At 38.2% G+C, this 65,023-nt stretch overlaps 2 protein-coding genes and 1 long non-coding RNA gene across 6 annotated transcripts; 2 read left to right on the plus strand and 1 right to left on the minus strand.

Moving 5' to 3' along the window:
- Nucleotides 1–34,773: 34,773 nt before the first annotated feature.
- On the minus strand, nt 34,774–37,403 carry LOC130744818 (uncharacterized). Its single transcript, XM_057596969.1, has 4 exons — nt 37,253–37,403; nt 37,053–37,199; nt 35,919–36,263; nt 34,774–35,696 (listed from the first exon to the last, which is right to left on the minus strand). The coding sequence occupies exons 1-4, from the start codon at nt 37,401–37,403 to the stop codon at nt 34,774–34,776; spliced, it is 1,566 nt and encodes a 521-aa protein (XP_057452952.1).
- Nucleotides 37,404–39,335: 1,932 nt separating this feature from the next.
- LOC130746405 (uncharacterized) lies at nt 39,336–40,639 on the plus strand. Its single transcript, XR_009022116.1, has 4 exons — nt 39,336–39,674; nt 39,987–40,102; nt 40,349–40,421; nt 40,489–40,639. It is a non-coding gene; the product is annotated as an uncharacterized LOC130746405 (long non-coding RNA).
- Nucleotides 40,640–41,138: 499 nt separating this feature from the next.
- LOC130746376 (uncharacterized) lies at nt 41,139–47,823 on the plus strand. 4 transcript variants are annotated; one of them, XM_057598990.1, is made up of 10 exons: nt 41,139–41,239; nt 41,422–41,541; nt 42,034–44,348; nt 44,427–44,741; nt 44,816–44,915; nt 45,866–46,176; nt 46,250–46,376; nt 46,462–46,749; nt 46,832–46,927; nt 47,260–47,823. In XM_057598990.1, the coding sequence occupies exons 3-10, from the start codon at nt 43,597–43,599 to the stop codon at nt 47,623–47,625; spliced, it is 2,355 nt and encodes a 784-aa protein (XP_057454973.1). In that variant the 5' UTR covers nt 41,139–41,239; nt 41,422–41,541; nt 42,034–43,596; the 3' UTR covers nt 47,626–47,823. The 4 variants fall into 4 exon arrangements, with proteins under 4 accessions (XP_057454973.1, XP_057454989.1, XP_057454981.1 ...); XM_057599006.1 differs by having other exon boundaries at nt 46,832–47,021; nt 47,260–47,394; XM_057598998.1 differs by lacking the exon at nt 46,832–46,927.
- The last annotated feature ends 17,200 nt before the right edge of the window (nt 47,824–65,023 follow it).

The raw sequence follows: 65,023 nt of genomic DNA on the forward strand, positions 1-65,023 counted from the left end.
TTCAGACGATCGGATCGAAATACGGCTATTTAGGGGCGTTTTGGTCCAAAATAAAAGCTCAAAACCTCAAAGTTAACACTTCGGAAAACAAATTTGACAGCGATGTTCCTAACGACATCCGTAGCAACTAATCCTAAAGGTACAAAGTCGGATTACGACTTTTCGACAATAAAGTTTCGAAATGTGCGCAAAAAGGGTTTTGAAACAGTTTTTCAGATCCTTGACAACTCGATCAAAATCGGCGAGTATCGGCGAAGGTTCTAGGCTCTTGGGCACGTACAGAACATACCCCAAGCAAAAAATCAAGAAAAACGGATAGTTTTACGAAAAGCTCGAAACTTTGAGCACAGAAACGACTAAAGAAACGCAGTAGAAACGATGATTAGAGGTAAGAATCAAGCTAGTTACCTCGACACCTTGAAGTATGAACGAACTGCGCGAAGATCGGTCGAGTTTCGGCGAAAAATTCTTCTCCCTCTCCTCTCCTTGAACTCGCGGCCTTGATGGAAAGAAAGTGAATATATTTTGAATTTTTCAACTATTTATAGGAAGGTGAAATCGCGGGAAAATGAAAATTTCGCGATTCCGATTTTTGCAGCACGTTCATCGATGAATTCTAAGAGAGATTCTGGCGTCAGAATTCCAGAACTCAAAACAAATCTCTAACATTTGGGAAAAACGATATCTAAAATCCCAAAAGCGGTGTAAGTTAATCTGTCCCGAAAAACTACTTTTTGCTGTGAAGGTCAGACGACAAAACTTCGTTCTGAAGAAAGATTGGAAACATCGAAACAAATCTGGCTTCGCGAACGAAAACTTCGTTAAAAGCTCCGAAAAGAAAAAGCCTTCATTCACTGATTGAATTTAGGGTTTTGAAGCAAAGAAATAAGCGTCGTCGGACTTCCGAGAAGTGAATACTATCGTGCGTACAGTCCAGGGTTCCGAAATGAAACACTGGTCGAAGGAAAAATAAGGAGAACCTCTTATTTTCCCAAGAATTTGAAATGTCACTTAAACGTTGCTTTAAGATCGAAATTAGCCTATTCTGTACACTCTCGCCATAAGGCAGGTGTGCAGACGACTTGCACTAACTCCTAACACAACTAGAAAACATTCCTCAAGCAATTCCTGAACTTTCTTCTTCATTAACCTTTCTCAAACTGCGAACTCCTGTCACGCTTACACTGATCCTACGCGTGAGTCGGAAATTAAACTTGTTTTGTAAATCCAGGTCTTACATCTATCTTCCGCCCTTATATGCTCCAAGGCATATGATGTAGCCGTTGCTAGGGTTTTGCCTGTTGGAGTGATAATTTTGTAATATCAGACTGCTAGGCTGAACAAGGTAGGTGGCGGACAGACTAAGGCTTGTACGATTTGTACTATGACAGCGACCTGTCCTTTCACCAGCTGACTTATGATCTGGAGTGCTTCAGATGGACGTTGGTGAAGCTTCTGATCAGAGTCAGACGGAAGCTTGGATCCTCTGACCTTGCAACTTCTGCTTCTGGACATGTTCCTCAGAACTTCTGAACGCCAGAGCTAGAATAGCTTGGGTCTTCAGAGCCAACTTCTTGCAGGTCTTCAGAACTTGAGTCTTCTACTTCAGGACCATTCCTTCTGGAATATCTGGTCTTCAAAACTTCTGACTCCGGTTCTTTAGTACCTCTTGAGAGCTTCTATCTTCAGAGCTTCTGAAGGATTTGCCATTGTTCTGAACGAACATGATAAGCTTTAGAACTCTCTTTTTGGTTACACTTGGGTCTTCTTCTTCTGATGGAATCGGCTTGGGTCAGAATCAGAACCTGTTTGTCACAACTATAAAAGACAAACTTTAGAAGACCATAATTGTTAATCCTCAAAAATCTTAATTGTAATCATCAAAATATAGAGATGGAACCACTGATCAAATCTTGATCTTACAAGTACTTCTCCTTTGAGTTTAGAATCAAAAGGTACAACGGTCAGTGGATCCATGCTTCCCTCTGACTCTGATCAACAAGCTTCACAAGTTCCAACACGAAGCATTCCTCTGATCAGAAGTCAACAAGGTTAAAGGTCACGTCACTATCCCAAGTACAAAAGCAAATGTACTATCCTGACGACCTAACCTAACATTCTCAGCCACAGCAGAAGCTGGAAATCCCAGATCTACCCTCCAATGGTAGCATTCCCATGCAATGTTCAAACCCTATTCCTTAGAGTATATATTGAGGCTGAAGACTGAAAGATGCAGTTGGAAGAAACTTATACGCGCAAGCAATATTCAAATCTTCTAAGCAATCTTTCTTCATCAAATTCATTGCGTTTACTACAAGCTTTTTAGAATCAATCTCATTGTAAACAATATCCTTTAAACAGTTGTTTAGTTTACTTTAGGAGATCAAGGTTGATCGGATCCTAGAGAAGACTAAGAGAGTGAATCTTAGTGTGAGCTAAGTCAGTGTATTGTTAGTCACTTGTAGGTTTCAAGTGCAGTTGTAACAAATCTCTGATTAGTGAATTGTCTTCATTCTAAGAAGGAAGAAATCACATTCACGGGTGGACTGGACTAGCTTGAGTGATTCATCAAGTGAACCAGGATAAAATCCTTGTGTGCTTTTCTCATCCCTTATCTTAAGCACTTTACTTGTGTCTCGAAAGATTTGTTAAAATCTTAAGTGGGAAGTTTTATTCTGAAAACGCTATTCAAACCCCCCTTTCTATCGTTTTTCATACCTTCAATTGGTATCAGAGCGCAAGTTCTGATTACCACACCTAACAGTGTTCAGTGATCCGGGCCGGTGTGAAAAACAAATGGCTACCACCAGTGAAACGCAAAAAGATGGTTACAATGCAAAGCCTCCTATGTTCGATGGTCAAAGGTTCGAATATTGGAAAGACAGAATAGAAAGTTTCTTTCTGGGCTTCGACGCAGATCTCTGGGATATCATTGTGGATGGCTACGAGCGTCCAGTTGATGCTGATGGCAAGAAGATCTTTAGATTAGAGATGACTGCTGAACAAAAGAAGCTTTACTCACAGCACCACAATGCTAGAGTTATTCTTCTTAGTGCTATTTCCTATGAAGAGTACCAGAAGATTACAAATCGTGAGTTTGCCAAGGGTATCTTTGAATCCTTGAAAATGTCCCATGAAGGAAACAAGAAAGTGAAAGAATCAAAGGCGCTGTCCTTGATCCAGAAGTATGAATCCTTCATCATGGAACCTAACGAGTCCATTGAGGATATGTTTTCCAGATTTCAGTTGCTTGTAACTGGAATAAGACCTCTCAACAAAAGCTACACTACAAAAGATCATGTCATAAGAGTTATTAGAAGTCTTCCTGATAGCTGGATGCCTTTAGTGACTTCAATAGAGCTTACAAGAGGTGTTGAGCGTATGAGTTTAGAAGAACTCATCAGCATACTGAAATGTCATGAACTGAAGCGCTCAGAGATGCAGGATTTGAGGAAGAAGTCTATAGCTCTGATCAAACTTAATTGTAATCATCAAAATATAGAGATGCAACCACTGATCAAATCTTGATCTTACAATCTCCCCCTTTTTGATGATGACAAAAAAAGTATTTTGATGAAAAATTCTTAGTCAATAAACTGAATACACAAGAGAGAAGAGATCAGAGTTAAACTTATCCTTGTGTAACGGTTTATGTTGCTCCTTCAGAATCTAGGATTGCACCTGATTCTGAGCTGGGGTTTCCCCCTGACTCCCCCTGAATCTATGACTTGGTGAGATGATGAAGAGTCTAAATTCGGAGTCTTGTGAGGTGATCAGAAGATATGCATAGAAGAATGTATACTCATCAGAAATTGATGGTTCAGAACTTGCGTATGTAAGATCAAGTTTTGATCTAGTAGTACAACTCTATGTTTTGATGATTACAAGTTAACCTTCTAGTATGAACAATTATGGTACTCTAACGTGTTTTCTGAGTGTGCTCTTAACAGGCTCTGACCTTGACACAATCTCACACAAATCAGAAGCACTATGCTTAAAGACTGACCCTAGCAACGCTTTCGCAATCTCTATGTTCAGTCTGAATAGTAGAAAAGCTTCAGAAGATCTGAAGTAAATCAAGCTCTGATAAGGACTCAGCTCACTTGAAGTTCTGATGATCCAGACGTTCTAACAACCCAGACATTCTGAAGGCTCAGAAGTTCTGATGGTGTAGAAGACTCTGAAGATCCAGAAGCTGAAGAGTGAAGACTCTGAAGTCCATAAGCAACTTGCTCTGAAGACCATGTGCTGATCCTCTGAGTTGAGAATCAGAAGGTACAATGGTCAGAGGATCCATGCTTCTCTCTGACTCTGATCAACAAGCTTCACAAGTTCCAACACGAAGCGCTCCTCTGATCAGAAGTCAAATGAGGTTAAAGGTCAAGTCACTATCCAAAGTACAAAAGCAATTGTACTATCCTGACGACCTAACCTAACATTCTCAGCCACAACAGAAGCTGGAAATTCCAGAACTGCCCTCCAACGATAGCATTCCCGTGCAACGTTCAAACCCTAATCCTTGGTGTATAAATAGAGGCTGAAGATTGAAAGATGCAGCTAGAAAACTTACACACGCGCAAGCTATATTCAAACCTTCTAAGCATTCTTTCTTCATTGAATTCATTGTGTTTACTATAAGCTTTTTAGAAGCAATCTCTTTGTAAACAAGATTTCATAAATAGTTGTTTAGTTTACCTTTAGGAGATCAAGGTTGATCGGATCCTAGAGAAGACTAAGAGAGTGAATCTTAGTGTGACCTAAGTCAGTGTATTGTTTGTCACTTGTAGGTTTCAAGTGCAGTTGTAACAATTATCTGATTAGTGGATTGCCTTCATTCTAAGAAGGAAGAAATCACCTTAACAGGTGGACTAGATTAGCTTGAGTGATTCATCAAGTGAACCAGGATAAAATCCTTGTGTGCTTTTCTATCTCTTATCTTAAGCACCTCTTGTGTCTCGAAAAGATTTTCTAAAATCTTAAGGTGGAAGTTTTATTCTGAAGACGTTATTCAAAACCCCCCCTTTCCACCGTTTTTCATACCTGCAATTGGTATCAGAGCGCAGGTTCTGATTACCACACCTAACAGTGTTCAATGATCCGAGCCGGTGTAAAAAACAAATGGCTACCACCAGTGAAACACAGAAAGATGGATACAATGCAAAGCCTCCCATGTTTGACGGTCAAAGGTTCGAATATTGGAAAGATAGACTTGAAAGTTTCTTTCTGGGCTTCGATGCAGATCTCTGGGATATCATTGTGGATGGCTATGAGAGTCCAGTTGATGCAGATGGCAAGAAGATTTCCAGGTCAGAGATGACTGCAGAGCAAAAGAAGCTTTACTCACAACATCACAAAGCTAGAGCTATTCTTCTTAGTGCTATTTCCTATGAAGAGTACCAGAAGATTACAGATCGTGAGTTTGCCAATGGTATCTTTGAATCCTTAAAGATGTCTCACGAAGGAAACAAGAAAGTGAAGGAATCAAAGGCGCTGTCCTTGATTCAAAAGTACGAATCCTTCATAATGGAACCTAACGAGTCCATTGAGGATATGTTCTCCAGATTTCAGTTGCTTGTAGCTGGAATAAGACCTCTCAACAAAAGCTACACCACGAAAGATCATGTCATAAGGTTCATCAGAAGTCTTCCTGAAAGCTGGATGCCTTTAGTGACTTCAATAGAGCTTACAAGAGATGTTGAGCGTATGAGTTTAGAAGAACTCATCAGCATACTTAAATGTCATGAGCTGAAGCGCTCAGAGATGCAAGATCTGAGGAAGAAGTCTATAGCCTTGAAATCCAAATCTGAGAAGGCTAAATTTGAGAAGTCAAAAGCTCTCCAAGCTGAAGCAGAAGAATCAGAAGAAGCATCAGAAGATTCTGATGAAGATGAGCTTACTCTGATCTCTAAAAGACTCAACCGCATCTGGAAGCACAGGAAGAGCAAGTACAGAGGCTCTGGAAAGGCCAAAGGAAAGTCTAAATCCTCAGGCCAGAAGATGTCATCAATCAAGGAAGTCACATGTTTCGAGTGCACAGAATCAGGGCACTACAAAAGTGACTATCCAAAGTTGAAAAAGGACAAGAAGCCAAAGAAGCACTTCAAGACCAAGAAAAGTCTGATGGTGACTTTTGACGAATCCGAGTCAGAGGATGTTGACTCTGATGGTGAAGTTCAAGGACTCATGGCTATTGTCAAAGACAAAGAAGCAGAGTCAAAAGATGCAACTGACTCTGACTCAGCATCAGAAGAGGATCCTAACTCAGACGATGAAAATGAGGTATTCGCTTTTTTCTCAAGTTGAAAAAGGATTTCTCTGATATAATGGATAAGTATAATTCTTTATTGACTAAGCATAAAAAGTTGAAAAAGGATTTCTCTGCTGCTTCTAAGACTCCTTCTGAACATGAGAAAATTATTTCTGAGTTGAAAAATGATAATCATGCTTTAGTAAATTCTAACTCTGTGCTTAAAAACCAGATTGCTAAGCTAGAAGAAACAGTTGCTTGTGATGCCTCTGATTGTAAAAATGAATCTAAGTATGAAAAGTCCTTTCAAAGAGTCCTGGCTAAGAGCGTAGATAGAAGCTTAATGGCTTCAATGATCTATGGCGTAAGCAGAAATGGAATGCACGTCATTGGCTATTCTAGTTCTAGTAGAAATGAGCCTTCTATGCCTAAGGCTAAATCATTGTATGAATGCTTTGTACCCTCTGGTACCATATTGCCTGAATCATTACCTACTAAAGTTGCTAACCCCCCTCTTGAAAAGGGAACCTTCTCCATGTCTAAATATCATGCTAAAATTCATTTACACTATCATGTTGAGAAACCCAAGGTGATCAGAACCTCTGGGGTAACTAACAAGAAAGGACCCAGAAAGTGGGTACCTAAGGATAAGATTATCTATGTTGCAGATATCCTTGATAGCTCCACTGAAACACCAATCATGGTATCTGGACAGTGGATGCTCGCGTCACATGACGAGAGAAAGGCGTATGTTCCAAGAGCTAAAACTTAAGCCTGGAGGCGAAGTTGGCTTTGGTGGCAACGAAAATGGTAAAATTGTTGGTACTGGTACTATTTGTGTTGATAGTAGTCCATGCATTGATAATGTTTTATTGGTAGATGGCTTAACTCATAACTTATTTTCTATAAGTCAATTAGCTGACAAGGGTTATGATGTTATTTTCAATCAAAAGTCTTGCAGGGCTGTAAGTCAGATCGATGGCTCTGTTCTGTTTAACAACAAGAGGAAGAACAACATTTATAAGATCAGATTGTCTGAGTTGGAATCTCAAAATGTGAAGTGCCTTCTTTCTGTTAATGAGGAGCAGTGGGTATGGCATAGACGGTTAGGGCATGCCAGCATGAGAAAGATTTCTCAGCTGAGTAAGCTAAACCTTGTTAGGGGCTTACCCACTCTGAAGTTCTCTTCAGACGCTCTTTGTGAAGCATGTCAGAAAGGCAAATTCACAAAAGTCCCTTTCAAGGCAAAAAATGTTGTCTCAACCTCAAGGCCGTTGAAACTTCTGCATATCGACCTGTTTGGACCAGTGAAAACTGGGTCTATAGGTGGCAAGAGATATGGGATGGTCATCGTTGACGACTATAGCCGCTGGACATGGGTAAAATTTCTATCCCGCAAGGATGAGTCTCATTCTGTGTTCTCTACCTTCATAGCCCAAGTGCAAAATGAGAAGGCTTGTAGGATTGTGCATGTCAGAAGTGACCATGGTGGAGAGTTTGAAAATGACAAGTTTGAGAGTCTGTTTGATTCCTATGGAATTACACATGATTTCTCTTGTCCCAGAACTCCTCAGCAAAATGGTGTTGTTGAGAGGAAGAACAGAACTCTTCAGGACATGGCTAGAACCATGCTCCAAGAAGCTGGCATGGCTAAGCACTTTTGGGCAGAGGCAGTAAACACAGCATGTTACATTCAGAACAGAATCTTTGTGAGACCAATTCTGAATAAGACTCCTTATGAATTGTGGAAGAATATAAAACCCAACATTTCTTATTTTTCATCCTTTTGGTTGTGTTTGTTATGTTCTTAACACTAAGGATAGATTGCATAAGTTTGATGCTAAGTCTTCTAAATGTCTATTACTTGGTTACTCTGATAGATCTAAAGGTTTCAGATTTTATAATACTGATGCTAAAACAATTGAATAATCTATTAATGTTAGATTTGATGATAAGCTTGACTCTGATCAGTCAAAGCTAGTTGAAAAGTTTGCAGATTTTAGCATAAATGTTTCTGACAAAGGCAAAGCTCCAGAGGAAGCTGATCCAGAGGAAGATGATCCAGAAGAAGCTGGTCCCTCTGATTCACAACCTCATAAGAAAAGCAGAATCATTGCATCACATCCTAATGAATTGATTCTGCGCAACAAAGATGAACCAGTCAGAACTAGATCAGCCTTCAGACCCTCTGAAGAGACCTTGCTTAGTCTGAAAGGATTAGTGTCATTAATTGAACCTAAGTTCATTGATGAAGCTCTTCAGGACAATGACTGGATTCTGGCTATGGAAGAAGAACTGAATCAATTTTCCAAGAATGATGTTTGGAGCTTAGTGAAGAAACCTCAAAGCGTTCATGTGATTAGAACCAAATGGGTTTTCAGAAACAAGCTAAATGAGAAAGGAGATGTAGTGAGAAACAAGGCAAGGCTAGTTGTTCAAGGCTACAGTCAGCAGGAACGAATAGACTATACTGAAACATTTGCTCCAGTAGCTAGACTAGAAGCAATCAGACTGCTAATCTCTTTCTCAGTGAATCACAACATAATTCTTCATCAGATGGATGTTAAGAGTGCCTTCCTAAATGGTTACATCTCAGAGGAAGTCTACGTTCATCAACCCCCAGGTTTTGAAGATGAGAAGAACCCTGACCATGTTTTCAAATTGAAGAAATCCCTTTATGGTCTGAAGCAAGCTCCCAGAGCATGGTATGAGAGACTCTGTTCATTCCTTCTGGAGAACGAGATTGTAAAGGGTAAAGTAGATACAACTCTCTTTTGCAAAACTTACAAAGTTGATATCTTAATTGTGCAAATTTATGTTGATGATATTATATTTGGTTCTGCTAATCAATCTCTATGCAAAGAAGTTTTAAAGATGATGCAGACCGAATTTGAAATGAGTATGATGGGAGAACTCAAATACTTTCTGGGTATACAAGTTGATCAAACACCAGAAGGAACGTACATCCATCAGAGCAAGTACACTAAAGAACTTCTGAAGAAGTTCAATATGACAGAATCTACAATTGCTAAGACTCCAATGCATCCTACATGCATTTTGGAAAAAGAAGATGCAAGTGGTAAAGTTTGTCAGAAGCTCTGTCGTGGTATGATAGGATCACTTCTATACTTAACTGCATCTAGCTAGGCCAGATATTCTGTTTAGTGTTCATTTATATGCTCGCTTCCAATCAGATCCAAGGGAAACCCACTTAACTGTTGTTAAGAGGATCCTAAGTTATCTCAAAGGCACCACTAACCTTGGCTTGATGTATAAGAAAACATCAGAGTATGTGCTTTCAGGTTATTGTGATGCTGATTATTCTGGAGATAAAACAGAGAGAAAAAGCACTTCTGGAAATTGTCAATTTCTGGGAAGCAACTTAGTCTCATGGGCAAGCTTGAAGCAGTCAACCATAGCACTATCCACTGCAGAGGCAGAATATATCTCAGCAGCAATATGCAGCACTCATATGCTCTGGATGAAACATCAGCTCGACGATTATCAGATCCTTGAGAGCAACATCCCAATCTATTGTGATAACACTGCTGCAATCTCATTAAGTAAGAATCCTATCTTACACTCAAGGGCAAAACACATTGAGGTAAAGTATCACTTTATTAGAGATTATGTTCAGAAGGGCGTACTTCTTCTGAAGTTTGTTGATACTGACCATCAATGGGCAGATATTTTTACAAAGCCCTTAGTAGAGGATAGATTTAATTTCATTCTGAAAAATCTGAATATGGACTTTTGTCCAGCATGAAGATGGATCAGAAACTCTGACTATGATACTTGTTTATCAAAAGATATATAGTCCAGAAGGTAACTCCATCAGAGTTTAAGTACCCATTGGTGCTCACTCTGAAGCGGAGACAGTAAACGTGTGTTAGTAGCCCTGATGCATAGTTCCTTGTGCTCGTGTGACAGTCTGCCGTAATGAGTGTTGATGTGCTTCTCTCCAATGTGTGATTTGTGTATTATCTGCTGATATGATGTCTTTAATTTTCAACCGTTGATTTTACTTTGCTTTTTTAATCAACAACGGTTATTTTCAAAATCCACTATACACACACGTTCTCCATCACTTCCGGATTTATCTCTCTCTCTCTATTCATCCTCTTCTCTTCTACCCAAACCTTCAACCGCTTAAAAATGGTGAGATCAAACAGAGGAGAAACCGCCGAAGGAACCCGATTTCCGGTTATGGTAGTAGGTCAAGATACAGGTCAATCAGGTCCTAAAATTCAGAGAAATCAAGCACAAGCTCAAGCTACTGAGAAGATGATTCCTCTCGCACAAAGGGGTTGTGCGGTTACCTGTGTCTATGCTCCTGAAGAACTCTAGGTTCTTGCTGAATGGAGATTCGACTTGGACAACATTGCTGCAAATGGGTATGATCTTCGACCTGAAGTTCAAGCTCAAGGCTGGGGAAATTACTTCAACAGGCTTCGTGGTCCGGTATATGTCAAGCTAGTGAAGGAATTCTGGAAACACGCCGACTGCGATGACACTCAAGTTGTTTCTTACATTGCTGGTAGAAGAATCATCATCACTGAGAAGTCGATTGTTGATCTTCTGGGTGAGCACACTGGCACAGGCTACAGATTCCAACTGACGGAATCAAAGGTGAAACCCAGAACCAAGGAAGAAACCAACAAGTGTCTCTACACAAACTATAAGCCTGGCAAGAGTGATTACAAAGTTGTGGAGCTTCATCCAAAGCTGAGAATCTGGCACAAGATTTTGCTTCACTGCATCATCAGAGACCAAAGGGAAGCTCTCCCGACTACATCAACTTTTGTTAGAAAGTGATGCTCTTCTTCATCCAAGATCACAAGAAGATCTGCCTACCTTTCTTCCTGTTCTCTTACCTCAAGGAGTGTATCAGGAAGTCGAGAAGAACTGCTTCTCTAAAGTCTGCCATCAGGTATATTCCTTTTGGAAGACTGCTCTCAGACCTCTTCATTGAGAGCAAGCTAATAGAAGATCTGACGAAGGCAGGCTGCACAGAGGATCTGACCACGGTCGTTGGTGATGTCTTCACCTCTACTTCCTTGAAGAAGATGGGCTTGATTCAGACAAAGGTTGCACCTGATCATGAAGACACCTCTTATGAAGTCAGACAGAGAAGAGTCCCTCTGATTGATTACCCTCTGTGGTCTCAAGCTGATGATCTAGAAGCCATCTTGCACTACATAGATGACTTGAGGCAACAAGGTTTTGAGATAGATGTGGACGAGTTCTTCAGAACCCTGCCACCAGCTCCAGAGTTAGACTCTCCTCCCAAGAAGAAGAAGACGAGGAGAATGCTAGTGGAGGAATCCTCTGAAGAGTCTGATGATGTTGATCAGAGGAAGAAGAAGGCTGACTGGCCCAAGAGAAAGCATGAGGAACCCACCAAGCCAGATGCTCCATCTGATGGTGATGATGATGCTCCTCCTCCACCAAAGAAGAAAAAGAAGCAAGTCAGAATAATGGTGAAGCCTACTCAAGTGGAATCAGCTGCTGAAGTCATCAGAGTTGAGGCTCCTGCCAGAGTGACTCGGTCTGCAGTGCGATCATCAAGTAAGTCTGTTGTTATAGATACTGATGATGATTTAGATTCACTTGATGCACTCCCTATTTCTGCACTTCTCCCTCGAACTGCCACTCCACTCACTCCAATTCCAGAGTCTCAACCCGCTGAACAAACCACTTCTCCAACCACTTCACCTAGATCTTCATTTTTCCAACCTTCTAATGAAGAAGCTCCTCTTTGGAACATTCTTCAGACTCCAAGACCCTCTGAACCTACCTCGTCCATAACCATTCAGTACAACCCACAAGCCTCTGAACCTATAATCCTAGAACACTCTGAACCTGAACCCAGAACCTCTGATCATTCTGTCCCCAGAGCATCAGAACGTCAGGGTCGCAAAACAACTGATACAGAAACCACAACTCCCTGTCCCTCTGTATCATTTCCCACAAATGTTGCTGACTCCTCACCCTCAAACAACTCCGAATCCCTCCGTAAATTTGACCAAGTTAGGAAAGAAAAAGAGTCTGCCATTCCTGAGTACTACCATACTGTGCCAAGTCCTAGGAGATACTCTGGACCTAGACCTGAACGTCTAAGTGACCCAGATAATCCTATCCAAGTTGTACCTTTGAATGCAGCTGACCCTTCATCTCAACCCATCCAACCTAACCCTGTTCAACCAGAACCAGAAAACTCTATATCTAACCATTCCTTGGTTAGATCTCCAATTCTTGAGGTTGAAACCTCTCAGCCTAACCTTCAGCCCAACACTTCAAATGTCCAAACTTTAGATGTTGGCTCTCCTTAAGGTGCTTCTGAAGCCAATAGTAGCAACCACCCCACTTATCCTGAAACCAATCTTTCCATTGTTCCCTATACCTATCTCAAGCCAAACTCCCTTCTTGAGTGCATCACTGTGTTTAATCATGAAGCATCATTGATGGTTCGCAACGTGCAAGGTCACTCTGACCTCTCTGAGGACCCAGACTCTGTTGCTGAAGAATGGGATCAACCGTGTGCTTGAATGATAGCTCAAGTTCCGACGATGATGAGTCATCTAACAGCTGAAAGGGATCAGAGGATTGAAGCTGCTAGGCAGCGTTTAAACAGAAGATTAGCTTTATGTGAACAACAGTTTGAAGGTATGAAAAACGGTAGAAAGGGGGGGTTTGAATAACGTTTTCAAGATAAAACTTCCACCTTAAAGATTTAGACAAATCTTTCGAGAACTTAAGTGCTAAGAAGAAGAGATAGAAAAGCACACAAGGATTTTTATCCTGGTTCACTTGATAAATCACTCAAGCTACTCCAGTCCACCCGTTAAGGTGATTTCTTCCTTCTTAGAATGAAGGCAATCCACTAATCAGGTAAAGTGTTACAACTGCACTTGAAACCTACAAGTGACTAACAATTACACTGACTTAGCTCACACTAAGATTCACTCCCTTAGTCTTCTCTAGGATCCGATCAACCTTGATCTCCTAAAGGAACTAAACAAATTGTTTATCAAAGAAATGTTTACAAGAGATTTGATTCTAAAAAGCTAATAGTAAACACAATGAATTTCGTGATGAAAGAATGCTTGAAGGTTTTTGAATATAGCTTGTGCTTGTGTAGATTCTTCCAACCGCATTCTTCAAACTTCAGCCTCTATTTATACTCCAAGGATTAGGGTTTGAACGCTGCATGGGAATGCTACCGTTGGAGGGCAGTTCTGGAAATTCCAGCTTCTGCTGTGGCTGAGAACGTTAGGTAGGTCGTCAGGATGGTACAGTTGCTTTTGTACTTGGATAGTGACTTGACCTTTAAACCTAGGAGACTTCTGATCAGGAGAATGCTTCATGTTGGAACTTGTGAAGCCGGTTGATCAGAGTCAGAGGGAAAGCACAGATCCTCTGACCTATGTATCTTCTGATTCTGAACTCAGAGGGAAGTACATGGTCTTCAGAGTTTCTTGTTTCTGGACATCAGAGTTTCCACTATTCAACTTTTGTATCTTCAGAGTCTTCTACACCATCAGAACATCTGAACCTTCAGTGTTTCTTGGTTATTAGAACTTCTGGATCTTCAGAGCTTCTAGTGACTAAGTCCACATCAGAGTTTGTGTAGCTTCAGAACATCTGAAGCTTTTCCACTGTTCATTTTGAACATGGTCAATGCGAAAGCGTTTCTTGGGTCACTCTTTATGCACAGTGCTTCTGATTTGTGTGGGATTGAATTGAGGTTTGAGCCTGTAATTAGCACACTCAGAAAAACACGTTAGAGTACCATAATTGTTCATATCAAAAGGTTAACTTGTAATCATCAAAACATAGAGTTGTACTACTAGATCAAAACTTGATCTTACACAGTTAAGGGTTGAATTGTTTGAAGCAATTGAAGAAGCAAGGAAAAAGAAAGAACAAGCAGAAGAAGCTGCTCGTCTTGAAGCTGAACGCATTGAAAATGCTAAGTTAGAAGCTCTGAGAGAAGCTGAAAGACTACAGGCTGAAGCTGATTCTCTCAGAAGTCAAGCACTTGCACCAGTGCTTTTCACACATGCTGCTTCACAGTCTGCTCAAGTTCCTCACTCTGATCAAGCTACAACGTCTGCTCCACCTCCGTCAGACTCAAGGATTGACATCATTGAACAAAGGCTTGATTCACATGAAGTTCTCCTTCAGAGTTTGAAAGAGATGTGCATGGAACTTCTAAGGAGGACACCTAAACCCTAGCTTTAGGAACTCTTTTCTTGTTTTTATATTTCTTTATCTATATACTTATTTTCTCTTTGAATTATTTTGTTTCTATTTTCATTTCTTTAGTTATCATTTTTATTATGTGTTGCATAATATTTGTTCATCATCAAATTTATTTTCAACCATACACATTAACTAACAAACAACTTCTTTTTATTAATTAATAAGCTACTTCATACATTGCATTGTCACGAACACACTGTCGCTGGTGCGTGCCCAAGTATTCTGCTTTGAATGCAGTACAAGGTGTTGAACACCAGGATCGATCTCACAAGGACTCGGTGAAGTATTAATTGATAATAGAGTAAAACAAAGCAATTAAAAAGGGGGTTTGATTGATTTGATTGTAAAGTAACAAACAAAACTTAAAAGAGATTTAATCAGATAAAAGAAAGTGTTAGTCATCGGATTATAACATTCAAGTGCAACAAACCTTCATTGGTTACAAAAGATTAATTCTTCCTTATTGTTTCCCTAATTCGTGAGAGTTGATTAACTAAGAAAAAATAAATTCTCCGTTTCCTAAACTAAGCGATTAAGAAACAGTTACGAACTAACATGAACTAAGCGAACATGCATCAACTCTTATTTCTAAAACTACGGAATTAAGAAAACCTAGATCAGAAATAGAGATGAAGAGAATTAATAAAGAAGGAATTTGCATTAAGAACAGAACCTCAAGTTTGCAAACACAAGAATATTAAAAATCCTAAGACTAACTATGGAGTTTAGCAACTCTTACTAGAAAAGATGGAGAGAGATATTAGGAGAAGGTGGAGGAGGTGATGGTGAGATGTGGTGAGGTGGTGAGGTCTAACAAAATCCTAAACTCACTTATTTATACTAATAAATAAACTTGTTCATCAAGTAACAAACAATCTTTGTTACCTAAATCTTTTCTAAATCTTCACAAAATCGGGCCCACATAAAGGAGTAAGCTGCTGAACAATCAGGCATTCGCGAGTCCCACAAGAAGTCTGAATCATCAATTGAGGTAAAAATGAGAGTTATAGCTCTTTAAGTCAGCTTCGAGGACCTTCAATCGGATCCTAATTCAGAGTTCTGTAGCCCAAGATATGATCATTTTAGTGCAGACTGTTCCAGACTCGCAGGATTAGCGACAACAACTTTGCAAGGCCATTTTGACCATGTTAGAGGCTTGTTCATCAATTGGGCTGAACATGAAAGTTGTAGGGCTTCAAGTTAGCTTTCCAACGACTTATTATGGGCTTTATTTCGATATTGTTAGCTCCATATTCAATCTGTTCTAGCAAAACAGTCATAGAAACTAAAAGTGTAGAATTAAGCTCTTTTCCATGAATAATCCAAATAAACACTAATGGTCAAAACATGGCTAAGTCATAACAATTAAGCACAAAAATGTATATAATGAAGCTTAGAAAGACAGACGTAAAGTGCATCAATTATGCGCTTATCAAATACCCCCACAATTAACCTTTTGCACTCCTGGGCAAAACTTAACTTCAAAGAAGATTCAGAAAATCAATTATGATAACAAGTACTTCCTAAAACATAAAAACTCAGCTCACACTTATCTTTGAGAGGTAGAAATTCAGATTTATGAGCAAGAAAACAACCACTTCATTTTCCACAAAGATTAGACAAATTAGATTCCATCACCTACATTCCAAGCCAACAAGAAATTTCAAATTGAACATCAAAGTTGGATGCAAGTGTTATACTCTCTACTCTCAAGTGTTTGGGCTTGTGTTTAATCATGCTTAAGCAACTCTCATCATCTCATGAAAACATGCATCTATCATAGGCTTGACAAGATTCTAACACACCAATTAAATTGAACAAATGCATACAAAGATCAAAGGATTTTTGAAGGTTGTAATGAGGCTAAGGTCAAGGAAGGATTTATGAAAGATATTCAGAGTTAAAACCTTAGGAAAAATAAGAGCAATGGGGAAAAATTCAAATTAAACTTACTCACAACCCCAAGAATTAACACATTCTTCCTTTTACAACTTCATTTTTTCAACTTCCACTTCCTTTTCTTTCTTTAGTACTTTCCTTCACTTTGTAACTTCTCTTTTTTTTTCTTTTTCTTTTTTTGACATTGCATTTTTTTTTCTTTCAACTTCTTTTCAGCTTGCTTACAATTTATCCTCAAGGAAGGCACCTCTTTTGAGCACCTTAGACCATGCATTCAAATAAATCACCCCCGCACCTGTTGAATACTCATTCCCAAGTCAATTCCAAAGCTCTTACATTTCCTAAGGTAAGGTATCATAATTGTTTTTCACTTAGGCTTGTAATGAGCTACAAAAGAATAGAGATATTAGGCTCAAAGGGGTTAAAACAAAGGTTAAAACATGCAAGGTAAGCTTTTTAGGCCAATAGCTTATTGAAAAAGAATGCCTTATCACATCAAAGTATGAAAATGAACAACAATTTGAGTCAGAATCAAGTCAAGTTCTGCAGTGCATATAAACATGAGGAAATCACACAAGAAAGAAGAGAATCATGACAAAGATATTACCATTCAAGTGTTTGGTCCAAAATCTCACAAGGTAGTCTCACATGGCAAACATATAACACAATGAATCCAACAAATCAGTTCTCAATGCAAATCATGATGAACTCAAAATGCAAGCAACTTCATCCAAGAGAGACATGAAACTTAACAGAGAAGTGGTTATATAGCTCACAAACTCAGCATCTCTGAAACTCATTGAAAAAGTGTGAACTCTTTTATTGAAAAAAATAAAAACAAAGCAAATAAATTGAAATTGCAAACTATCCTAACTGAGGTTCTACTACTCCTAATTAAGATTCCCACCCCCACACTTAAATCACACATTGTCCTCAATGTGAGACACAAATCATCAAATAAATTAGACAAGTGTAATAAAAGAGAAAGGTTAGGAAAAACTAGGGATCAATGGAGCTGGCGAGGCATGAAACCTGGTAATGCTCTGAAAATGCTATCACCTGGGTCTGGTGGAGGTCTTGCATTAAGGGGAAGCTCATAGTCTTGAGGCACAACAACAACAATCCACAAGTCAGGTGGTTTTGGAGGGATCTCATCTGCAACAATCTTAACAAACCCAAACTGTTTTCTAGCACCTTCAGCATGACTCATGACAATGTTCAGTTTGAGTGAAAACGTTTTTCGAGCATGTGTCCAACCTGAAATAAGAGTAAATGAAAAATCAGTACATTTAACAATCAACTCTTTGTCTGGAGGTTTCGGTAGAGGATTCAAAAAGTATTCCTCCATTGAGGTTGGCTCCGTGCAATCAACGGACTCTCCAATAAGCACGACTTCTTCAAAAATATCTAGATTATTTAAAAGCGGCTTATGTGGAAAAATTGTTAATTTAGAGCCACATGATACATCGATCTTCTTAACTTCATCCCTTGCAAAAAATTTCTTGAAATCATCCAATAACTTATTTTCTTCTTCACCAGGATACATCTTCTCACTCTCATAAGTTCTTTGTGGAAGAGGGAGATGTATTTCTTGTTGGTTGTCTTCATCATTAGAATTAGCATCAGAAGAAATATTGACTTCAAACTTATTAACATCACAAGAACCATCAGTGCTAGCATCAAGATGAGTATCAACACAAGGATTAACTTCATCATCAATCTCCACATCAACTTCATGCTGCAATTTGTGAGCGCGTGCGACTAGCAGTGTGTTCAATGAGGTAGCCATCTGTCCTAATTGGTTGGTTAAATTCTCAATGGAGACCTCTTCTCTTTCAATGAAAGACCTAGTTTCTTGAATGGACGATCTAGTTTCTTGCTGGAATTGCATGTTCTGGATCGCGAACTGCTTCACCAATTCTTCAAACAACGACTCTTTAGATGGTGGTACAAGGTTTGCTTGTTGATGGAATTCCTCTTGTATATAGTAGCATTGTGGATCATTAAAAGGATAATGAAATTCCTCTTGCGGATAGTAGCATGGTGGTGCATAAATAGGCTGTTGGAATTGCCCTTGTGGATGATAGCAAGGTGGGTCACACCAAATACTTTCAAAATTCTCTTGTGGATAACATTGAGGTGACTCAAACTGTTGTTGATGGTTCTTGAGCAACATTTGTGTAACAGAAAATAGTAACTCGTCAAGTCTGGCTTCTAGCTTATCAAGCTTACCTTCCATCACTGAAAAACTTCAAAAAACTAACACTGGTTCCGTGACTTTCAAATCTTTACCAAAAAAAAATAAACAAAAAAAGGATAAAACAAAAATATGTTAGTGAAAAAATAAACGTTAAAAAAATAATAATAATAATAAACGAAGTTAGTAGCGGCAAATATATAAAAGAAAAGAAAAAGAAAATCTAAAGCAAAACCGAAAGGATCTGAAACAAAAAAACAAAAAACACAAAGAAAAAAAACATAGTTTTTTTTTAACAGTAAAACAAAGTTAGTATACCATAGAAAAAAATAAATAATAGTAATAATAGAAAGAATAATATTAAAGGGAAAGAAGATAGAAAAGATAGCAAAATAAAATAAAAGATAGAAAAGATAGAGAAATAAAAAAGAAGATAATGATATAAAAATAGAGATAAGAAAGAGAATTAAAAGATATGAGATTGTGATAAAAGATATGAGATAGATACAGAATAGGAGATATAAAACCAAAATCAACCTACAATCTAATAAATAAAATTTAATCTAATAAATAAAATAAAATATAATAGTAACACCTGGTCTCTTTTTTTTTGTTTTTTTAATAAAAATAAAAATAAAAATACTCTAAAAACAATTAATAATCACCAAAGTCCCCGGCAACGGCGCCAATTTGACGAACGCACTGTCGCGGGTGCGTGCCAAAGTATTCTGCTTTGAATGCAGTACAAGGTGTTGAACACCAGGATCGATCTCACAAGGACTCGGTGAAGTATTAATTGATAATAGAGTAAAACAAAGAAATTAAAAAGGGGGTTTGATTGATTTGATTGTAAAGTAACAAACAAAACTTAAAAGAGATTTAATCAGATAAAAGAAAGTGTTAGTCATCGGATTATAACATTCAAGTGCAACAAACCTTCATTGGTTACAAAAGATTAATTCTTCCTTATTGTTTCCCTAATTCGTGAGAGTTGATTAACTAAGCCAATATCAATTCTCAGTTTCCTAAACTAAGCGATTAAGAAACAGTTACGAACTAACATGAACTAAGCGAACATGCATCAACTCTTATTTCTAAAACTACGGAATTAAGCAAACCCTAGATCAGAAATAGAGATGAAGAGAATTAATAAAGAAGGAATTTGCATTAAGAACAGAACCTCAAGTTTGCAATCACAAGAATATTAAAAATCCTAAGACTAACTATGGAGTTTAGCAACTCATACTAGAAAAGATGGAGAGAGATATTAGGAGAAGGTGGAGGAAGTGATGGTGAGATGTGGTGAGGTGGTGAGGTCTAACAAAAGCCTAAACTCACTTATTTATACTAATAAATAAACTTGTTCATCAAGTAACAAACAATCTTTGTTATCTAAATCTTTTCCAAATCTTCAAAAAATCGGGCCCACATAAAGGAGTAAGCTGCTGAACAATCAGGCATTCGCGGGTCCCACAAGAAGTCTGAATCTTCAATTGAGGTAAAAATGAGAGTTGTAGCTCTTTAAGTCAGCTTCGCGGGCCTTCAATCGGATCCTAATTCGGAGTTCTGTAGCCCAAGATATGATCATTTTAGTGCAGACTGTTCCAGACTCGCAGGATTAGCGACAACAACTTTGCAAGGCCATTTTGACCATGTTAGAGGCTTGTTCATCAATTGGGCTGAACATGAAAGTTGTAGGGCTTCAAGTTAGCTTTCGAACGACGTATTATGGGCTTTATTTCGATATTGCTAGCTCCATATTCAATCTGTTCTAGCAAAACAGTAATGTAGAATTAAGCTCTTTTCCATGAATAATCCAAATAAACACTAATGGTCAAAACATGGCTAAGTCATAACAATTAAGCACAAAAATTTATATAATGAAGCTTAGAAAGACACATGTAAAGTGCATCAATTATGAACTTATCAAATTGCTTAAATTAAAATGGAGGATTTTTCCTCAAATCTCTACATTGCCTACGCATCGATGCCTTTTCAAGCTCCAGACGATGCTGACTATGCTCTAAGAGGACTAAGCTCTGGCGCAACTCCTGCCTCTCATGACCCTCCGCCACCGTCTCCAGTGCCACCTCTATTGCTCTGATCTCCTCATACAGCTCCTGCTCATTGTGGAAGCAAATTTGCATTTCTTCCATGAACCCAAGGAAGCTTCTGAGGATGTTGTCCAACTCTTGACTCAGGCTCATGCCTAGTAGCAGGTTTGTCAAGCTATAGACGCTCGGTTCTTCTGGATGGCGAACATTGATGAAGAGATCTTCATCGAAGGCTTTCTTCCTCAACTGCTCGATGCATGCTATGAAGGAGGCTATTGTTCTCTTATGATCAAGGAAATGAGATGTGAAGACAATTATAGATTAACAGCTTTTTATAAGCTACGTTAAGTCTACAGAAGTTAATGCCGAAGCTGTTTCTCGAGGATAAGTTATTGGTAACTGAAGCTTCTCTTTACTCTCGTGGCCGGTTGTAAATGTTCTGCATATGCATTCACTCATCTCATTAATTCACTAATTTCTTTTTAATCATTTATTTTAATTCTTTCTCAGTCTTTTTTAAAACTTAGACCTTCTCTAAGAGGGAGTACCTTGTACTTCAAACTAAGTTTTTCACACCCCAAGCTTTTTGCTTATGACAAAAAGGGGGAGTATAACCCAGTTTTTGATGTGTAAGCAGTGTTAGTGTGATTTCTTTTTATTTTGGAGAATTTAAGAGTTCCACTTTTATGACCATAGATGTGTCACTGGGCAAATACAAGGAATACATTTCACTTCTTCTGAAGTGATATTAATTTGACTCTAATACTTTATTCGTGACTCTGAATACTTATGCGCTCTGAATATTCCAATTCATCTATGTCATGCGTTTTCACTCTGAACTCTTATATTTTTTAGCTCAGAATCTAGACACTACTAACGTTTTCATTAAGTCTTAGATTCAGGGGGAGCTAAGCTCAGAATCAAGCAGTGACTTGAATTCAGAATAAGCAAAATAAACCATTCACATTAGGATAAGTCTAATTCTATTTCTCTAAACTCTGAGTGAATTCAGTTTATTGTTTAAGAATTGTTCATCAAAATACTTAGTTTTGTCATCATCAAATAGGGGGAGATTGTAAGATCAAGTTTTGATCTAGTAGTACAACTCTATGTTTTGATGATTACAAGTTAACCTTTTAGTATGAACAATTATGGTACTCTAACGTGTTTTCTGAGTGTGCTACTAACAGGCTCTGACCTTGACACAATCTCACACAAATCAGAAGCACTATGCTTAAAGAATGACCCTAGCAACGCTTTCGCAATCTCTGTGTTCAGTCTGAACAGTAGAAAAGCTTTAGAAGATCTGAAGTAAATCAAGCTCTGATAAGGACTCAGATCACTTGAAGTTCTGATGATCCAGACGTTCTGACAACCCAGACATTCTGAAGGCTCAGAAGTTCTGATGGTGTAGAAGACTCTGAAGATCCAGAAGCTGAAGAGTGAAGACTCTGAAGTCCAGAAGCAACTGGCTCTGAAGACCATGTGCTGATCCTCTGAGTTGAGAATCAGAAATTACAATGGTCAGAGGATCCATGCTTCCCTCTGACTCTGATCAACAAGCTTCACAAGTTCCAACACGAAGCGCTCCTCTGATCAGAAGTCAAACGAGGTTAAAGGTCAAGTCACTATCCAAAGTACAAAAGCAATTGTACTATCCTGACGACCTAACCTAACATTCTCAGCCACAGCAGAAGCTGGAAATTCCAGAACTTCCCTCCAACGGTAGCATTCCCATGCAACGTTCAAACCCTAATCCTTGGAGTATAAATAGAGGCTGAAGATTGAAAGATGCGGCTAGAAGAACTTACACATGCGCATGCTATATTCAAACCTTCTAAGCATTCTTTCTTCATTGAATTCATTGTGTTTACTATAAGCTTTTTAGAAGCAATCTCTTTGTAAACAAGATTTCATAAACAGTTGTTTAGTTTACCTTTAGGAGATCAAGGTTGAACGGATCCTAGAGAAGACTAAGAGAGTGAATCTTAGTGTGAGCTAAGTCAGTGAATTGTTAGTCACTTGTAGGTTTCAAGTGCAGTTGTAACAATTATCTGATTAGTGGATTGCCTTCATTCTAAGAAGGAAGAAATCACCTTAACGGGTGGACTGGATTAGCTTGAGTGATTCATCAAGTGAACCAGGATAAAATCCTTGTGTGCTTTTCTATCTCTTATCTTAAGCACCTCTTATGTCTCGAAAAGATTTGCTAAAATCTTAAGGTGGAAGTTTTATTCTGAAAACGTTATTCAAACCCCCCTTTTCTACCGTTTTTCATACCTTCAGCGTAGATCACATGGAAACATAGAGTATTGTCCAGATGTATTGAGATAGGGCGTTAGAGGAAAAATGTATTCCTTGTTTAGGGCGCTTGGCGATACCTATGTGCTATAAGTATTTGATACCTATTCTCCTCACTGGTTTTTACTATTAAAAAAAAGTTTATCAAAAACCATTTTATGTACTCCCCCTTTTTGTCATAAGCAAAAAGAGTGAAAAACAAAAACAATAACAACAGAGAATTAACTCAGATAGAACGCATTAAATAAGTTATAGCAGAAACACAAAAGGAAATAAAACATAGTCAAACATAGAAAAAGTTCACAGACAAATGAGATGAATAAATATGCATGAAAGATAGATGAGAGGGGTTCAAGGCTTTGATGAAGATGGTAGATTCTCGATCAGATACTTCATCATGTTCTCCATTCTGCTTGAAGATTCCTGAATCAGCCGACTTTGTTCACTCTGAATGATGCCTTGTTGCTCAACCATGTGAAACAGCCTCTGCTGATCATCTTGTATCCTATCAATTCTGGCAGCCAGGAGAGAAACTTCCGGATGTGGAGCTGGTTCTGGAGCTTGAACAGGAATAGGAACATCTGTAGGTGCTTGAACTTCTGTCGTAGCTTGAGTGGGTACTTCCATCTGAACTTCATCAACCTCTGCAGCCTCATGAATGATGATCTCTTCAGTACTGTCCTCTGCAACCTCTGCTGGAATCATCTCAGCATCTTCTGAGGTACGTTCAGAGACAACATATGTTCTTGTAGCCATTGCTCTTCTCATGGGTTCACAAACCCTGTGTAACACCCTCTGCCTCTGCTCATAAGCTATCTTAGAGGCATCATGAACTCTTAGACGCTTCTCTCTGCTAAGCTGCTTCTCAATCTCAGAAGCTCTACTTTCTGACCATCGTCCGAAGGCAGACCACATACCCTCAACCAAAGATGCATCAAATTGATTATCAGTTACCTGATATAGCCATTGCAGTCTTCTGGTTGCTTCATTAGAGAACTCCTGAATGAGCTGAATGAGATTTTGTGGCCTGAAGGAGGGTGCCAAATCCATGATTGGTTGAGGAGTGTTGGTTGCATTAGAGCTTGATGCATTAGAACTCTCAGTTCTATTTTGCCCTGAAGGTGCTGATTCATCCACATGAACCTTCCCTTGTCCAGAATGATCTGATTCATCCATGCGTTCAATCTCAGGAATGGTCTCTTGTCTTTGCCTGGATGTAGCTGTCTTCTCAAGCGAGGTGAAACTCAGATCTCTTGAGTTGACCGTGGAGTAGTGAGACAAGGACACATAAGAGGTCTCAGCAGCAGCATCTGTGAGCTGATCTTCAAAATAGGAGGCTACCTGCTGAATAGGTTGCACATTGAAAGGAGGTTCTAGAATCTGAACATCCTCATCTCCATCGTCTTCCACAGCAGGAATCTCACCAGATTCAGTTACCAGAAGGGTTCTTGATGTGGATGGAGGCTTAGGTGTGAATTGTTGAACCAAGTCCCTCAAGGTGGCCTCACTCTGAGCGATACCCTTAATGAATGAATTAAAGAGAGGTACAGACTCAGTGGTGATGGATGTGGAAGAGGTTTGAATTGGGATGGATGGAATGGAAGTGGTAGCAGTTTGGATGTTTAAGTGGGGAGCTTGTGTTTCGGCTTGAGATATGGTTTGTGTGTGAGGTTCTGTTTGAGGTGGAACTGTTTGGATTGAGGTTGACAGGGATGTAGATATAGGTACAGGTTGTTCAGGAATAACTACTAAAGCAGAATCTAAATTAATGCTTTCAGTAAGTTCCTTACTTGAATCTCTGAGGATGGTAGATCTGGTGAGTCTGGCAGTCCTTGCAGGAACAGAAGCTATCTTTGATCTTCTTTCCCTTTGTACCTCTGAAGCACTCTCAGATGCTTGCTTGGGTTCTGGCTCCTTCTTCTGAAGTGGACCCTTCAGAGGCAGTTTCTTCCTCTTGCCTATGGGCGCTTCATCAGAATCGGTGGATTCTTCAACTTCTGGAGATTCCCTTATAACTCGGAGCACATTCCCAATAATCTCACTATCATCCTGCTCAACTTCCTCCTCAACTTGAATTACTTGAACTCTTTGCCTCTTGGTCAGAGGAACATCATCATCTTCAGTTTCCTCATCAGAAGATTCTTCCATGACAGCTTTCCTCTTGACATTCCTTCTGAGTGAACCTTCTTCAGAGTTAGAGTGAACAACTCCTCCTCTGTTGGTGTCATCTTCTTCTTCTTGAGTTCCAATGGAGGAAGCCATAGAGCTTTCAGAGCTATCAGACTGAGATTTCTGAGGTGACTCCACTGGAGTTCTTTCAGGAGAGGGTTCTGGAATTGGTTCCCTGATGACCACATATTTTGATGCAGCTTTCGTCTTCTTGGTTTCCTCTATCAGAATCCCTTTGCCCTTGGGATCTGAAGGCTTGCTGCTAGTTGTTCTCTTGGAATTCCTTGTTGGTACCTCAGGAGGACTATCAGGAAGTCTTTTGATAAATTCCTCGAGAGTGATTGGATCTCCTTCACTTCTGAGCATTCTCACATATTCCAGAATGTTGGCTGGATTATCCTTCTTAGACCAGAGAGGATAGTCATCAACAAAGTGGTTCTTCTGACGAACTTCTTCAGATGATTCTTCTTCAAGTTCAACTTGAACTTTGTCAATGATCTGCATTCTCTTCAACTTAGTCCCATTGAGAGCATCTCCAATGGACATAGCCAGATCCTCATAAAGTCCTAGGTCAGACAGAGTCTTGACCAGTTTGTTCTGAGTGAAAATATCTGAGAGCAGCCTGCCATAAGGAATGTAGGAGATAGACCTCTTGGTCTCAATTGCAGTAGTTCTTGACTTCTCAACACATTCCTTCAGATAATTGAAGAGCAGAAATGGAAGACACACAGGCTCACCCTTAGAGATATAGTACATGATTACCTTTTGAGTTGCATTGAGGAAATCAGTTCCTCCTGTTCTGGGGTGAATGCAGTAGATGAAAATCTTCTGCCAGATCTTCATTGTTGGCTTCAATTCCTTTATGGCATACTTTGTCTTCTCCAAAGACCAGTTATCATAAATAGCCTTATTTACTAATTTCCTCATGCCAGGAACATTAGCATCCACATTCTTGATTCTCTTCCCCTGTTGGAACTCCATTTCCCAGCAATTTAGCAATGGATTCCTCGGAGATAATAATCTTCCTATCCAACACATGAGAAACGACGTAGTAGTCGTTGCATACAACATTCTTCCAGAATTCCACAACTAGTTTGTAATAGATAGGGCCACAGAGCTGATTAAAATAGCCAGACCAACCTTGCAGATAGACTTGATCCTTGATGTCAAACCTGTGTCTAGCTAGGTTATCAAAGTCCACTCTTGCCTCATTGCACACAACTAGTTCTTCAATCTTCTTGACGCAGTTGACCACATTGGCTGCGTTTAGAATTTGCTGAGCTTCTTCGAATCTTTGCCTCTCTTTCTCTTCGACAGTCAGCTTGGAAGAAGCAGTAACATTTGCCTTTGATTTTCTTGATTTTCCCATGATTCTCAAGAGTGGGAGGTTTAGGGTTCAGAGAGAAAGGAAGTATTGGAGGGAGACAAGTGAATGAATGCAATGCACACAATAGGTTTGAAAACAATTAAGTATGTGTGTGTGATGACCCTATTTTAGTAGTGTTTTTAGGGTCATTTCTTTGTATGTTTTGAGTCTTTTTGTTGAGTCTCATGTAGTGTTTCATGCATTCTCATGCATTTTTATTCTTTTCTTTAGTCTTTATTTTGTTTTGGTAATTTAATAGTTTTATAGGTAGTTTTCTTGCATTTTAAGTAAAATTTAGGACTTGCATGGTTTTGTTGTGTTTTATGAAGGACTTCTTGTGCTAATGAGCTCTTGGAGCTTCTAGAATCTTCCTTGTCTTGTTGGTTAGGTTTGGAGTGCAGAAACTGAAGGAGAAAGAAGGCCAAGAAGCATGGAATTGATGAAGAACTTAAAGAGAATTGACAAGAGGAGTTTCAGAAGCCAAAAAGTCTTTTTCAGGCGAGCTTGAGCGCCTAGGCGCTGGGAATGGGCGCCTAGGCGCCAATAGGGTCAGAGAGCATGTTTTTCAACATGCAATTGGCGCTCAGGCGCTCTGAATTGGCGCCTGAGCGCTCTGTTTCGTTTGTTTTGCCTATAAATAAGGCTTAGGCCAATTTCTTTGACACATTTTGGACATTTTACTCATTTTTGATCAAGTTTGAGAGCTGAGGAGAACTTTGGGGCTAAGGGAGGCTTCCAACTTGTATTTCTTCTCAGGTTTTCTTTACATTTCCTTTATGAATTCACTAGCCATGAGTGGCTAGTTTACTTTTTGCTTTGGGTTGAGAGATTCTATGAAATTTTAGTTTGTTAAATCCTATCTCTATGCATGAGTCTTGATTCAATCTTGTATTTCAATTCCTTATTGCATGTTTAGCTTGGGTGCACCTCTGCTATAGGCAAGATTATAATCAAATGGAAATTTGTTATGATTTAGGGACATGAATTGGAATAGATCCTTCTATACTTGCTTCTAGGTATAGAGTGAGGGTAGGGTTTTGTTGGCCTGAATAACCATGCTATCATCCCTCTTATGAATGTTTAAGTACACAAGGAATTGGGCTTATCTTTTAATTTGAGAGAATTACTTTTGTGAGGAATCAACTAGTAAGTACATAGGCTATAACAACAAGAGATAAATCAAGATATCACATGCATAGGATAGGTGGACTAAAATGGATTAGTTGATCAAAAACCCAAGGCAATTTTCCATCATTGTTATTTACATCAGTTTCAACATTGCTCTTTTGCAAATCTTTCGTCACAATCAACCAAAACCAATCTCTGAAATTTACTGCTTTAAGAACTTGCAAACTTTAGACTTAAATCAACAATTCTCACTCACAATCCCTGTGGTTTGATATTTTAAAACCCGGAGGTATTCGTACAATTGCGAATTGACCAACAGTGTGTGAATTAGATCGTGTGTGAGATCGTGCCTGTAGCTCCTCTACAAAGGCAAGGAAGTCTCTGAGGATTGTGTCCATTTCTGGACTCAGATCCATTCCCAAGAGCCGATTGGTCAGATCATACACTGTTGGCTCCTCTGGATGGCACATGTTAAAGAACAAACTTTCATGAAATGCCTTCCTCCTCAACTCTTCGATACAATCTATGTAGGAAGCCATTGCTAGTTGTGTTCTTCTGTATCTGGAATGTGAAGACTGTTATGCTTTAACCGCTATTTACAAGCTCAATTCAGTCTCCAAACGTTAATGCTGAAGCTGTTTCTCAAGGATAAGTTATTGGTAACTGAAGCTTCTCTTTACTCCCGTGGCCGGTGGTAAACGTTCTGCATATGCATTAACTCATTTCATTAATTCGCTAATTTCTTTTTCCTCATTAATTCTTTCTCCATATTTTTGAAACTTAGACCTTCTCTAAGGGGTAGTACCTTGTACTTCAAGCTAAGTTTTTCACACCCCAAACTTTTTGCTTATGACAAAAAGGGGGAGTATAACCCAGTTTTTTTTTTTTGATGTGTAAGCTGTGTTAGTGTGATTTCTCTTTCTTTTGGAGAATTTAAGAGTTCCACCTTTATGATCATAGATGTGTCACTGGGCAAATACAAGGAATACATTTTCACTTCTTCTGAAGTGATATTGGTTGACTCTCATACCTTACTCTGCTCATGACTCTAAATACTTATGCGCTCTGATAATTTTATTTCATCTATGTCATGCGCTTTCACTCTGAACTCTTCTATTATTTAGCTTAGAATCTAGATATCACTAATGTTTTCATTAAGTCTTAGATTCAGGAGGAGCTAAGCTCAGAATCAAGCTGTGACTTGGATTCAGAATGAGCAAAATAAACCATTCACATCAAGATAAGTCTATTTCTATTCTTTATACTCTGAGTGAATTTAGTTTATTGTTTAAGAATTGTTCAACAAAATACTTGGTTTTGTCATCATCAAAAAGGGGTTGATTGTAAGATCAAGTTTTGATCATGTAGTACAACTCTATGTTTTGATGATTACAGGTTAACGTTTTAGTATGAACAATTATGGTACTCTAACGTGTTTTCTGAGTGTGTTCATGACAGGCTCTGACCTTGATATAATCTCACACAAATCAGAAACACTTTGCTTAAAGAGTGACCCTAGCAACGCTTTCGCAATCTCTATGTTCAAACTGAACAGTAGAAAAGCTTCAGAAGATCTGAAGATAGTCAAACTCTGATGTGGACTCAACTCACTTGAAGTTCTGATGATCCACACGTTCTGATAACCCAGACACTCTGAAGGTCAGAAGCTCTGATGGTTTAGAAGACTCTGAAGATCCAGAAGCTGAAAAGTGAAGTCTCTGAAGTCCAGAAGCAAACTGGCTCTGAAGACCAAGTACTTCTCCTCTGAGTTCAGAATCAGAAGCTACAACGGTCAGAGGATCCATGCTTCCCTCTGACTCTGATCAACAAGCTTCACAAGTTCCAACACGAAGCATTCCTCTGATCAGAAGTCAACAAGGTTAAAGGTCACGTCACTATCTAAAGTACAAAAACAAGTGTACTATCTTGACGACCTAACCTAACATTCTCAGCCACAGCAGAAGCTGGAAATCCCATATCTGCCATCCAACGGTAGCATTCTCATGCAATGTTCAAACCCTTATCCTTGGAGTATATATAGAGGCTGAAGACTGAAAGATGTTGTTGAAGAAACATATACGCGCAAGCAATATTCATTGTGTTTACTACAACCTTTTCAGAAGCAATCTCTTTGTAAACAATATCTTTTAAACAGTTGTTTAGTTTACCTTTAGGAGATCAAGGTTGATTGGATCCTAGAGAAAACTAAGAGAGTGAATCTTAGTGTGAGCTAAGTCATTGTATTGTTAGTCACTTGTAGGTTTCAAGTGCAGTTGTAACAAGCCTTCATTCTAAGAAGGAAGAAATCACCTTCACGGGTGGACTGGACTAGCTTGAGTGATTCATCAAGTGAACCAGGATAAAATCATTGTGTGCTTTTCTCATCTCTTATCTTAAGCACTTTACTTGTGTCTCGAAAGATTTGTTAAAATCTTAAGTGGGAAGTTTTATTCTAAAAACGCTATTCAAACCCCCCTTCTATCGTTTTTCATACCTTCACCTTGTGCCATCCTAATGCGTTACATGTGACCTACACGCACCAATTCATCATGGCCTACGACGTTCATTGCTGGGACAGGGCGAGGGATCCAAGTTCCGTCGCCCCACAGGCCGACTTCTGGACTTATAGGATCAAAGGAATTCGCCGACAAAGTCAAGCCTTAGGTTCTAGTTATCAAGCCATGTTGGCAATTATTTTTAGTCGTTAGGTTTTGGCTTTAGGTAACTTATTCATGATTGTCGCCTTGTATTTGCTTTTTCTTTTAAAGACACACTTAGCTCTCATGCTTCGAGCTCGGTGTCTTGTGGATTGGGCGAGACCCTAGGGTCCCTCGCCCAGGCGTGCCTGCTTGGGGCGACGAGTGAACCAGGGAATTGTGCCTTCTCCCAGGAGGCCCAACTAGCCCACTAGGAGAAGTTAAGGGCGCCAAGCCCAATCCTTGAATCTATAAATAGGGAGCGGTTACCAATTGTAAGGGACTCTTAGCTCATTTGAGAAATAACAAGATTGAAATTCAGTTACTTTCTCTTTCTAAGCGGTTACGCTCTTACTCTCTCTAGATTCTTGCATCGCGATCCTTTCACTATGGGTATCGTAACTCATCTCTATGTTCTTGGATAGAACATTATCTATCTTTATTTATTACCTTTTTCAATTTTAGATTTGATTAGGATTTAGGTTGTTTATTTCTTGATTTTATCTTATTATTTATTTAATGTTAATTTCAGGAAATATTTTATTTTATTTTAGAGTTATTTTTAGAGTATAAATTAATTAGGATTTAGGCTGCTTATTTTTATCTTAAATTAATTAACATCTAAAAAAAATCTCACGTATCATTCTTAGGTTAATTCTCACAAAAAAAAAATTCACGTGTCATTCAATTTGATAGATTCTCTTATGTTGTGTTATTTTATCTTGAAACCGAATTTTAAAAGATTTCCCCTAATTATCTAAGATTTACCTAGATTACTCCTTACTAAATTTATTTCCAAAACAAATCTTGAAACCTCTTTTATTATCTCTTTAAATTAGGAAAAGTCTCAAGCCTAATTTACTACATATTTAGAGGAATCCCGTGATTTCTTCTTTTATTCTTTCTCATGATCCACAATATAAAAAAATATGTAATGCTGAGATTATAATCCATTAAAATTTAAAAGATATTTCCAAATTATCTAAGATACTGCATCAGTCATCTCCTCCTCTATATATTAATATATATTATAAAATAATTAGATAACTTATCTTTTGTTGACACGTGTTTCCTAATTCCAAAACAGATCTTGAAACCGAATTTTAAAAGATTTGACATAATTATCTAAGATTTATACAAACACGCATAATCACATTCATGATTAATTGATATATCAAATACAATAGACATATTCCCCGTGCAACGCACGGGAAAAAAACACTAGTGTAGAAGAAAATCGATATGAATCATCGGTGAAGTGTTTTCTACGAGTTTAATTTTTATGCACTGACATTGTCAAGTTTTTCACACAGTCAACCAACCAGATTTCAAGGTTGTGAGAAAATCTATTTTTTCAAACACATCCTTATAATCCAATTAGTTGATGGTGTAAAAAACTTTACTGTTAGTATATAATCATTTTTCCCATTTTCTAATATATTCTTAACTAGCGATGAAAGTTACACTGTACCTATTAAACTAGAGATAAAAACTTAAAAAAAAAGCCAAATTATTTATAAACAAATTAAATAAACCATGTAAAAAAAATAAATTAAATTTTCTTTTAAATATTATTGGTAATCTTTATTAAATTCAACCTCATCATTCATAGTACATATTGAGATCACATAGAATTTTTTCTAGTTTTCCTTCCATCCATAACATGCCGTTTTAATGTTGGGATTCGGAGATACTAAGCATGGTCCATCTTGTGTTACAGTCCAATTACACTGGGAGCATACCTTCACATCCCTTGTTGCATCATATATATCAAACCGTTTTGTAGTGCTATTTTTCCAATTAAAAGAGCAAAAAAATAGTGTTGTGCCCCAAATATTGACTTTAAAACTCCATTCAATAAAGGCACCGTGGTGAAGAAGATGTTCTCCAAGATCATCATCTTTGGATCTGCAGTGAATGGTTAGGTCCAGGTTCTCATACAAGGAATTTGTTACCCTCACATGTGTTTTTGAAAATGAACGCTGGCATGATGCCAACATAAGAAAGGAAAGTAAAAGAACCTTTTTCACAAAAAGAGACATTGCAGCTGTGTTGATGTGTTATGAGTTGAGATTCTTTGTTATATATAGGCAACGATCCATTTGGTTAGATAATTTTAACAAAAACCTCCACAATTAATTACTCTGCAGAAATATTATTTAACAAAAATTATAGATATACTTATTTTTGTATATCAATTAATTTTTAAATTTTAAGAATTTATTATTAAAGTAAAGTCAATTAAAATTGTTACTATTATCATTATTATTTTTTAAAAAATGACCATCAATGATAATTATCAAATATAAAATATTAATAAAATTATTTTAATTTTCAAATAATAATTATTTAATAATAATATATTTGTCTATCATCAAATAAGTAAAAATGATATATTTGTGTATCATCAAATAAGTAAAAATAATATATTCTTTATATTCTTTATCAACAATAAAGTAATTTAATCATTTATAATTATGATTATTTATAACTTTAATGGCGTGGTTTCTCCGGTTCCTTTCTGGGCGGTTTTCTTTGATTGTTCTGATTTGGTTTTGTTTTCCTTGTAGGCTTTTCTTGGCTTTTCAGCTATTTCTGTCTTGGCTTTCCTTTGCTAGGTTTTTGGCTGGTTTAGGTTGTTGGGGTTTTTGTCGGGCGCTTTAGGTCTTTTTGCGATTTTTTGTGGTCTAAGTGTTACCGCTGGCGGCTGGTTTGTATTCTCTCCTTTAGAGTTTTGCTCTCAAGCCTTTATCTAATATAACTTTTGCTTTCAAAAAAAAACTTTAATAGTGTAAAATATTATTTAGTAAATTTAAATTTATTCAACTTTGCTCATGAAATTCTATCACACATCTTTTACAACATAACACAAATTATAATGTTCAGATATGCAAGTTTAAGAACAAAAATAACAAACAAGACATAGGAGATTGTTAACCCAGTTCGGTGCAATATCACATACGTCTAGAGGGCTTTCACTCGAGAAAGATAATCCACTATTATAGAGAAATTGTACACAAAAGATCTTAACTGAACTGCCCTAGTTCACTGCCTTTTCTACCTATCTCTACATGTGGCTTATTACGTAGCCACCCCCTATGTATGAGAGTCTCTCTCACTTTCTCACCCACAATCACTGCCACAGAGATTAATCTCTTACAACAAGAGTAAAGACGATCTCAAGGTCAAACAACTCACAAAACAACTCTCAGCTTAGAACAATAACATAAAGTTGCTGAGAGAACACTACAAGTGTAAGCTGACAAGAGTAAACCCTAATTTACTCAACACGAAGCACACCAAGAAACTAGTTTTTTGTCTTCATAAGTAGCAGTCAACCAGGCCTGTCTTCAATGGGCTTGAGCGAGCAAAGAATCCACAGTAAAACAGGAAGTTACTAATAAAACAAGTCTGCATAGGACCTTCAACATACGCGTTTTAGTTCCAGATAACAACTTCCAAAAATATCTCAAATCAAATCTCTTAAAACTGATTTGATCACACTAAAGATATTCCATGAGCGGCGCACAGAAGATTCCAACAAAACCTTAACTTGCACATCACGTAGTCAGTTCAAAGCTCCACAAATAACTTAGCCAAACACACAACACATTCTCAGGAACACATGTCACAATCAAGATGTTATGACATCGTGTCTGACATGTTGGCATACAACATACATTAGCTAAAATGCAGACAACCATAACAAAGGAACAACAATCTCCCCCTTTGTCAAAATTTAGCTAATACAATCCACTACCATAAAGCTCTTCAGAACACAACATGCAGCTTGAATCACCAAACAAGAGGAAACATAATATATCAAGGTAGCTTACAAATTTTCTATAAACATAACTATTATCAACAGCTATAAACACAACTAATCTCTGAAAGCACATACTGTAGAAAAGCACTCAAGTGTAGTACCAAATAAACAGATCAGAGTTCAGCACAACAGATTAGCACACCATAACCACAACCACTTTACAGTAGACAACAAATAGAAAAGCATAGCATATCTCAGAAACTAGTGCTACTACACAACTTCACTACACACATTACTCCCCCTTATTAGCACACTTTGGCAAAGGGTCATTTAAGACCACAAGAAGAACGAGCATACTTATCATTACAGACCATGAGAGTAAAATTCATAGAGCCAGCAGGCTTCATCAAATACAGAAAAATTAAAGAGATGCACTATTAGTGGCAGAGCTCTCAGTGCCAGTTACATCTTCTTCTTATTCATCTTCATTTTCACCTTCATCTTCTTCTACAACTTCCTCTGTCTCAGGATTTTATTCTTCACCGTCATCCTCCTCAGCTTCATCTTCAGCCTCTTCTTCTTCAGCAGCAGTAGGGATATCTGTCAAAGCCTTGATGAGGTGATCCACATTATGCTTCCTCACCGTGCAAGTCTGAATGGTGTCTTGCAGGGTCTTGGAAATTTCCTATAATTCAGTCCAAACATCCTCCTTGCTTGACCCATGTGCCTTAGTGCCACTGGATTTGAGAGTCCCTTTTGCAGCAGACAACATAATGTCTGGAACACGTGTCCCAACAGACAAACGATAATCAAACATGAGAGGCAGAGGTTTCTTACCTAGAGGTTCTTCAGCCCTCACAATGTTAGGATATTGATGCACAATCAGTCTAGATAAGAGACATGGAAACAGAATAGGCAGCTTTACAGCAAAAGATCCAGCAAGCTTGAGAGTCTGCTCATAGACAAAATTTCCAAAATCAAAATCACCTCCTGTTCTAATCAAATAGAGAATTATGGCCAGTGGAGGAGTCACTCCAGACAAATGTTGGGTAGCCATCCAGTTTTCAGTGACTATTTTGTACAGCACAGCATACTTGGCAGTCAACTTCCCATAGGGTAACAACCCTTTCTTTGGCCACTTCTTGATCGATTTTCCAGTGAGGGTGTTAGCAACCCTATCCAAGTCAAGCTCCTGCTCAGTCACAACATCAGGGCTTCTGCCCAAATAAGTGTTAATCACTTCAAGAGAGAAGTCTGCACCCTTTCCCCTCACAAAAACTTTTATGTACTCAATAATATCCTCATTATCACAATTAGAGTGAATGTTCACAATGAACTCCCTTATCAACTGAATAAAACACTTATCCAGCCCTTTAACAGTCTTCATCAAACCAGCCTGTTCAAGAAGACCAATGATCTCTGTATAACTCAAGGCTTCTTCACTCAACTCCCTTTGAAAAACAATCCTTCTATGAAAGACAAATTTCCACCTCATAGCAAATTCTGCAGAGTGGAAGGACACATTATCCTTTGGGGCATTAGGAATGTTCAAAGGAATTTTCTTCCCCTTGACTCTATTTTTGGCAGTGGTAGAGATGTCTGGAACATCTTGCTCGAAATCAAGTTTAGAGTCAGTGTCATAAACATGTTTTCTTTTCTTTCTAGTGGAGGCAACAACCTTCTCTTCCTTCCTTTATTTCTTTTTCTTCTTCTTAGGCACTTGAACCTGAGAACCTCTATAAGTCTTGGGAGTCTTAGCATCAGATCCCACTCTCTTCTTCTTCTTCTTCTTCTTCTTCTTCTTCTTCTTCTTCTTCTCATCTGCAATACTCTTGCTTGCATAAACAACAATCTTCTTGCTTTCAATATCCTTGATCAGCAATTCATCATCAGAATCCTCTTCTTCATAACCAATTATCACTTTCTCCTTACCCTTCTTGGATAAGGGTTCAGGTGTCTTCTGAATGGGGACCTCCACACAAGGAGTATTCTCATTGGAAGAATCAGTCTTCTCTACATCAATGTCATCTTTCTTCTCTTCATCTGAGGCCTGAGATTTGTCTTCAGAACCAGAGGAGGAAAAATAATCTTCTTGGGGTTCGACATTTTGCTCAACATCTATGCCAGTAGCAACATTTGCAAGGTTCTCAAGAGCACTATCCCTTTCTTGATTCACTTAAGTATGATGAACACTAGGTGATTGACAACCACCAACATCTTTGTCAGGCACATAATCATCAGAGATGTTCAGAGTATTAACAGTCTTACCTGTTCCCTTCTTTTCAGCAATATGCTTGATCCTTATGCTTCAAGTTCTTTTGGTTGGGCCAGAGGATTCTGGAGCAGAACTTGCAGTAGTGGCACGAGTAACCCTAGATGGCGTAGAGGAAGTGGGTTTCACACCAAGAAGTTTCACACCATGTTCATTGGTAACAAATTTTGGACCTGCAACCTTCTTCTCTCCAGAATCGTGAGACATGATGATGAGAAATTGAAGAGAAAATGAAAAATAACCGTTAGAAGTTATGCAATTGAGAGATCGAGAGCAATCAGATTTTTCGAGAACAAGGAAGTATGAAATGATGACTTCCAACCAGCAATCAAGGGCGATTAAATAAGGGAAAAAGTAGTCGTGGCCCTTGACATGTGTCAATAACTGCTATAAGTCAGTTATTACACAAATCCCTAATTTCCCTCTTACTTTTTCCAATTGAGCCGCATCCAAAGCCTTTGTGAAAGTATTTGCCAACTGCAATTCAGTTTCCACATGCTCAAGAGCAATAACCTTCTCTTATACTAATTCTCTGAGAAAATGATGTCGAATATCAATGTGCTTTGTTATGCTATGTTGTATTGGATTTTTAGAGATATTGATGGCACTCAGGTTGTCAAAGTACAATGTCATGACATCTTGTTCGACATTGTATTCTTTCAACATCTGCTTCATCCATAACATTTGAGTACATCCACTTCCAGCAGTTAAATATTCAGCTTCAGCAGTAGATAATGAGACAAAATTTTGCTTCTTGCTGAACCAAGATATAAGGTTATTCCCTAGAAAGAAACATCCTCCAGAAGTGCTTTTTCTGTCATATGCACTTTCTACCCAATCTGCATCACAATATCCTATCAACTTTGATTTGCATTGTGAGCATAAAAGATACCATAGTCAATAGTTCCACTGATATACTTGATGATCCTCTTGACTTGAATGAGATGACTCTCTTTAGGTGCAGCTTGATACCTAACACAAACTCCAACTGAAAAAGCAATATCTGGTCTACTAGCAGTGAGATACAACATACTTCCAATCATACTTCTATATAGGCTTTGATCAACATCAGCTCCACTCTCATCTTTAGTCAGTTTGATATGAGTTGCTCCAGGAGTTATTTTATGTGCTTCACTGATAAGTGCCAATTTTACCTATTTTGATGAGAAATTTAGGCATTTATCCTTGTCAATTCATGATAAATCTTGACCAAATCTACTTCTTTTGATTACAGCTTATTGATAGATGAACTTTAGAATAGAATGTGCTTAAGTTTGATTTTCATCTTGATTTGTGTTGAAGGATTGAAGATTCAAGGAAGATGACAAGCTTTGGCTAGAAAAAAAGAGTTTGAAGATGTGTTGGGCGCCCAGCGGGTTGCAGAGGCCGCCCAGCGCCCATGGCGGTTCCAGAAACCCAACCTTGAAGGAATATGGCTGCCCAGCGCCCAAAAGAGGCCACCCAGCGCTCTGTACTGCTATTTTTCAATATAAAAAGTTCTTTTAAGAATCTGGTGGATATCTTGATCGGAACAGAACCCAAACAGAGGGGAAACATAAGAGAAACATGGAGAAAGGCTTAGGAGGCTAGAGAAGAGGCTTGGACATCGGATTCGGCGGCGAGACATCGCGACGGTTTCGGTTCTTCTCATTCTTCTTCTCTATTTGTAAAGTTATCCATGAAATTGGATAGCTAATCTCTCTTTTGTTGGGGTTTTATGTAATTGATTGATACTTATGTTTTCTATTTGATTCTCCTTAATATAAATCATGTTCTTTGTTTATGAGTTAGTGATTCTCTCTTGATCTTCATGTTATGTTTTAGTTTGCACACCTAGAACATATATGCTTGATTCGGCGTGAGAGCGAGAGCTATATCGCCTAGAGTCCGAACTAGAGTTAATCACCTAATAATCCTAATTGCTAGACATATAGTTAGGTTTGTTAGTCACTTAAACACCAAAGCTTCATGATAACTATCTTTCTTAATCATGTGAGACATCAATGTTTAGGATTAGAGAGTTATTGCTATCCACTCATGCGAGACATTGATGATGTAGGGTTGAACTAGTGTAGATGAGTCATAAGCATAGACTTGGTTGTATTTGAATCACTAGAAGGCACAGAGGTCATTCAATGAAATCTCATCCCAACAATTCCTCATACCTGTTGTTTCTCCGTTATTTTACTTGTTTTCATTTACTTTTATGTTTTTAAACAAAAATCAAACTATTGTGCAACCATCATTTAAGCTTGATAACTATTGAACGGTATAAGTATTACACCTCCCTGTGGATACGACAAAACCCTTTACTATACTACAATTGAGTCTTGAGAGATTCAAACGTAGAGTGGTAAAAAAATCTTTCAACAAAATTGGCGCCGTTGTCGGGGAGGTGTGCCAATACTAATTGCATTGCGATAGTTTTCATTCTTGATTGATTGTGAATATAGTGTATAGTTTTTGTTTTCAGTTTGGTTTTCCTTGTTGTTACTAATCTCTTGTGTTAGCTTGTGCTTTTGTGTATATTCAATCGACTAGCTAACACTACCAGAAATTCCCCGTTTAGTGACTGATTTAGTGACCGATTTATTTCGGTCATAGTTGTGACCGAATTAAGGTTATTATTTTACTACCTCCAAACTTGAATGGTTAGTGACCGATTTAGAGACTGAAAAGTTTGTGACGGACTATTTCGTCACTATTCTAAGAAATTAAATTCGTCGCTACTTTTGTGACGAATAATTCTGTCACTAATTCCGTCACTATAATTGTTTAATATATAAAATTTTATAAACATCATACAAAATGTATCAAGAGTAGGGTTCGAACCTGGGCCTCTAGGGAGAAGAGATCCTTACATGACTTAAAGTTGCCAACCTGACTGAGATCTCTTTTTTAACAAAGTTAGCGTTATTTATTTTATAAACTTTCTCTATCAGTTGAAACTAAATCCCCTATTACTAAACATTGAACCCTAACTTTTTCTCTCTACTCCTTCGACCTCATCCATTGCTCACCGACGCGTTTCACTCCATAGCTCTCCACTGCAGCTGCAACGTCCACCGTGGCTAAAGCGTCCGCCGCGGCTTCTCCTCCGCAGCTTTGGGTTAGATTTCTCGGCCACCACCGAGCACCCATCGCGCTACCGCTCTGCCGCTCGCATTTCCGCCGTTGCCGCCGTTTACGTCGTTGCCGCTTCCGTCGTCGTCGGTGTTTTCTGCTCGTCAAATTTGGAACGAAGGAGTAAGCAGCAACCCCAAACCTTAACCCTAACTTTGACCTTCCAATTCTTCCTCTGCTTCTTCCTTCAGGTACTTCGCTCTTCAATTCCACTTTTCTTTCGTTGTTCGATCTTTCATTTTGATTCTTCTCGGTTATTTCATTTTTGCAATGTTTTATTGTTTCTTTCTCAATTGTTGATGGGATAACAACAATTGACCATTTTATTTGATGCCGATTTATTCTGAGATTGTTGATTATTGCTTGGTTTGGGGTGGATTGCTGCTAAATTTGTGAAAATTTTGTTTCCAATTTGATTTCGATGTCTCTTTGTTTTAAGAGACGCTTTTGATGAGAAAATGAAGTGTTCATTGATGTAGAAATAATTTTGTTAACATCTTCAGGTTATATGAGATGAAACTCTATGTGTAAAATTAAAAATTGTATCCAATTTCAAAAGCTCCTCCGCGGCTCCTCCTCCGTGGCTCCTCCTCCGCGGCTTCTCTCTTATTCTTCATTGGTAAGCTCATGATATACTATTGTTGTTACAGATTCACAATAAAGTCAGTCTTGCAGGATTACATGATAAAGGTTGAATTGCAAAAACAGTTTCTGCTTAATGATTTGTTGTGCATTTGTTTGCTGTAAAGTTTGACTATCACATATTTGCAAAATGGATATTGTATTCATGTACATTTTTAAATCCCCCCTGCCCCCCCTTTACTCATATATTCTGCTTCTTAATGGGGTATTGCTTTAATTCCAGGTAAAACAGCAATTTTGGAGGTTGAAACAAAAAGTTATGAGAAAGAATCTGGTGATTTATTATGCATGAACAGGTACAACTGAAAACATTCTTTTAATGGTTTGTTTCCACCATCACACTCAAATAGTAAGTTGCTGCAGGTCCACTGTCTATCTACGTGGTGCTGGTGGCTTCTGAAACTCGTCTAAACCATTTTCTTACTCAAACTACCCCTTGAACCGGACTTCAGCTGTAAAAATTCCTGATAGTAAACCCTTTTCAGTGTTTGAAGATCATACCCAAGCATCTCAGGCATGTTATAATTATTCAATATTGTTTGAAATGTAGATTACATTATGTGTGATCCCCCCCCCCCAATTTTTTTTTATGTACTTTATTAATTTTCAGTCTTTAGCCTTGTATTTTAGATATTGGTTGTCCACTGTCTTGGACTATAACAGTCATCCATGAAATCTATTTTTGTCAACTAAAAAGAATTAACTGTTCAGGAAGTAATGTGGCATTTATTTTTTCCCCTTATGGTCATTGATATGCTTAATCTGCTACCATTATATTTGTCTTCCAACTTTGAAAGAAACATGTCTTGAGCTCTAGTTATTGCAGTAAAGCAATAAAGTGACCAGTAGGTTGATCTTGTAGAACAAGTTGAAGCAATAAGGATTCTCACCTTTTTTGCAATCTCTTCTTGCTGTAGTCCTCACTTTTTTCTAGCTAGTCCTCACTTGCAATACTTGCAATACTAATTGAATTGAATGATGTGTTCACCATTCACTTATATATTTTTTCTTTAAGCTTGTTGAAATGTCTCAAGTTCGTGTTAAACGAAAGAGAGTGGATTGGAGCCTTGCTTAACAAACTGTTGAACCTGTTCTATGTTATATATCTGTTGAAGTAAGATGCTAGACTCTGAATTTGACTTGTTAACTTTGATTTCTATGCATATCTAAGAATCAAAAAGCTTAAGTTAATTTTTTGTTCTTTAATAAAAAATCAAATGAAGTTTTCTTCAAAACCAACTATTCTTTTTGTGATTTTATTCTTCATGCTGAGTTAATCTAGTTATTTGTATCCAGAAAGAAGCTATATATGGACTGACAGAGGTTTCAAGGGAGGAAGTAAAGAGTGCACGCCTAGTTGCTAATCTTGGTTGTTATCCAACTTCCATTCAACTTCCTCTTGTCCCACTGATAAAGGTTAGGAATGTTTCTTTGCTTTATAAAATGCACACTCTGGATAATAGAGTGAGTGACTTTTCTACCTCTTTTTATTTTGGTAGCTTCTTAAGATGAATAAAGTAATATACATTTATGTTGTGTTCCAATGGTTCTTTGTCTGTGACCTGTATCTACTAGTCCTTGCTTTGTATGAAACAACTTGGGCTTTTGCTTCTTATGCTTTGACATATTTTGAATCTATATCCCCTCTAATGTGGTGTTTGATTCACAGTGACTCATGCATGAATATAGTTATGCTGATGATCATTTGACATTGGCAAGTTATTTTTTATTTGAAAATTCTGCATCTGACTTATTTTTCATTTTTACCTCGTGAAGTATGACTTTAAAATGACTAGATATTTCGATTTCATATAAGGGTAGTTGTTTGGACTTTTTTCAATTAATTCATCTTATTAGCTTATTTATTGTTCCTCCATTCTAGTGTAATGGTTTTGCTTGATGTGACAGAATATGGACATTTTTCAAATCCGTGGTTGGATGTATAATAGACTTATGCCTGACCAATGTGGCGTTACAAATGAATTTATGAATGGAGTACAAGAATTTATTGCTTTTGCATGCCAAAAAGAAGACTCAAGTAGTGGAAAAATTAGATGTCCTTGCCTTAGATGCAGAAATCTCAAGTATTTAGATCCTGAAGAAGTCGAAATTCACCTTTATAGGAAAGGATTTGTACGTGATTATTGGTATTGGACATGTCATGGAGAAAGTGATCCAACTTTATGTGTAGCATTTAATACTTTTCAAAGTACTAGTGGCATTGCACAAGAGCGTCCAAGTACTAGTTGCACTAGACAGGAGGGTCATAATGAACAGTTTGATAGATTTGAGAGTATGGTTTATGATGCTGTTGATCCGGAGTTTCGAATGCATCCTGATCAACAAACCGATGAAGCTCCAAATAAAGATGCTCAAGATTTTATGATTTACTACACGCAGCCCAAAAGCCACTGTGGTCGGGATGTAAACACACAGAACTATCCTTTGCAGTTAGAATGATGACAATTAAATCAGAGGGAAACATTTCTCAACGATCTTTCAATGAGACTATGTCGCTCATCAAGGAGTTACCTCCTGAAGATAATGTTATTCCTGAAGATTTTTATCAGACAAAGAAAATTGTGTCAAAACTTGGTCTTACTGCAAAAAAAAATAGATTGTTGTGAACAGGGTTGTATGTTGTTCTACACTGGTGATGATATGCAATTAAAGGCATGCAAGTTTTGTGGTAGACCTCGTTATCATCAGAAAAAGGTTGGTAGGGATAAATACAAGGAAGTTCCTGTGAAGCGAATGCATTATTTACCTCTTATTCCTAGACTTAAGAGATCATATGCCTCAATGAGTTCTGCACCACACATGAGGTGGCATCATGAAAATAGGCGACAATCAGGAGTGTTATGTCATCCATCAGATGGAGAAGCATGGAAAGAATTTGATCGAAAAAATCTTGATTTTGCAAAAGAACCTAGAAATGTGAGGTTGGGGTTATGTTCTGATGGTTTCATGCCATTTGGTAATGCAGCAAAACCTTATTCTTGTTGGCCGGTAATTGTTACTCCTTATAATCTTCCTCCTGAACTATGCATGACAACACCCTACATGTTTTTGACATTGATTATTCTTGGGCCCAATAATCCAAAAGAAAAAATTGATGTGTATTTGCAGCCACTGATAGATGAGTTGAAATTGTTATGGAATGAAGGTGTGCTGACATATGACATATCAAAGAAGCAAAATTTTATGATGAAAGCTGCATTATTGTGGACTATTAATGATTTTCCTGCATATGGTATGCTATCGGGTTGGAGCACTGCGGGAAAATTAGCATGTCCATATTGCATGAATCAATCAAAGGCTTTCTGGCTGAAACATGGTGTTAAATGTTCTTGGTTTGATTTCCACCGTCAGTTCTTGCCCATGGATCATGCATACAGAAGAAACAAGGATGCATTTTACAAGAATTGAGTCGTGACGTCTATTGCTCCACGAAGATTAACAGGGGATCAAATGTGGGAAGAAGTTTCTAATGTACCAAAAGTAACTGAGACTCAACCTTGTGTTTGTCCTGGATATGGTGTATCTCATAATTGGATAAAACAAAGCATTTTTTGGGAGTTACCATATTGGAAGTCCAACTTAATAAGGCATAATCTGGACATGATGCATATTGAGAAAAATGTATTTGAAAATGTCTTTAATACGGTGATGGACATCAAGGGCAAGACCAAAGATAATGTTAAAGCAAGAATGGATTTGAAAGAGTATTGTAGGCGAAGGGAACTAGAATTAGTAGAGAACCCTGGTGGAAAACCTTTAAAGCCTAAAGCAAAATTTGTTTTGTCCAATGAGCAGCAAATGGCAGTTTGTAAATGGGTTAGTGAGCTGAAAATGCCCGACGGATATGCCTCAAATTTGAGTAGATGTGTAAACATAAGGGAAGGGAATTTCATTGGAATGAAAAGTCATGATTGTCACATCTTTATGGAGCGTTTGTTGCCAATTGCTTTTAGTGCACTACCACTTCAAGTGTGGAAGCCTATAGCTGAGTTGAGTAAATACTTTAAGGATTTGTGCTCAAGTACATTGCAATTGAGTGACTTGTTGTTGATGGAACAAAATATCATCATTACAACATGTAAGTTGGAACGAATCTTTCCACCAGGTTTCTTTAATTCAATGGAGCATTTGCATATTCATCTAGCTTATGAAGCAATAGCAGGAGGTCTCATTCAATATCGATGGATGTATCCTTTCGAGAGGTAAATATTTACATATTATAATGCACAAGTATTAATTGGTCGTATTAATTATGAGTTAATGATATTTTATCATTTTAGGTACTTGGGGAGGTTGAAACGAATGGTTAAAAACAAATCACGGGTAGAAGGGTCTATTTGTGAAGCATATCTATGTCAAGAGACTTCTCATTTTTGTTCATACTACTTTGAGTCTCATGTCCAATCAGCGAGAAATAGAGTTGGTCGAAATGACGCTGGAAGTCATGATGATGTAGATCCACAAAATTTATCAATCTTCAGTCATCCTGGTCGAACAGCTGGAACTTCAAGGAGTCGATATTTAACTGATATGGAATCAGCTGCTGCCCATTTGCATATCCTACTTAATTGTGACGAAGTTAAACCATTCATTGAGTACGTTCGTTTATTGTAGTTTGAGTATTCTTTTAATTCAATAATATATTTACTAATATAGTTATTAATGTCAGACGCTTTGAGCAACATTTGGAGGCATCCTTTCCTAATATCTCTCAAGCTGATATTGATGGTAGGATTGCATCTGAGTTTCCAACTTGGTTTCGATCTTATGTGAGTGTTTATAGTTTTTAACATTAATATTACATGAGTTAAAGTTATACTTGTGAAATATAAACTCTAATAGGTATATACTTGATAATGATAGGTTCATGATATAAATAACATGGTAGACGATCAATTATTGCATCACTTAGCATGGGGTCCTAAGAGAAAGGTGGAGACTTGGCCTATTTACTTTGTCAATGGCTTTAAGTTTCATACAAAAGAGTGGAGTGTCAACAAGAAAACCATCAATTCTGGAGTTTGTGTTGAAGGAGATGATGAAGAGCATGAACATTATTATTATGGTACTCTTAAAGAGATTATGCAACTACAATACCCAGGTGAACCAATCAAAAAGATAGTTTTATTTAACTGTGAATGGTTTGATGTTGTCATCAATCGTGGTATGAAGGTTAACAAAGAATATGACATTGTGGAGGTGCACCGTTCTAGAAGGTATTCAAAATATGACCCTTTCATATTTTCAACAAATGCAATTCAAGTTTACTACATGCCTTACCCAGAAAAAATAAAAGAAAAGGTTGATTGGTGGGTTGTTGTTAAAACCAAACCAAGGGGTACAGTTGATGATCGATATGCATTAGAGGTTGCATATCAAGATACAATAGCTCACGTTGATCCGGTCTCAAATGAGGAGCTAGATGGCCACTTGAGAGATGATGATGGTGTATATGAGGAAGTGGAAATCAATGATACTAATGATGGAGAAAACAACGAGGTAGAAGAGAATGAAGATGAGGATGATTTTGAGGATGAGGATGAGGATGATTCTAAGAATGATTGTGAATTGTTTGACCAATATATATCTTCTGATGATGATTAAAATGTAATATTGTGTTTTCTTTATAAAAGGTAACAAATTGTACTTATATTGATGTTGTTGTTAATTTTAATTTTTATAAATATATTTAAGAAATTTATTTATGTGTGTATTGCAGATGTCAGATCGTGGTCGGGGAAAATCCAAAACTCTTAGAGGACGTCCAAGACCGTTATCACACACTCACAATGATATGTCATCACATGTGGCACATCATGCCACTCCACCTTTAGCACAAGAGGATTCAACCAATGTCCCACCAACTCAATCACCGCCAAATGTTGTTGCTGCCACTCCATCACTTAGGACATCTCATTCAACCCCTTCACCCCGTAGTTCTGAAACGGGTGATGAGCCTATAATTGGATCAAGTGAATCTCAAACTGTATCAGATGATGACAAAACTACTCTCATCCTTGCGGGTCAAGGGTATGCATTATTTATTAGAAGTAATTTCAGTGCATTTAATAAGTCTCTAATTGTTTACATGTATTTTCTGTAGGTTCTTACCTTCGCACTGTGCGGCTAATATCATTACTGATATATTCAGAAGTCACTATACTGATCCATGGGCATCATGGAAGAAGATACCCAAGGACACAAGAAATATGTTGTTTGGAGAGTTCATGGTAGATTTCATATGTTAATTTTCAAGTTTGATTTATTATTTTTACATATTGCAATTTCATCTAACTTTACTTGTATTTATTATAGAGTAAATGTTCTATTTGTCCACCCGACTATATATGGGCTAAAAAGAACTTTGAAGCACGAGGTGCATATTTGATGAAAAGTACTTTAAATAGGGTTCGTACCTCTAATACAAGACCAGATTGGCTTGGTAATCATGTATGGAATGGGTTACGTGAGCATTGGGATAGTGTAAGCTTCAACATCAAAAGTGCCAAAGCAAAAGCAAACCGGGCATCCGATTGTGATGGATTTGGGCAGTCCCTTCATATTGGTGGCTCTATTACACCTTCTCAGCATAAAGCAAATATGGTGATGATATTTCTCTTGTAGTCTATTCTTCTCTTAATTTAGATATAGATAATATGGTCATAATTTTATTGTACTTTATTAGATTAAAAAGACCGGAATCACTCCTACTCAGCTAGAATTGTTTCGCCAGACACACCAACGCAAGGATGCTTCATGGGTGGATAAGAAATCAGAACATGTAAATCTATGTCATTATGAATTTTATGCTTTACTCTTGTCGTATGTCATATAAGGTTGCCTACTGATTGTTTTGCATGCTTTTTAAAATTCAGGTAAATCTTTTTCCTTCACGCTTTTAAGTGGTCCAATCACTATGTTTCATAAATATTGTATAGTGCTCTTGTCTTTATTGCTCTTAAATATAAGGTAGTAAGCATTATAGAGTTTGTATGGACAATATGTGCCGGTCATTTGAAGTGCTGAAAATTTTCTAAGTGTCTTGAAAAAGAGTAGTATGTTGCTTTATGTATAATTATGATTGATGTTATTGTAACTAATTGTTGCTAACAGGCTACATTTGAAAGTACATGGGAAGATAGGACGCAAAAAGCATCTGAGCAAAATGCTCCTCCACCTAATGAGCTAGATGTGTGGCTTGAGGTAGCTGGTGTGAAAAAAGGTAGAATTTATGGATTAGGAATGGAGTCTACTGTGATGCATAACAAATATCGTGGCTCAAGCTCTTCATCATCTGAGTGGGTACGAAGAGAAGAGTTTGATCAATTGAGGGACACATTAGACATCACTCAAAAAATGGTACGTCAGATGATGGAAATGATGCAAACAACAGCACCAACCAATGTGCATACAGATCACGGTGATAATTCAGATGATTTAGAGGAGTCAGAGGATGCAGATGATCTAGGTGGTTCTTGAGGGATTATTTGAACTTTATCAAACTTTGTTTTTAAGTGTAATGTAATAGACTGGTTTATGAATGTTGACTTGATGATGTTGGTAGAGTATTGTATGAGACTACCATAGTTTATGATGATTGTAGGTTGAAGTTGAATTAGTGACTGTTTTATTGTTCCTATATTGATTGATAGATATGGTTATTACAGGGTTAAATCAGATTGGCTAGAAAAATAATTTTTTTGCTAAAATTTTCGTAAAATCATATAATTTTTTTGAATCCGTCACTAATTCAGTCACTAATTTGTGGCCATAATCGTCGCTGAATTCATCACTAAATCAGTCACTAAATCGGTTGCTAATTCGGTCACTAAATCGGTCACAAATTTAGTTGCAAAATCAGTCACTAAATCCGTCACAAATTTCGTTGCTAATTCGGTCACTAAATCGGTTGCAAAAGCGGTTACTAAATCAGTCACCAAATCAGTTGCAAAATCAGTTACTAAATCCGTCACTAAATCGGTTGCAAAACCGGTCACTAAATTCGGTCACTAATTCAGTCACTATTTCGGTCACTAACCGTAGCGACCAACGTTTTAACCACTGATATATTTCGGTCACTAAATCAGTCACTAACTATTTTAGTGACCGATTTTACCCATTTAGTGACCGATTTGGCGGTCACTACTAGACTGTTTTCTTGTAGTGTAAAGAGAAAATAGCAACAAGAAGCTTCTGAATCTCCCACTTCCAAAAATGCAACAACCATCAGTAAGAGATTAGGTAATGTGGTGTGATATTTGTTTTAACACTCACTATGTGGGTTATTGTCCTTTTCAGGAAGTACATGTATCACCACCACCATATCCGTCATATTATTCCCCAGAACAGGATAAGATTGCTAAGCTTGAGGATACCTTGGTACAATTCATGCAGATTTCAATAGTTAACCAAAAGAATACCGAGGTTTCCATCAAGAACCTAGAAAATCAAGTGGGGCAGCTAGCTCAACAAATATCTGAATATGGTAAGGCTGTTGTGGAAGCAAAAGAAATTGAGGAAGAAAATGAGGAAGAAAGTGAGGAAGAAGAGAAAAAATCAAAAAAAGAAGAAAAGGGTCCGACCCTTCACCACTTACCGACTCCTTCAAGCCCTCCAAAGGTAAAACATGAAGTGGATGAGGTAAGCTTTAAAGATTTTGATAGTGTATCACATCACCAATGCAATGATGAAATCCTTAATGTTGAGCATATAGGCTTTGTGTTCGGTGATAGGTTTGATGAGCATATTGCATCAATTTCTTCAAAGAATTGTAAATTTGCATTCATTCATATGCATGTAAATAGCTTGACATGTGATTTGAATGTAGGTGAACTAAGTTGGACCGTGAAAAGAAAGAAAAAGAAAGAATTTTTGATGGCTTGGAAGGATTTTGGTATAACATTTGATGAAATCCAAGTCAAAAGGCCTAAGAAGAGGAAGGGGTTATATTATAACCCTTGTTTATGGTCACCTTGATTGTGTTTGTGTCAAGCTAATGACGTTAAACAAGCGCTACCTGGGAGGCAACCCAGTGTTTTTATTGCTTTTGTTATATTTATGTGTTTTCATGTGTTTTTAGAACTAGGGTCGTGATTTTGTGAAGCTTTGATTAAATTTGTGCTTTAAGGTGCTTCACAAATTTTGATAGATATATTGAGTGTGTTTAAAGCTTTTGGAAGCAATGAAAGTGATTAATTTGGAATTTGAGGAGTTGACTTGTGAAAATGCATGAAAACTGACTGAAATATGGATCCTGTGAAATTTTTGTGAAAAACTTGAATTTGAGGTTTGTAGCAGGTCCATATTATGGTTTAGCATTCATATGGATGAGTGGTTTGTATGGTTTGAGTGTTTTGCAAAATATGAGGTATGAGGTTGTAAGTTTCAGTTGAAAAACTAGTCCCTCCTAGCCATTTACTGCATAAAAGGTGATAATTTTCATTCCAATCCTTTGAACAAGCTCAATTTTGCATTCTCATGTTGATTTGTATGTGTTAGGATAGTTTCATTCGGAACTTGGTGAGTTTTGAGGTCACTTTATGTGTGAATGCTTGAATTAGTGCTTTTCTTGATCATGAGTGGTGATTTGAGGGAATTGTGTACTATAATGTATTCTAAGGTCTTGAACAAGTTTTAAATGATGTTAATACATGATTTTGAGGCTTAGCATAAAGAAAATGTAAGAAGTTCTAATGATGAGGTGTTGAGTTGTGAAATCATGAAATTTGACCCTTAATGGAACCTAGAATAACTTTTGTGCTAAATGTGCTTCAATTTCTAATTTTTAGGTATGTACAAGTTTTATAAGGTTTTTGAATGTGTTTGGACCAAGCAGCATGTGCTAGAAGTGAATACATCAAAATATGGCCTATTAAGTTCCGGAAAAGCATACAAACTTGTCTTTGGAAGCCTTGCATTGTGAATCTTTGATAAACTGTGCTTGATTGCTGAATTTTAAGGCATGAACATGTTTGTTATGATATATGAATGTGTGTAAATCAATTGGCGTGATCGGGAAGTGTAAAACTCAAAATTGGACCAATCCAGTTGTGTTTTTTTTAGTTTTCTTCAGCTTTTACACTGCACAGGGCGTCGGGCGCCCATCTGATAGCGCTCAGCGGTCTGCAACTCTGATGCTAACCGCTCAGCGGTATGCAGAGGCCGCTCAGCGACACCCTCTTCTCTGCAATCCACTCTTTTATTCAAATGAGCGTAACTTCTTCATTTCTTCTCGGATTTGAGAAAATGACCACTCTCTAGAAAGCTCTTGAAGTCTATTTTCATATGGACTAGGATTTGAATTGTTTTAATGCTTTTATATTCTCATTTATCCCTTGTACTCTAACATGTTTTTCAAGTGACTATAAGGCAAATTAACAGGAGAATCATACAATTTGGTCTGAGGACAGTCCAATTCTCATGGAGGGAGAGAGATATCAAGGATTTAAGTAGAGAGCTTGGGTTCAAAGCATTCACATCTTGAGGGAGTCCTTTGCACTTTGTTTTTAGTTTCTTTTTAATAGTATAGTATATATAGCACTTGTGTCCCGATTTCCATGATTCTCTGACTGTTTTCAATACTAGCATGACTATTGTGAGAATTGCTTGATATGTGCTATAAAAACTGAATGATTCTATGACTGAAATTGTGATTGCACTCATTGATACCATGACTTGATATGATTGCATGATTTATTTGGAATTTTTGAAGCATACATGAAAATTACTTGAAATCAGGGAAATTTGAAACTTTTTAGCCTGTGAGGGAGTGTTCCTATACACTGTGAGTTGAGAGAACATCACTGAATTATATGGTTAACTTTGTTTGAGTCTCTTACGAACATTGGTTGCATGGAATTTATGGGAAAGGATCAAGGCATATTTTGTTATGTACAAATAGCTACTTAGCCAAATAGCCTACCTATGTCAATTAAAATCCATTTGCTACCCCTTTGAGCCTGAAAGTTGAAGATTTGTGTTTTGTTCATGATTATAACCCTAAACCTAAAAGAAAAACAATGACTTTCCTAAGCTTGATAGGCTAAGAGAGCATTTATTAGTGAGGGTTTTATGCAAGTTGGGGGGAGAATGCTATTATGGTTTGAATATTGTGTCAATCTCTTTGTAAGTACTTTGAAAAATGTTCATGTTTATATGCTTCAAAATAAATCAAAAAGAAAAGAAAAGGAAAAGAAAAAAAAAAGAACAAAAAGAACAAAAAAGAGAATAAAGAAGAGATTGATGAAAGATAAGGGTTAAGTTCAATTGAAAATGGTGAATGAGAGTTAGTTTAAAGCAAGTTGAGGGGAGTGAATATCATGAAAGTAAAGTGTGATTGCTCTCTTTCCTTGTTGAGTTTCTTTGCATATCCTGAAAAACCAAACTCTTTGAAGCCTAGCCTCATTACAACCCTATAAAGACCTTAGTGATCCTTGATTGAACATGTAGCTTTGATGATTGTGGAGACAAGTAACAATCTTGACTTCTGTGATTCAGTGATGTACATGAGCGAAACACTAACCTTTCCTGATTTACATGTTATATCTTGGATTGATTGAGTGATTCCCTGATCAAGAGTAATTGATTGTATGTCTATTGAATTCCAGGTTGAATAAGTAGTTGTATTAATGTTATGCATTTTCTTGTGGGCATCATGTTTCTATTTTGGATCATTGATTCAATCCATGTGAGATCTTACAAAGTGAGCTTCGAAAAAGTTTTCGCCATGCTTGTTTGATTTAAGTCTTTACCTTTTGTTTGAGGACAAACAAAGTGCTAAGTTGGGAGGAGTTGATAAGTGCCAATTTTACCTATTTTGATGAGAAATTTAGGCATTTATCCTTGTCAATTCATGATAAATCTTGACCAAATCTACTTCTTTTGATTAGAGCTTATTGATAGATGAACTTTAGAATATAATGTGCTTAAGTTTGATTTTCATCTTGATTTGTGTTGAAGGATTGAAGATTCAAGGAAGATGACAAGCTTTGGCTAGAAAAAAAGAGTTTGAAGATGTGTTGGGCGCCCAGCGGGTTGCAGAGGCCGCCCAGCGCCCATGGCGGTTCCAGAAACCCAACCTTGAAGGAATCTGGCCGCCCAGCGCCCAAAAGAGGCCACCCAGCGCTCTGTACTGCTATTTTTCAATATAAAAAGCTTCTTTCAAGAATCTGGTGGATATCTTGATCGGAACAGAACCCAAACAGAGGGGAAACATAAGAGAAACATGGAGAAAGGCTTAGGAGGCTAGAGAAGAGGCTTGGACATCGGATTCGGTGGCGAGACATCGCGACGGTTTCGGTTCTTCTCATTCTTCTTCTCTATTTGTAAAGTTATCCATGAAAATGGATAGCTAATCTCTCTTTTGTTGGGGTTTGATGTAATTGATTGATACTTATGTTTTCTATTTGATTCTCCTTAATATAAATCATGTTCTTTGTTTATGAGTTAGTGATTCTCTCTTGATCTTCATGTTATGTTTTAGTTTGCGCACCTAGAACATATATGCTTGATTCGGCGTGAGAGCGAGAGCTATATCGCCTAGAGTCCGAACTAGAGTTAATCACCTAATAATCCTAATTGCTAGACATAGAGTTAGGTTTGTTAGTCACTTAAACACCAAAGTTTCATGATAACTATCTTTCTTAATCATGTGAGACATCAATGTTTAGGATTAGAGAGTTATTGCTATCCACTCATGCGAGACATCGATGATGTAGGGTTGAACTAGTGTAGATGAGTCATAAGCATAGACTTGGTTGTATTTGAATCACTAGAAGGCACAGAGGTCATTCAATGAAATCTCATCCCAACAATTCCTCATACCTGTTGTTTCTCCGTTATTTTACTTGTTTTCATTTACTTTTATGTTTTTAAACAAAAATCAAACTATTGTGCAACCATCATTTAAGCTTGATAACTATTGAACGGTATAAGTATTACACCTCCCTGTGGATACGACAAAACCCTTTACTATACTACAATTGAGTCTTGAGAGATTCAAACGTAGAGTGGTAAAAAAATCTTTCAACATTCACTTTCAAGACCAAACTTTTTGACTAACTCCTTTGCATACTTTCTCTGGGAGATAAATATTGAGTCCTCCATCTGCTTCACTTGTAGCCCTAAGAAGTAGTTCAGTTCACCAACCATGCTCATATCAAACTCAGACTTCATCCGATTGACAAAATGTTCTACCATTTGGTCTGACATCCCTCCAAAAACAATGTCATCAACATATATTTGAGAAATCATCAGCTTTCCTTTGACAATCTTCACAAATAAATTCTTGTCAATTCCACCTTTGTTGTACCCATTATTTGTCAAAAAATTAGTGAGTCTTTCATACCATGTTCTTGGTGCTTGCTTCAACCCATAGAGAGCCAGCCTTCTTTAACTTGAACACATGTTCGGATAAGTTGAATCAATGAAACCTTTTGGTTGTTCAACGTACACTTCTTCATTCAGATACTCATTCAAGAATGCACTTTTAACATCCATTTGAAACAATCTGAATTTCAAAAGACATGCCACTCCCAGCAAAATTATGATTGATTCTAATCTAGCAACTGGAACGAAAGTTTCCTCAAAGTCTACTCCTTCGATCTGAGTGTATCCTTGAGCTACCAATCTGACCTTATTTCTGGTAACAGTACCATTCCGATCCGATTTGTTCCTGAAAATCCACATGGTACCTATGACATTTACCCCATGTGGCCTAAGAACTAAGTTCCAAACCTCATTCCTCTTGAACTAAGCTAATTCCTCTTGCATAACATTTATCCAGTATTCATCTGTCAAAGCCTCCTTGATGTTTTTGGGTTCAATTTTGGAAATAAAACACCCATTTGAAATGACTTCTCCGTATCTAGTAATAACACCTTCATTCAGATCCCCTATGATGTTTTCCTTAGGATGAATCTTATGCATTCTAATAGAGGGTCCTTTATTCTGAGGGGTCAAACTTTCATTTTCTTCTTCAGATTCATTGTCTGACCGAATGTCTTAGAAATTTGGTCTGTCAACAGCTGAATGAGGTAAAGGATCATCTACAATCTCCTCTGTGATCTTCATGTCTTCCAAGTTGTCATCAACCACAATATTTATAGATGCCATCAATGTCTTGGTATAGGAGTTGTATACTCTATAAGCTTTGTTGTTTGTAGAATACCCCGGAAAAATGCCTTCATCACTCTTTGGATCCATTTTCCTTCTCTGCTCACGATCAGCTAGAATGTAACATTTACTACCAAAGACATGGAAGTAATTAACAAATGGATTTCTTCCTTTCCACAACTCATACTAAGTTGAGGTAGTTCCAGATCTGATGGTGACATGGTTGTGAATATAGCAAGCTGTGTTCATAGCTTCAACCCAGAAGTGGTATGGAAGTCTTTTAGCATGCAGCATAACCCTTGCTGATTCTTGCAGAGTTATATTCTTCCTATCTACCACTCCATTTTGTTGAGGTGTAATTGTAGCTGAGAACTCATAACTAATTCCTTCACTAGTACAATAATCTGAAAACCTGCTGTTTTCAAACTTCTTGACATGATCACTACGAATCCTCACAATTCCAAATCCTTTCTCCCGCTGAAGTTGTCGACTTAGTTCCTTGAATACATCAAATGTGTCTGATTTTTCTGCAATAAACTTTACCCAGGTATATCTAGAAAAATCATCTACACAAACAAAAACATACCTTTTTCCTCCAATTCTTTCTACCTGCATTCATCCCATGAGATCCATATGAAGAAGTTCTGAAGCCCTGGTTGTACCCACAAGTTATAACTTCTTATGTGAAACCTTGGTTTGCTTTCCAACCTAACATTCTCCACATATTCTCCCTTCTTCTATCTTCAGTTTGGGTAGTCCTCTAATAGCGTCTTTGGAGATCATTTTCTTCATGCTCTTGAGATTTAGATGCCCAAGTTCTTGGTGCCATAGTTTAACTTCCTCTTCCTTGATTACCAAGAATCTTGAAGACACGAATTTATACTGAGAAATCCACATATAACAATTGTCCTTTGATCTAGCACCTCTCATTACCACTTCACCATTCTCATCAGTCATTTTGCACCCAGTTTTACAAAAGGTAACATCGAGATCCAAATCACATAGCTGACTTATACTGATCAGGTTGGCTGCCAAACCTTCAACTAGTAAAACATCATTTAGCTCTCGAGATCCCTTGATTTTTCCTTTAGCACCATCACCAAAGGTAACATAACTGGTAGAGGGTGGCTTCATGTCACCAAGATAGTTCTTCACTCCAGTCATGTATCTGGAACAACCACTGTCAAAATACCAATCTTCTTTAGAAGATACTCTCAGAGAGGTGTATGCAACTAAAGCAGACATGTTGTTTTTAACCTTCCACTCTTTCTTTCTTGCTTCACGAGTAATCACCTGAGATGATTTTCCTTTTGGGAATCCATACAACTATAACAATAAGGTCTTATATGTCCATATCTACGACAATGATAACATCTCTAGCCTGTGTTCTTTGCCTTCTGAACTTGAGGATACACATAGAGTATATGTGGGTACATATGTTTGACACCTTGTTTGGACAATCAGTTCGACATCTTGAATTCACTCTTCCTATCAGCAGGAACAAACTTAGGAGTAACCTTTTTGGTTTCTTCTCGTGTGGTGTCACTCTCATATCCCAAACCCTTTATATATTTGGCTGTTTTTCCCGATTTCTCGAGGGTCACTTTAGTAACCTTTTCCAAAAACGTGTGTAAATTTTCGTTGAAATAAAACCTTTCAATAACATTGCTTACAAATAAAAAGTAGTAACTTGAGAAGTAGACTGAATAGTTCATCTTATTAATAAAAGCTTTGGAAGCATACAATGACTCTTTCAAATTAAAACATAATGATTAAACTAATGTTCGACCGCCCCCGAGCCAACACAACAAGAAGGTCTCTGGGTTAGGTTCGAACCCTAAAAACAAACTCAGCTCACCCCCAAGTACAGACTCAATTATCACACTCAATAACCGAATCATAGGTCGCGTGCCCTCCAAGGCCTCCTCCAGCGCTCGCATCATATGGTCTCGCATCCTCTGCTCTCGCCAATCCCACAGCTGAACCATCAGTCGCGCAGTCGATGTCTCGAGCCTTGCCGTCGTCCAAATCGAGCAGATATAGGGTCGCATCTCGACTGATCGCACGCATGCTTGTTGTCTAGGCGTTAAGCGCCCCAAACAACAAACAGCAAACAAGCAAACAAGCAAGGGTCAACTTCTAACACACACACATCATAAGTAGGGTATACTACCCTATCCATCACAAGTTCTTCACTATGCTAACATTCACAAATATGGGAACTATATTAAGTTCTAAGGTTGACAAGTATAGGGAACTATCTCATAATTCTAAGTTTCACAAGTATAGAGCACTATCTCATAGTTTATTGTTAGTCAATGCCCGTGCACATGCATGCAGACGCTTTGGATATCCATAAGCCAATCCTTCATGGAAAGGCTGGACGAACACGACTCCACGATCGGGGCTGAACCTCTCCAACGCACCGCTGCCCAACAGCTTGATGATCGGGGTTGGACCTCTCCAACGCACTGTCGTTTGACGTTCGTCCTTATTCAGGGCCTCCCCTGAATGTCACCATCGACTAGCCCAATCCAGGTCACTACCCGTGGCCAACCAAGCCCAATCCAGGTCACTTGGTCCACAATGCATGCCATGCAAGTTAGTCATCATCACTAAGCCCTAAGCCCATCACGTTCATCTCTTATAAACAACATATCATCGCATAATAACTTGCATACATAGCAATAAATATAGCTAACACCCTAGTCATATAGGCATGTTCATAATAACACTAGCTAGCATTTATTGCATCATCATCATAAAGCATATCTAGTACATACATCATTAATAGTCCTAGCATCATGCTTGCTAACAATCACAATCACAAACAATTTATCTAGGCCGAGGCCGAAGTGCCCTTACCTTAGTCACAACAGAACACGTCCTAGGACTTTGGATTTGGCGGGGCACGTTCGCTCCGAACTTCCTAGTCATGTGGACAAAGTAACGGTACGAATTAGTAGTCGTTTAGCGATAATATATCCCTTCCCCGTCGTTTCAAAAATACTATCTTAAAAACCTCGAAAAATCAAAACTTTCTCTTTCATAAGATCAATGTAAGATCAAGTTTTGATCTAGTAGTACAACTCTATGTTTTGATGATTACAAGTTAACCTTTTGATATGAACAATTGTGGTACTCTAACGTGTTTTTCTGAGTGTGCTATTTACAGGCTCTGACCCTGACTCAATTTCACACAAATCAGAAGCACTGTGTATAAAGGGTAACCCAAGCAACGCTTTCGCATTCACCATGTTCAGTATGAACAGTGGAAAAGCTTCAGAAGCTCTGAAGTTATACAAACTCTGATGTGGACTCAGTCGCTAGAAGCTCTGAAGATCCAGAAGTTCTGACAACCAAGAAACACTGAAGGTTCAGATGTTCTGATGGTGTAGAAGACTCTGAAGATCCAGAAGCTGAATAGTGGAAACTCTGAAGTCCAGAAGCAAGAAACTCTGAAGGCCATGTTCTTCCCTCTGAGTTCAGAATCAGAAGATACAATGGTCAGAGGATCTGTGCTTTCCCTCTGACTCTGATCAACCGGCTTCACAAGTTCCAATACGAAGCATTCCTCTGATCAGAAGTCTCCTAGGTTAAAAGGTCAAGTCGCTATCCAAGTACAAAAGCAAGTGTACCTTCCTGACGACCTACCTAACGTTCTCAGCCACAGCAGAAGCTGGATTTTCCAGAACTGCCCTCCAACGGTAGCATTTCCATGCAACGCTCAACCCTAATCCTTGGAGTATATATAGAGGCTGAAGATTGAAAGAAGCGGCTAGAAGAAGAGAAGTGAATACAAGAAGCAACACACGCGCAAGATATTCAAAATATTCTAAGCTTTCTTTCATCTTGTAATTTATTTTAGTTTACACTCAGCTTATTCAGAAGCAAACCCTTGTAAACACCAACCTCAAACAGTTGTTTGATTTTCCTTAAGGGACCGGGTAGGTCAGTATCCTTAAGAAGACTAAGAGAGTGAATCTTAGTGGTGATTCCTTTAGGAGATCAAGGTTGATCGGATCCTAGAGAAGACTAAGAGAGTGAATCTTAGTGTGAGCTAAGTCAGTGTAATTGTTAGTCACTTGTAGGTTTCAAGTGCAGTTGTAACTCTTACCTGATTAGTGGATTGCCTTCATTCTAAGAAGGAAGAAATCACCTTAACGGGTGGACTGGAGTAGCTTGAGTGATTTATCAAGTGAACCAGGATAAAATCCTTGTGTGCTTTTCTATCTCTATCTTTTGCACTTAGTTCTCGAAAAGATTTGTTAAAATCTTTAAGGTGGTAGTTTTGTACTGAAAACGTTATTCAAACCCCCCCTTTCTACCGTTTTTCATACCTTCAATTGGTATCAGAGCGCAAGTTCTGATTACCACACCTAACAGTGTTCAGTGATCCGGGCCGGTGTGAAAAACAATGGCTGCCACCACCAGTGAAACTCAAAGAGATGGTTACAACGCAAAGCCTCCTATGTTCGATGGTCAAAGGTTCGAATATTGGAAAGATAGACTGGAAAGTTTCTTTCTGGGTTTCGATGCAGATCTCTGGGATATTATTGTGGATGGCTATGAGCGTCCAGTTGATGCAGATGGCAAAAAGATCCCAAGGTCAGAGATGTCTGCAGATCAAAAGAAGCTGTACTCACAACATCATAAAGCAAGAGCAATTCTTCTAAGTGCTATCTCCTATGAGGAGTACCAGAAGATTACAGATCGTGAGTTTGCTAAAGGCATTTTTGATTCTCTGAAGATGTCTCATGAAGGAAACAAGAAAGTCAAAGAATCAAAGGCATTGTCTTTGATCCAAAAGTATGAATCCTTCATCATGGAGCCAAATGAGTCCATTGAAGAAATGTTCTCCAGATTTCAACTGCTTGTAGCTGGCATACGTCCTCTCAACAAGAGCTACACAACAAAAGATCACGTCATAAGGGTCATCAGGTGTCTTCCTGAAAGTTGGATGCCTTTGGTGACTTCAATAGAGCTCACGAGAGATGTTGAGAATATGAGTTTAGAAGAACTCATCAGCATTTTGAAATGCCATGAGCTGAAGCGCTCAGAGATGCAAGATCTGAGGAAAAAGTCCATAGCCTTGAAATCCAAATCTGAAAAGGCTAAGGTTGAGAAGTCAAAGGCTCTTCAAGCTGAAGAAGAAGAATCTGAAGAAGCATCAGAAGATTCTGATGAAGATGAGCTGACTCTGATCTCCAAGAGACTCAACCGCATCTGGAAGCACAGGCAGAGCAAGTTCAAAGGCTCTGGAAAGGCAAGAGGAAAGTCTGAATCCTCAGGTCAGAAGAAGTCATCAATCAAGGAAGTCACTTGCTTTGAGTGCAAAGAATCAGGGCACTACAAAAGTGACTGTCCAAAATTGACGAAGGACAAGAAGCCAAAGAAGCACTTCAAGACCAAGAAGAGTCTGATGGTGACATTCGATGAATCAGAGTCAGAGGATGTTGACTCTGATGGTGAAGTCCAAGGACTCATGGCTATTGTCAAAGACAAAGGAACAGAGTCAAAGGAAGCTGTTGACTCTGACTCAGAATCAGAAGGAGATCCAGACTCTGACGATGAAAATGAGGTATTTGCTTCCTTCTCTACCTCTGAACTGAAACATGCTTTGTCTGATATCATGGATAAGTATAACTCCTTGTTGTCTAAGCATAAGAAGCTGAAAAAGAACTTATCTGCTGTTTCTAAAACTCCTTCTGAACATGAGAAAATCATATCTGATTTGAAAAATGATAACCATGCTTTAGTTAATTCTAACTCTGTGCTTAAGAATCAAATTGCAAAGTTAGAAGAAGTTATTGCCTGCGATGCCTCTGATAGTAAGCATGAATCTAAGTATGAAAAATCTTTTCAAAGATTCCTGGCTAAAAGCGTAGATAGAAGCTTAATGGCTTCAATGATCTATGGTGTAAGCAGAAATGGAATGCATGGCATTGGCTATTCTAAACCAATTAGAAATGAGCCTTCTGTGTCTAAAGCTAAATCCTTGTATGAATGCTTTGTTCCCTCTGGTACCATATTGCCTGATTCTGTACCTGCTGAAGTTGCTAAAAACCCTCTTAAAAAGGGATCTTTCTCTATGACTAAATATCATGCAAATATTCCTTTAAAATATCATGTTGAGACACCCAAGGTGATCAGAACCTTTGGGGTAACTAACAAAAGAGGACCCAGAAAGTGGGTACCTAAGGACAAGATTATCTATGTTGCAGATATCCTTGATAGCTCCACTGAAACACCAATCATGGTATCTGGACAGTGGATGCTCGCGTCACATGACGGGAGAAAAGCGTATGTTCCGAGAGCTGAAACTTAAGCCTGGAGGCGAAGTTGGCTTTGGAGGAAATGAAAAGGGTAAAATTATTGGTACTGGTACTATTTGTGTAGATAGTAGTCCATGCATTGATAATGTTTTATTGGTAGACGGCTTAACACATAACTTATTGTCTATAAGTCAATTAGCTGACAAGGGTTATGATGTTATATTCAATCAAAAGTCCTGCCGGGCTGTAAGTCAGATCGATGGCTCTGTTCTGTTTAACAGCAAGAGGAAGAACAACATTTATAAGATCAGATTATCTGAGTTGGAGGCTCAGAATGTGAAGTGCCTTCTGTCTGTTAATGAAGAGAAGTGGGTATGGCATAGACGGTTAGGGCATGCCAGTATGAGAAAGATTTCTCAGCTGAGCAAGCTAAACCTTGTCAGGGGCTTACCCAATCTGAAGTTCGCTTCAGACGCTCTTTGTGAAGCATGTCAGAAAGGCAAATTCACAAAAGTCCCTTTCAAGGCAAAGAATGTTGTCTCAACCTCAAGGCCGTTAGAACTTCTGCATATCGACCTGTTTGGACCAGTGAAAACTGAGTCTATAGGTGGCAAGAGATATGGGATGGTTATCGTTGATGACTATAGCCGCTGGACATGGGTAAAGTTTCTAACCCGCAAGGATGAGTCTCATGCTGTGTTCTCTACCTTCATTGCTCAAGTGCAAAACGAGAAGGCTTGTAGAATTGTGCGTGTCAGAAGTGACCATGGTGGAGAGTTTGAGAATGACAAGTTTGAGAGTCTGTTTGATTCCTATGGAATTACACATGATTTCTCTTGTCCCAGAACTCCTCAACAAAATGGTGTTGTTGAGAGGAAGAATAGAACTCTTCAGGAGATGGCTAGAACCATGCTCCAAGAAACTGGCATGGCTAAGCACTTTTGGGCAGAGGCAGTAAATACAGCATGTTACATTCAGAACAGAATCTCTGTGAGACCAATTCTGAATAAGACTCCTTATGAATTGTGGAAGAACATAAAACCCAACATTTCTTATTTTCATCCTTTTGGCTGTGTTTGTTATGTTCTCAATACTAAGGATAGATTGCATAAATTTGATGCTAAATCTTCTAAGTGTCTATTACTTGGTTATTCTGATAGATCTAAAGGTTTTAGATTTTATAATACTGATGCTAAGACTATTGAAGAATCTATTCATGTTAGATTTGATGATAAGCTTGACTCTGACCAGTCAAAGCTAGTTGAAAAGTTTGCAGATTTAAGCATTAATGTTTCTGACAAAGGCAAAGCTCCAGAGGAAGTTGAGCCAGAGGAAGATGAACCAGAGGAAGAAGCTGGTCCCTCTAACTCACAAACTCTGAAGAAGAGCAGAATCACTGCAGCTCATCCTAAGGAATTGATTCTGGGCAACAAAGATGAACCAGTCAGAACCAGATCTGCCTTCAGACCCTCTGAAGAGACCTTGCTGAGTCTGAAAGGATTGGTGTCCTTAATTGAACCCAAGTCCATAGATGAAGCTCTTCAGGACAAGGATTGGATTCTGGCCATGGAAGAAGAATTGAATCAATTCTCCAAGAACGATGTTTGGAGCTTAGTGAAGAAGCCTGAGAATGTCCATGTTATTGGAACGAAATGGGTATTCAGAAACAAGCTAAATGAGAAAGGAGATGTAGTCAGAAACAAGGCAAGGCTAGTTGCTCAAGGCTACAGCCAGCAGGAAGGAATAGACTACACTGAAACATTTGCTCCAGTAGCAAGACTGGAGGCAATCAGACTATTGATTTCTTTCTCAGTAAATCACAACATAGTTCTACATCAGATGGACGTAAAGAGTGCCTTCCTAAATGGTTATATCTCAGAGGAAGTCTATGTTCATCAACCCCCAGGTTTTGAAGATGAAAAGAAACCAGACCATGTGTTCAAATTGAAGAAATCACTCTACGGTCTGAAGCAAGCTCCCAGAGCATGGTATGAGAGACTTAGCTCATTCCTTCTGGAGAATGAGTTTGTAAGGGGTAAAGTAGATACAACTCTCTTTTGCAAGACTTATAAAGATGATATCTTAATTGTGCAAATTTATGTTGATGATATTATATTTGGTTCTGCTAATCAATCTCTATGCAAAGAATTTTCTGAGATGATGCAGGCTGAATTTGAGATGAGTATGATGGGAGAATTAAAGTACTTTCTGGGAATACAAGTTGATCAAACACCAGAAGGAACATATATCCATCAGAGCAAGTACACTAAAGAACTTCTGAAGAAGTTCAATATGCTGGAATCTACAGTGGCCAAGACTCCAATGCATCCAACATGCATTCTGGAAAAAGAAGATATAAGTGGTAAAGTATGTCAGAAGCTCTATCGTGGCATGATAGGTTCACTTCTGTACTTAACTGCTTCTAGGCCAGACATATTATTTAGTGTTCATTTATGTGCTCGTTTCCAATCAGATCCAAGGGAAACCCACTTAACTGCTGTTAAGAGGATCCTAAGGTATCTGAAAGGCACCACTAACCTTGGCTTGATGTATAAGAAAACATCAGAGTATAAGCTTTCAGGTTATTGTGATGCTGATTATGCTGGAGATAGAACAGAGAGAAAAAGTACTTCTGGAAATTGTCAATTTCTGGGAAGCAATCTAGTCTCATGGGCAAGCAAGAGGCAATCAACCATTGCACTATCAACTGCAGAGGCAGAATATATCTCAGCAGCAATATGCAGCACTCAGATGCTCTGGATGAAACATCAGCTGGAGGATTATCAGATCCTTGAGAGCAATATCCCAATCTATTGTGATAACACTGCTGCAATTTCGTTGAGCAAGAATCCTATCTTGCATTCAAGGGCAAAGCACATTGAGGTAAAGTATCACTTCATTAGAGATTATGTGCAGAAGGGCGTACTTCTTCTGAAGTTTGTTGATACTGACCATCAATGGGCAGATATCTTTACAAAGCCCTTAGCTGAAGATAGATTTAATTTTATTCTGAAAAATCTAAACATGGACTTTTGTCCAGAGTGAAGATAGATCAGAACCTCTGACTATGATACTTCTTGATCAGAAGATGTCTAGTCCAGAAGGTAACTCAATCAGAGTGTGTGTGCCCACTGGTACTGACTCTGAAGCTGAGACAACAACACGTGCGTCAGAATTTCTGATGCATAGTTCCTTGTGCCCGTGTGACAGTCTGTTGTGATTGCGTGTAGATATGCTTATCTTCTGTGTGTGATTGTGTATTTTACTGTTACTGTCTATCTTTAATTTTCAACCGTTGATCTTAAAGTGCTTTTTGAATCAACAACGGTTATTTGATAAAACCCACTATACACACACGTTCTCTCTCACTTCCGGTTTTCACTCTCGCACTCCCTGCTTTTCAAAACCGCCTCCTTCGTGATTTCTCTCTCGATCTCTCTTCATCCTTCAAACTTCATCTTCTACCTCAAACCTTCAACCTCTTCAAAATGGTGAGACAAACCAGAAGATCTACTGCAGATGCACCTCAGTTCCCTCACATGGTAGTCGGGTTGGCAACGGGTCAACGGGGCTCTGAGAACCCAGCACAAGAACAAGCTCAAGCTCAAGAGGAGATTGTTCCTATTGCAGAACGGGGCTGTGCCGTTCACTGTGTATTTCCTCCTGAGGAACTTCAAGTCCTTGCAGAATGGAGATTCAACCTCGACAACTTGGCTGCAAATGGGTTTGATCTCCGTCCTGAAGTCCAAGCTCAAGGTTGGGGAAACTACTTCAATCGACTTCGAGGACCGGTGTATGAGAAGCTGGTAAAGGAATTCTGGAAGCATGCTGATTGTGATGACACTCAGGTGGTCTCTTACATACTGGGTAGGAAGATCATCATCACGGAGAAGTCCTTCGTGAATCTGCTAGGTGCAGAAACTGCTCATGGGTATCGGTTCTCACTGACGGAATCGAAGCTGAAACCCAGAACCAAGGACATCGTCAACAAGGCCCTGTACACCACCTTCAAACCGGGCAAGACGAGCTACAAAGTGATGGACCTTCAACCCAAACTGAGAATCTGGCACAAGATCCTGCTCAACTGCATCAATCAACGACCAAAGGGCAGTTCTCCAGACTACATCAACTTCAATCAGAAGGCGATGCTGTTCTTCATTCAAGACAAGGAGAAGATCTGCCTTCCCTACTTCCTGTTCTCCTATTTGAAGGAATGCATCCGGAAGTCTCGCACCACCTCCTCCATCAAGTCAGCCATCAAATATATCCCTTTTGGGAGGCTGCTCTCAGACTTTCTCATTGAAAGCAACTTGGTGCAAGATTTGATCAATGCTGGTTGCACAGAGGACTTGAGCACAATTGTTAGCGACGTCTTCACTGCCAACTCTCTGAAGAAGATGGGTTTGGTCCAGAAGAAGATTGCTCCTGCTCATGAGGACACATCTTCTGAGATCAGAGGAAGAAGAATGCCTCTGAATGACTACCCTCTG

This window comes from Lotus japonicus, chromosome 1, assembly GCF_012489685.1.
Source record: "Lotus japonicus ecotype B-129 chromosome 1, LjGifu_v1.2".
In the NCBI taxonomy this organism is placed as follows: domain Eukaryota; kingdom Viridiplantae; phylum Streptophyta; class Magnoliopsida; order Fabales; family Fabaceae; genus Lotus; species Lotus japonicus.

Excerpts from the sequence above, each read along its gene's own strand:
- LOC130744818 (XM_057596969.1), bottom strand. The coding sequence starts at position 37,403 with ATGATTGGAAGTATGTTGTATCTCACTGCTAGTAGACCAGATATTGCT. Across the intron at positions 37,200-37,252 it reads CAGTGGAACTATTGACTATG|ATTGGGTAGAAAGTGCATAT; the intron begins GTATCTTTTATG and ends ATTGTGATGCAG. Across the intron at positions 35,697-35,918 it reads TGTTGTTTATGCAAGCAAGA|ATGTTCCAGACATCTCTACC; the intron begins GTATTGCAGATG and ends ATTTCGAGCAAG.
- LOC130746376 (XM_057598990.1), top strand. The coding sequence starts at position 43,597 with ATGTGGGAAGAAGTTTCTAATGTACCAAAAGTAACTGAGACTCAACCT. Across the intron at positions 46,177-46,249 it reads CTCATCCTTGCGGGTCAAGG|GTTCTTACCTTCGCACTGTG; the intron begins GTATGCATTATT and ends TATTTTCTGTAG. Across the intron at positions 46,750-46,831 it reads CTCAGCATAAAGCAAATATG|ATTAAAAAGACCGGAATCAC; the intron begins GTGATGATATTT and ends GTACTTTATTAG.